This window comes from Bubalus bubalis, chromosome 19 (genome assembly GCF_019923935.1).
Source record: "Bubalus bubalis isolate 160015118507 breed Murrah chromosome 19, NDDB_SH_1, whole genome shotgun sequence".
In the NCBI taxonomy this organism is placed as follows: Eukaryota; Metazoa; Chordata; class Mammalia; order Artiodactyla; family Bovidae; genus Bubalus; species Bubalus bubalis.
The window spans coordinates 56,647,300-56,719,388 of NC_059175.1; the positions used below are offsets into that span (position 1 = coordinate 56,647,300).

A 72,089-nucleotide genomic window follows, 5' to 3' on the forward strand; every position below is an offset into this window, starting at 1 on the left:
TAGAAATGTTAGAGGTTGGAAAGAGATACACGAGGGCATTATTTTTTTTAAGAAAGCAAATTCTTTACAGTCAACATACCCTCGCAAACTGTTTTGAAAATGAAACACTCAATTACGTTGTGACACTAATGATTTAAAAGCAGTGGAGGTTATATAGATGAAAAAATTCAAGGAAGTGAAGATGTTATAGAAACAGATGATATATTCTAAATTGTTGGTTTGCTTGGGCTGATACAACAAAATACTATGGATTGGGTGGCTTAAACAACAGACATATATTTTTGACAACTTCGGAGCCCGAAGAGTCCAAGATCAAGGTTTTACGTGCAGATTCAGTTTCAAGAGGGGATTTCTTCCTAGCTTGCAAATGGCTGTCCTCTTGCTGTAGCTTCACATGGTGGAGAGAGAAAGTGCTCTAGTCTCTTTCTTCTCTTAGAAGAACACTAATCCCAGCATTACTTTGTCAACAAAGGTCCATCTAGTCATGGCTATGGTTTTTCCAGTGGTCATGTATGGAAGGGAGAGTTGGACTATAAAGAAACCTGAGTGCCAAAGAATTGATGCTTTTGAACTGTGGTGTTGGAGATGACTCTTGAGAGACCTTTGGACTGGAAGGAGATCCAACCAGTCCATCCTAAAGGAGATCAGTCCTGGGTGTTCATTGGGAGGACTGATGTTGAAGCTGAAACTCCAATACTTGAGCCACCTGATGCGAAGAGCTGACTCATTGGAAAAGACCCAGTTGCTGGGAAAGATTGAGGGCAGGAGGAGAAGGAGATGACAGAGGATGAAATGGTTGGATGGCATCACTGATTCAACGGACATGAGTTTGAATAAACTCTGGGTGTTGGTGATTTACAGGGAGGCCTGGTGTGCTGAAGTTCATGGGGTAGCAAAGAGTCGGACATGACTGAGCGACTGAACTGAACTGAATCCCAGCATGGAAGCCCCATCCTAAAGACCTTGTGCATGGGTGTTAAGTCACTTCAATTGTGTACAACTCTTTGGGAGCCTATGGACTGTAGCCTGCCGGGCTCCTCTGTCAATGGGATTCTCCAGGCAAGAATACTGCGGTGGGTTGCATTGCCCTCCTCCAGGGGATCTTCCCAACCTAGGGATCAAAACTACTTTTCTTATGTCTCCTGTATTGACAGGCAGCTCTTTACTACTAGTGCTACCTGGGAAGCCCCCTTATAACCTTATCTACAGTGGAGACAGTGTCAGACTTTATTTTTTGGGGCTCCAAAATCACTGCAGATGGTGATTGCAGCCATGAAATTAAAAGACACTCCTTGGAAGGAAAGTTATGACCAACCTAGATAGCATATGCAAAAGCAGAGACATTACTTTGCCAACAAAGGTCTGTTTAGTCAAGGCTACGGTGTTTCCAGTGGTCATGTATGGATGTGAGAGTTGGACTGTGAAGAAAGCTGAGCGCCGAAGAATTGATGCTTTTGAACTGTGGTGTTGGAGAAGACTCTTGAGAGTCCCTTGGACTGCAAGGAGATTCAACCAGTCCATTCTGAAGGAGATCAGTCCTGGGTGTTCTTTGGAAGTAATGATGCTAAAGTTGAAACTCCAATACTTTGGCTACCTCATGCGAAGAGTTGACTCATTGGAAAAGACTCTGATGCTGGGAGGGATTGGGGGCAGGAGGAGAAGGGGATGACAGAGGATGAGATGGCTGGATGGCATCACTGACTCGATGGACGTGAGTTTGAGTGAACTCCGGGAGTTGGTGATGGACAGGGAGGCCTGACGTGCTGTGATTCATGGGGTCGCAAAGAGTCGGACATGACTGAGCGACTGAACTGAACTGAAACCCAATTACTACCCTAAAGCCCTATCTCCATATATCATTACTTGGGGCGTTAGGGCTTCAACCTATGGGTTTTCAGTTCAGTTCAGTGTTTGTGTGCACAAGTGTTTTGGGGGAGGTAGCCTCACACTAATAGATATAGCTTCACACAAATTTATATTTTTTGCTTTATTTCCAAGTGAGGTTACTCACATAGTGACTGATGTTTATATATTTGTGTTGAGGTATTAAGTGAAAACATTTAAAAATATCTAATTTTTATAATCCCTTTCAACATTTCTTTATTTTCTTGGCACACTGATAAAATGAAAATGAAAGTTGCTCAGTCGTGTCCAACTCTTTGAGACCCCATGGACTGAACAGTTTATGGAATTCTCCAGGTCAGAATACTGGAGTGGCAGCCTTTCCCATCTCCAGGGGATTTTTCCAACCCAAACCCAGGCCTCCTGCATTGCAGGCAGATTCCTGAGAGGGAAACCCAAGAATACTGGTATGGATAGCCTATCCCTTCTCCTGTGGAGCTTCCCAACCCAAGGATAAAACCAGGGTCTCCTGCATTGCAGGCAGATTCTTTACCAACTGAGCTATCAGGGAAGCCCTACACTGATAAATGAAGCAGAAACAAATTGAAGTGGGCTTGATTTCTTACCTTACCTTGATTCCTTACTTCTCTGTGAGGCTCTGCCCATAGAGAACTGTCTGTTCAAATTATATTCCTCCAGGCTTATTTCTGTCTGCTCTCCACCTACCACTGCTCACCCTAGGCTCTACCTTCATCATGGGTTGTAACAATTGTTCCACTCTGGTGGGGGATGTTGATAAGGGGCAGGATATGCTTTCCCTTGAATTTTACTGAACCTAAAACTGCTCTTTTTAAAAGCCTTTAAAAAAAAAAAAACTATTTTATATATACACAGAACTTACCACAAGCAAGACATTGTCACGGGGGCTTGGACATATTAAAATGAGCTAAACAAAAGGACCCAAGTCCCTACTCTCATGGTGCTTCTATGGAATAAGACACAGTATTAGTCAGTGTCTTTAGGATGCTTCATTTTCTGCCAGACTATGTAGGATAGAGAGCATGAGCAGCTAAGAAAGCCAAAAGGCAGTTGAGAAGAGCTCCAGGGGCTTTTCTTCCAAGGAACAGGAAGAATTGCCTCCATAGTTTCGCCTTTTCCAGAACTTCGTGTGGTTGGAATCCCACAGTACGTAGCCTTTCCAGACTGGCTCTTTCACACAATAATATGTGTTTAAGGCTCATCCGTGTTTTTTTTTTTTTTTTTTTTTTTTAATGGCTTGATCACTGATTTTCTTTTAGCACTGACTAATACTCCACCAATTGGATGTACCACAGTGTATTTATCCATTCACCTGTTGAAAGAGACATCTTGGTGGCTTCCAAGCTTTGTCAATTATGAATAAAGCTACAACAAATATCCCGGTGCAGGTTTTTGTGTAGGTATACGTTTTCAAAGCCTTTGGATAAATAACAATGAACACAATTACTGGGTATTATGGTAAGAGTATGTTTTGCAAGAAACCACGCAGCGTCTTCCAAAGTGGCCGTACCATTTTGCCTTTCCACCAGCCAGGACTGAGAGTTCTTGTTGCTCCACATTTTTTGCCAGCATTGGGTGTCGTCAGTGTTCTGCATTTTGGAATTCTAATGGACCAATTTATCTAGTAGATCTAATTGCACCTATCACTAAAGGAGCTGAAAGCTTTGATTGTGCTCAGCCGCTCAGTCTTTTCCAATTCTTTGAGACTCCATGAACTGTAGCCCACCAGACTTCCTTGTCTATGGAATTTTCCAGGCAAGAATACTGGAGCAGTTTGCCATTTCCTCCTCCAGGGGATCTTCCCTACCCAGGGATCAAAGTCGCATCTCCTACTTCTCCTGCATTGGCAGATGGATTCCTTACAATGGGCCTCCTGGGAAGCCCTGTTTAAGTGCTATAAATGTCCAGTATTTATACCAGGAATCAGAGCACAGATGCCATCCTGTTGTCACCCTGTTGCAAACATGCACACATCAAGGAACAGCCCATCTTTTCCCTGTTCAATTCCTATGGCTCATCAGTGGTTTATCTTTAGAGAGCAGGAAGCCATGCTTGTCTGTCACCATTTTTTTAACAATTTTTTTTCCTTTGTAATGAATTCACAGTAACACGCTTCAGTGGGAAGGAAATAATGGAAGCCAATTATTTTAAAAAATGGATTGTCTTTAACTTTGCCTAATGAAAACTTAGCTGTATTTTTGCCTAGATAACAAAAGCCTCAAATTATCAAAAAGACTGCTGACTTTAATTAGCTAAGAATACCAGTACAGCTTTATGTTGAAAATTTTCTACCATAGCTCTGAGTTCATAAATATGAAAGGAGGAAAGGCTAACCACATGGCATTTAATGGATCAAAAATTGAAGTAATAGTTAAATGTTTAAAATGTTTTCTGAGGTTCAATTTCCTAAGGTCTATGTCTGTGATCTATAAAATTAGGAAATAAATCTAAATGGCTTGGTTTAAAAGAGTATAAAATAGGCTTTAAATGAAGGTTGACCAAATTCTTTGATGTCAAGATTTTTTTATTACTAGATAAATGCTTAATGGAAATAACAATTTATAATAGCTACTAATAATTGCATCTCTGTTTTCAATTTACTGTTACTTTTATATACATAAATATAATTTAACTCTCATGGTGGTGATTTAGATGTTCAGTCATGTCTGACTCTGCGACCTCATGGACTGTAGCCTGCCAGGTTCCTCTGTCCATGGGAGTCTCCAGACAAGAATACTGGAGTGGGTTGTCATTTCCTTCTCCAGGGGATCTTCCCAATCCAGGAATCAAACCCAGGTCTCCTGAATTGCATGTGGATTCTTTACTGACTGAGCTACAAGGGAATTGATCTTCATACTATTTCTATAAACCAAGTATAACTTATTCGAGTCTTGTAGAAAAGGATCAGAATGATTAGGTGGTTTTCCAGAGAGCACACAGCATGAGGTAGTTGTGGAGTACAATGTCCCTTGCCCAGTTTAGCCCCTTCTTCTGGGTGTGTCTTGGGCTCCAGTTAATGATTCTCCAAAGAGCTGTCTAAATTACTATTGTTTAAATATTGTTTTGCTGCATCTGATATTCCTGAAAACAAGCGGGCTGCCAGAGAGGTGGTCTTAACGAGTGGTTTATATTCTACTCTTGCGATTTTCTCTAATTTTCACTATGCAGCTTCCACTTCCAATATTCTCACTAGTCTTATGATTGACCTCCACATCAGCAAATTTAATGATGTCTCTGTCTTTTTCTGGCTTCCCTGGTGGCTCAGATGGTAAAGCATCTGCCTACAATGCAGGAGACCCAGGTTTGATCCCTGGGTGGGGAAGATCTCCTGGAGAAGGAAATGGCAACCCACTCCAGTATTCTTGCCTGGAAAATCCCATGGACGGAGTAGCCTGGTAGGCTACAGTCCATGGGGTCACAAAGAGTTGGACACGACTGAGTGACTTCACTTTCACTTTCACTCTTTCTCTGGAGGAGAGTTCTGACAAAATGTGGTCCACTGGAGAAGGGAATGGCAAACCACTTCAGTATTCTTGCCTTGAGAACCCCATGAACAGTATGCAAAGGCAAAAAGGACACTGAAAGATGAGCTCCCCAGGTCAGTTGGTGCCCAATATGCTACTGGAGGTCAGTGGAAAAATAACTCCAGAAAGAATGAAGAGATGGAGCCAAAGCAAAAACAATACCCAGTTGTGGATGTGACTGGTGATAAAGTCCGATGCTGCAAAGAGCAATATTGCACAGGAACCTGGAATGTCAGGTTCATGAATCAAGGCAAATTGGAAGCGGTCAAACAGGAGATGGCAAGCGTAAGCGCTGACAATTTTAGGAATCAGAGAACTAAAATGGACTGGAATGGATGAATTTAACTGAGATGACCATTATATCTACTACTATGGGCAAGGATCCCTTAGAACAAATGGAGTAGCCTTCATAGTCAACCAAAGAGTCTGAAATGCAGTACTTGGATGCAGTCTCAAAAATGACAGAATGATCTCTGTTGGTTTCCAAGGCAAACCGTTCAATATCACAGTAATCCAAGTCTATACCCTGACCAGTAATGTGAAAGAAGCTGAAGTTGAACAGTTCTATGAAGACCTACAAGACCTTCTAGAACTAAAACCCAAAAAAGATGTCCTTTTCATTATAGGCTTCCCTGATAGCTCAGTTGGTAAAGAATCTGCCTGCAATGCAGGAGACCCTGGTTCAATTCCTGGGTCAGGAAGATCTGCTGGAGAAAGAATAGGCTGCCCACTCCAGTATTCTTGGGCTTCCCTTGGGGCTCAGCTGGTAAAGAATACGCCTGCAATATGGGAGACCTGGATTTGATCCTTGGGTTAGGAAGATCCCTTGGAGAAGGGAAAGGCTATCCACTCCAGTATTCTGGCCTGGAGAATTCCATGGAGTGTATAGTTCATGGGGTTGCAAAGAGTTGGGCACAACTGAGTGACTTTCACTTTCACTTTTAACTTTCATTATAAGGGACTGGAATGCAAAAGTAGAAAGTCAAGAAATACCTGGAGTAACCCAAGGCAAATTTGGCCTTGGAGTACAGAACAGGGCAAAGGCTAATAGAGTTTTGCCAAGGGAACACACTGGTCATAGTAAACACCCTCTTCCAACAAGACAAGAGAAGACTCTACACAAGGACATCACCAGATGGTCAATACCGAAATCATATTGATTATATTCTTTGCAGCCAAACATGGAGAAGCTCCATACAGTCAGCAAAAACAAGACTGAGAGCTGACTATGGCTCAGATCATGAACTCCTGATTGACAAATTCAGACTTAAATGGAAGAAAGTAGGGAAAACCATTAGACCTTTCAGGTATGACCTAAATCAAATCCCTTATGACTATACAGTGGAAGTGACAAATAGATTCAAGGGATTAGATCTGATAGAGTGCCTGAAGAACTATGGACAGAGTTCATGACATTGTACAGGAGGCAGTGATTAAGACCATCCCCAAGGAAAAGAAATGCAAAAAGCAAAATGGTTTTCCAAGGATGCCTTACAAACAGTGATGAAAAGAATAAAAGTGAAAGGCAAAGGAGAAAAGGAAAGATATACCCATTTGAATGCTGAGTTCCAAAGAATAGCAAGGAGAGATAAGAAAGTCTTCATCAGTGATCAATGCAAAGAAAGAGAGGAAAATCATAGAATGGGAAAGTCTAGAGATCTCTTCAAGAAAATTAGAGATACGAAGGGAAGTTTTCATGCAAAGATGGGCACAATAAACGACAGAAACAATATGGACCTAACAGAAGCAGAAGATATTAAGAAGAGGTGGCAAGAATACACAGAAGAACTATACAAAAAAGATCTTCACAGCCAGATAATCATGATGGTGTGAACATTCACCTAGAGCCACACATCCTGAAATGTGAAGTCAAGTGGACCTTAGGAAGCATCACTACGAACAAAGCTAGTGGAGGTGATGGAATTGCAGTTGAGCTATTTCAAATCCTAAAAGATAATGCTGTGAAAGTGCTACACTCAATATGCCAGCAAATTTGGAAAACTCAGCAGTGGCCACAGGACTGGAAAAGGTCAGTTTTCATTCCAATCCCAAAGAAAGGCAATGCCAAAGAATGCTCAAAATACCACACAATTGCACTCATCTCACTCACTAGCCAAGTAATGTTCAAAGTTCTCCAGGCCAGGCCTCAACAGTAAGTGAGTCATGAAATTCCAGATATTCAAGCTGGATTTAGAAAAGGCAGAGGAACCAGAGATCAAATTGCCAACATCCATTGGATCATCAAAAAAGCAAGAGAATTCCAGAAAAACATCTATTTCTGCTTTATTGACTATGTCAAAGCCTTTGATTTTGTGGATCACAACAAACTGTGGAAAATTCTTCAAGAGGTGGAAATACCAAACCACCTGACCTGCCTCCTGAAAATCTGTATGCAGGTCAAGAAGCAACAGTTACAACTGGACGTGGAACAACAGACTAGTTCCAAATAGGGAAAAGAGTACATCAAGGCTGTATATTGTCACCCTGCTTATTTAACTTATATGCAGAATACATCATGAGAAATCCTGGGCTGGATGAAGCACAAGTTGAAATCAAGGTTGCTGAGAGAAATATCATTAACCTCATATATGCAGATGACACCACCCTTATATCAGAAAGCAAAGAAGAACTAAAAAGCCTCTTGATGAAAGTGAAAGAGGAGAGTGAGAAAGTTGGCTTAAAACTCAACATTCAGAAAATGAAGATCATGGCATCTGGTCCCATCATTTCATGGCAAATAGATGGGAAACAGTGGAAACAGTGAGACTATTTGGGGGGCGGGGCTCCAAAATCACTGCAGATGGTGATTGCAGCCATGAAATTCAAAGATGCTTGCTCCTTGGATGAAAAGTTATGACCAACCTAGACAGCATATTAAAGAGCAGACATTACTTTGCCAACAAAGGTCTTTCTAGTCAAAGCTATGGTTTTTCCAGTGGTCATGTATGGATATGAGAGTTGGGCTATCAGGAAAGCTGAGCACCAAAAAACTGTTGCTTCTGAACTGTGGTATTGGAGAATACTCTTGAGAGTCCCTTGGACTGCAAGGAGATCCAACCAGTCCTTCCTAAAGGGAATCAGTCCTGAATATTCATTGGAAGGACTGATGCTAAAGCTGAAACTCCAATACTCTGGCCACCTGATGCAAAGAACTGACTCAGTGGAAAAGACCCAGATGCTGGGAAAGATTGAAGACAAGAGGAGAAGGGGATGACAGAGGATGAGATTGTTGGATGACATCACCGACTCAATGGACATGAGTTTGAGTAAACTCTGGGAGTTGGTGATGGACAGGGAGGCCTGGCGTGCTGCAGTCCATGGAGTCACAAGGAGTCAGACATGGCTGAGCTCCTGAACTGAACTGAACTGTCTTTCTCCCTAGTACTTGAAATTGCCAACTCGTCTTCCCTTGAAACTTTCCCTTCTTACCGGCACAATCCAGCCACCCTTCTATGGTTAGTTTCAGACGTTGTTCAGTGGTTCTGCAGTATTTCTAACTCTACAAGTCTGAAACCCAACTCATTTCTCTGCTCTAACAGTTTCCTTCCTGTGTTAGTAAACTTAATGATGAGTGCTACCATCTCACTGGTTGTTTGTGATGGTTGATTTTATACATCATATTGGCTGTACTAGTGTGCCCAGCCGTTTGGTCAAGCACTGGATATGATGTTGCCAGAAGGTGTTTTGTAGATGTCACTTGACTTTAAGTAAAGCAGATTGTTCTTTATAATGTAGGTGGGCCTCATCCAATCAACTGAAGATCTTAAAGAGTGAAAACTGATGTTTCCCAGAAAAGAAGGAATTCTGACAAAGACCAACAGAAGGTAAGGTGTCTTACCACATCCACCTTCCAGGTCTCTACCTGTGAGTTCTGGTGACAGCAAAAGTGGGAAGAGTCCTTTTCTTTCTCTCTCAATTTACATTAGCAGGAGAAAATATTTGTGAAGCTAGTTTCTTGCAATATAGCAACTCTGGTGTTTGTAAATGGGTACTCTCCATTTTTACTGATTCTTTTCTCCCAGAAATGTTTGTTTATTGTTTCATTTGTCCTAAGGAGGAAGAACCATAGGGCAGAATGCCAGGCACAGGCTCTATCAGCCTGCTCTTCAAGCCAGCTGGTTAACTGATGGCTCTCCCCAGACCAGCATCTATACAGCAAACTTGGCGATGGGTCTTGTATTAAGAAAACCAGATGACTTTTTCATTCCATCCTGTTCTACGTCCTGAGAGCTTGGCTTTGTGTCTACTGAGAATATTTTCACTGGTCTCCACCATCTAGCAGGTGCATTTGCCAGGATGCATCTGGTGGCCAAATAGACTGGAGTTCCATTGACACAAAGTGACACAGAGTCACAAGCAACACTCTTTGTCTGGCCATGCTGGCTCTCAGGAGAACACATTGTCACAACGTGCTGAAGTCCACAAGGGACCTCTGTTTTCTTAATCTTTGTTGCTTTGCTAGTCCTGGAAAAGTCCCATTCCTGTAGTGCCTACCTGGTGTCACAGATTAGTGGGTCTGTGACCTGAGGCATCCATGCTGTCACAGGAAACTGGAGACACCATTTTCACTGCACCATTCTCACCACCTGTAGCAATGAAGGGCTTGTACTTCCTTAGACTAACTCTGGAAGTAAACTTTCTAGATCTCGAGAGATTGACATATTCTCTTGTGAGTTGCCTCCTATGTCTTTGGCTAAGTCATTAAAAAAAAAAAAAAAGGTTTATTAGTTTGAGTCACTATTTGAAATTAATATGAGATCCTACTTGTCAATGACCAGATGATGATTGGCTATATTTGAAAGGAAATTCTTGAAAGATCTCATGATTAGTAAATCGCTTTCATATTGGTACTTATGAGAGAACCAAATTAAAAGGGGAGAAAAGTTATAGTGGCTGGCTTTAGGGAGTCCCTTATTCACAATAACAAAATTGAAACTAAAACAAAGATCCAACATAAATTCCCCTTCTGAAAAAAAATAAAACTGCTCCATCTCCTCAGCAATTCCCCAGTCCCTCCTACAATAATCTGGAAATTGATCAGCTGGAAGCCAATAGTAAGGTCTAATAGAAGCAAAAGTCTTTGTCTTGCTAACTGTTGTTGTTGACATCTTGGTTCCTTTGCCAGATCCAGGTTGGGAAGTCTGTTGCGGGGCCTAGAATTTTCTTTGTCTTGCTAATCTGTACAAAATCAGAACTACAATGCTAGTAACAAATCAACACCCACCTATCTTTACCAATCCCAAAATGGCAGCTGTTTCTCTCAAATGCTTGTAGATATTGTAAAAAAAAATCAGGATATTGGAATAAAAGTGTTCTGTACTAAAGAAGAACAAAATTTAAATGATAATCACCCTAAGATTTATGATAGTTGACATATGTGTGCATGCTAAGTTGCTTCAGTCACTTCAGTGTCCAACTTTTGTGACGCTATGGACTGTAGCCTGTCAGGCTCCTCTGTCCATGGGATTCTCTAGGCAAGAATACTGGAGTGGGTTGCCATACCCTCCTCCAGGGGATCTTTAAGACCCAGGAATCGAATCCTTGTCTCTTAGATCTCCCACACTGGCAAGCAGGTTCTCTACCACTAGAGCCACCAAATGTACTCCAAAACTCTTAGAAGAAAACTTTTCTTTTTCTGCCCCTTAAAGTTGTAAATTTGTCATGTCTTTGAAATATAAACACAGCCCTCAATCAACTGAGCTTGAGCCTGGGTTAACTCAATCACTAGAATCTGAAACTAAAAAAAGAGGGAAAGAGGACTTTTAGTATAAGAACTGCTAAAGGAACTCTCTTGCCCCCAAATTCAGCCTCCTTAAAAATTGCTTATCAAGGACAAATGTAGCTTAAATCTTCTGCACAAATAACAAAAGATTTTTGCCATCTGAGCGAGTAAACTTGATTTATTTCAGCTGTTTTTTATAAACTGGTAAGATTTGCATTGTACCTGATTCAGGACTAAAGTTTAAAAACAAAAACTATGAAATCTCTGGTTGTGTCTATCTATATGTCAATGTATGCTTTATAGATATGGTATTTTTTTTTTACCTTCAAATGATATTGCCCAAATTAATCTATAAAAGAACTCTATTTAATTGGCTTAAATAAATGTCTATATAAAAATTCTCAAAAATATAATACAAATTAACCCAAATATCTTTCAAGGGCACATGATATAGGATAATCTATAGTATATAGAAATTAATGAGAAGGTTTAACTAATACAGGTGTGTCTTCAGATTTATCAGCATTAAATATAATGTAGATAAACAACTTTTCTCTACCTAGGTTTACTAGTCCGGAGAAGGCACTGGCGACCCACTCCAGTACTCTTGCCTGGAAAATCCCATGGACGGAGGAGCCTGGTGGGCTGCAGTCCATGGGGTCCCTCAGAGTCGGACACGACTGAGCAACTTCACTTTCACTTTTCACTTTCATGCATTGGAGAAGGAAATGGCAACCCACTCCAGTGTTCTTGCCTGGAGAATCCCAGGGACGGGGGAGCCTGATGGGCCGCTATCTATGGGGTCACACAGGGTCGGACACGACTGAAGCGACTTAGCAGCAGCTGGTTTACTAGTCAGATGGGCTCCTGTTGTCTCTGCTGCAACGTTTGTCAGCAAAAGACAAATGAACACAAAGGCACAAAACTTAAAATAATGACTAACTGCTTAAACTTCTCATGAAGTTTTCATGAATAATCTAAGTACTATTATTAAGAAGAAATGAATTAAATAGACGTAACTAATAGTAAGAGTTTTTAGGTGAGCTTTCACACCATAATTGTTTTATGGTATGTCTACTTAGTTTCCTAAATCTCTTTGGTAATATACTCACTTAGAATTTTTCTAAATTAAATTAAATAATAGGAATTCACTGAATGTCTAGATCATTTACAAATGAGATAAAATACTGAATCATTAATTGCTAAACAACTCTAAGTTTATGTACTTTTGACTTTTTGTTACAGAGAGAATAAATATTTTGGGGTCTAATTAGTAAATATCTTGTGCATTATTGAAAGAATGTACTATCAAGTAGCATATGTTTCTAGAAATTAGGATATGTATTTATAAGCTTGCCAACCCACAGAATGCCAACACAGTTCACAATTTCATTTTTCCAAAAAAATTTTAAGGTTTCTAAGAATTAAAAAATCTAATATGTATGACTAAAGCTACTAGAAATAATAAGAAAAGTAAGATATGTTTTGGGGTGGTAAGGCATGGAGATGTTTTTGCTAAAGAGAAAGAGAGTGATTTTGTCCTAAAGCTCTTTAGTTCCAAATGGAAAAGAGAATAAGGAATAAACTAAAATAGACATAGAAAGTTGTATTGCTGCTGCTGCTAAGTCACCTCAGTCGTGTCCGACTCTATGTGACCCCATAGACGGCAGCCACCAGGCTCCCCCATCCCTGGGATTCTCCAGGCAAGAACACTGGAGTGGGTTGCCATTTCCTTCTCCAATGCAGGAAAGTGAAAAGTGAAAGTGAAGTCATTCAGTCGTGTCCGACTCTTAGCGACCTCATGGACTGCAGCCTACCAGGCTCCTCCGTCCATGGGATTTTCCAGGCAAGAGTACTGGAGTGGGGTGCCATTGCCTTCTCCGAGAAAGTTGTATTAAGTTTGTTTAAAACAAAAAAAAGGAAGTCTTTGGAAAGGAATTACATTGGAAAATACTTATTAAGTAAATGAGTTTTAATATCAAAAGGAAGCATAGCACAGTAACCCCAAAACATATCTTACTTTTCTTATTATTTCTAGGAGACACTGTAAAGCAATTATACTCCAATTAAAAAGTAAATTTAAAAAAAGCATCTGCCTTGCACATGAATAATCTACAGATAATATATACTACTGTGTCTAATAAACACTGAGGACTCTTTTTTTAAAAAAGGAAGCTGGCACAAAATTAAAACTTGTTTTTCTTTCCATTAAAGTGATAGAGTTTTTAATTTAAAACATTATTTCATTGAAGTATTGTTGATTTATAATATTATGTTAGTTTCAGGTATAATGATTCAAAATGAATCATTACACATGAAAACATAATGATTCAAAAAATTTGTAAATTGTACTCCATTTAAAGTGATTGTAAACTATTGGCTATATTCCCTGCGTTATATGTCCTTGTAGTCTAATTATCTTACACATACTCGTTTGTTTCTCTTAATCCCCTCCATCTATCTTGCCCTTTTGCTCTTCCCTCTCCCCACTGGTCACTGCTAGTTTACTCTCCATATATGGATCTGTTTCTGTTTTGCTATATTCACTTGTTTTATTTTTTAGATTCCACATACAAATGATAACAGACAGTATTTGTCTTTTTGTCTGACATTTCGCAAGGTATAATATCCTCCAGGCCCATCCTGTTGTTGCACACAGCACAATTTCATTCTTTTTTATGACCAAGCATTATTCCAAATGCCAAGCTTCATTTCTACTGCTGTTTGAACCACTCAGAAAGTTTACCTGAGCATCTGAGGCCATCATCAGAAACATTTCAAACTGCAAAAGATGCTGCAACCCTGACATCCCATATCTCCTTGACTGACTGCCCCTGGGCTCAGAAACTGGTTTATAACTGCTCCAGTCATTAACCTTTGTTTTTTCTTATGTTTCCATAGACATGTCTCTTATTAAATACCCAGATGCTTGTATAATGTAGGCCTGACTTTGGGAGCTGATCCGCATCACTGCCTCCTGAAATTAGTTTCAATGAACTGACCTATTGTCAAGATGAAGAGACTGGTTCAGTGAAATGAAATGATCTACCAGTTCAGTTTTTAATATGAAAAAACCTGCAGGGAAGTTTCAGAGGAGGTACTGCTGGGACTCAGGGCAGGCTGTCCATAAACACGCCTCAATGGCATATTGATCATTTTGAATTAAAGTTATTTTTTTTATTTTATTTTTAAACTTTACAATATTGTATTGGTTTTTGCCAAATATCAAAATGAATCCACTGCTGGTATACATAAAGTTATTTAAGAAAAGGTCAAGGAAAGAGGGACACTCTGGTCCTCCTCTTTATCTCTCTGAAAGCAGAAAATCAATCTCCCACGTGAAAGGTGCACTCCTTGCATTTGGAGGTAGCAGGACACCCTTATAGCCAGAAATAGGGAATTGGGGGCCAAGGTGGCTAAATGAAAAACTCTTGTCATTTCTCTAACCTGCTATGCCAAATCCAGACTATTTGGATTCTTCACTAATTGAACACCCAAAGCTCAAGTGTCTTTGTCTTGTCAAATCCTCATACATTTATTGTTTCTTTATGTAAAAAGTATGAAAGTTGCCTGCTTTGGCCACTTTGTAGGTCCCATTTCTATGAGACTTCTGTGCCCACAAATTGAAATTTGTTTTCTCTTCTTTTAATGTGTCTTGGGTCAATTTTATTGTTAGTCCTGCCACAAGAACTCAAGAGACATAGGGGGAAAATTCTCCCTCCCTGGTGATGCTTACAGGAGGAAGTCTCCATAAAAATTCCAACAGTACTCGGATTAGAAAGCTTCCAGGTTGGTGAGCACATCCCTGAACTGGGAAGGTGATGCACCTACTTCCACTGGGACAGAAACTCTTTTGCTAGGGGCCCTCTTAGAACTTGCCTTGTGCATCTCTTCATCTGGCTGCTTATTTGTGCCTTTAATCATACCCTTTAATAAATTGCTATGCTATGCTAAGTCACTTCAGTCGTGTCTGACTCTGTGCGACCCCATAGACGGCAGCCACCAGGCTCCCCCATCCCTGGGATTCTCCAGGCAAGAACACTGGAGTGGGTTGCCATTTCCTTCTCCAATGCATGAAAGTGAAAAGTGAAAATGAAGTCGCTCAGTCATGTCCGACTCTTAGTGACCCCATGGATTGCAGCCTACCAGGCTCCTCCATCCATGGGATTTTCCAAGCAAGAGTACTGGAGTGGTGTGCCATTGCCTTCTCCTTTAATAAATTAGTATATGTAAATAAGAGATCCCCTGACATCTGGGCGCTGTTCCAGCAAATAACCTAAGCCAAGGAGGAGGAAGTTATGGTTACCTGTGGTTTTTAGCCAAGTCAGAAAGAAGCTGTAGGTAACCTGGGGACCTACTGCTGTGACTGGCATCTGAAGTGGGGGCCGTCACGTGTGACTAAACCCTTAATTAGTCTATGGGATTCGATGCTACCTCTAGATAAATCCTGTAAATCCAGGGGCTTCTCTGATGGCTCAGCAGATAAAGAATCCGCTTGTAATGCAGGAGACACAGGAGACAGGGGTTTGATCCCTGGGTCAGGAAGATCCCCTGGAGAAGGGCATGACAATCCATTCCAGTGTTCTTGCCTGGGAAATCTCATGGACAGAAGAGCCTGGTGGGCTACAGTCCAAAGGGTCACAAAGAGTCGGGCGTGACTGAGTGACTCAGCGTGCATGCCAGGTAAGTAGTGTCAGAATTGAGTTAAATTGTAGGACACTCAGCTGATGTCACAGAATTGTTTGATTAGGGAAAAATCCCCACACATTTGGTGCCCAGAACTATCAGGACTGAAGTGTTCTGAATAGGAAATAAAAGATACAAAGGAGGGAGACTAGGATTTTTGTGGAAGACCACCAAGTGTTTCCAAAAACCATCGGGTTTTTCCCCAGTACTAGACCTAACCATGTATTAATATTAAGATATAATCTATAGTACTGTTCTATACTTTTCAAGTTATACAAGTAATTACACAACCAAACATTGAAATGTATTTGAAACTCATCCTTAAAGGTAGACATAGAACTATGTCATTTTTTTTTTTTTTTTTACCATTTTCCAAATTCTTCAGTTTAATTCGGGCCAGGGAATATTTCCAGGTGGCTGAAATATAATTCCGTAAGATCGTATCTATCTTGTTCACCACTGTATCCCTAGTCGCAAGCCTTTCTGTCACAGGTGCTCAGTTAATGTCTGCAGGAAGGACTGAAGACAATGCCAGGATTAAAGGAATCTTCCAGACCAGCTCCAGGGCACTTTCCCGTACCTGGTTCTTTCATTATCAAGAGCCCTTTCTGATTCCCAGAGCTGCGGCAATAGCTCCTGGGTCAGAAAATTCTAATGCGTGAAATCTCATCATTCTGGAACTTTTCCTAAAAATTTGGTTTTGAATTTAGACTGAGAGCGGAACTGGTAATCAAGATTAATATTAGCTGTTGGATACACACTCTTCGTTACTGTCATAAAAGAGCAATTATTAGTATTTGAGAACAGCCATATATTGCTGCTATTAAAACTTCAGCATAAAGCTCTTTCAGGATGTTTTAATGATCAGCGAATGACTTAATGAATGTTGAGCTGCAAGCTATTAACCCTGACTCTGACCTCGATTAGCTATGAATTAAGGCAGAGATGCAGACTACAGGGAAGGGATGAGAGTAAATATGGAAAGCAATTAAGCTTCAGTGGGTCTCAACACTTTTGCATCTTCCATTGTAGTAGCCTGTGTAATTGCCAAAGATAGTTGATCACTCTGAACCTTAAAAACAAAAAGATATTTTATTCTTTGATTCTGGATATTCATGCAGATTAAATGGTGTGCATTCTTCTTTCTCACTTTGAAGACAGCAGGTAGAAAAAGAAAGAGGCTTCAGTAGAAGTAAAATTGATGGTAGGGGAAAGTCACCACCAAGCTTTGGACCATATAACATAATTGTCTGGGGGAAATGGCGTAGTATTCATGCTTTCACCCAAATAAATGTGTATAATTGGCCAAGTGCAAACACACAGCCTTCAAAGCACAGTTCTTCCAATCAACAGGATATCAGATTAGGTAGTGTATTGTCATCTCTAATACGTCAAATACAATGATTTTTTGAATATTTAGGAATCATCAGGCATTCTATTGGTCAACGTATTTTCTTTACAAGATATTACATTTGCTTTTAATTGTTTAGTTTTGAACTGAAGACAAATCTCTTCTAAAGGTTATGATTTAAAGGCAAGTTTTCCTCTTTTATGAGCCAAATTGGGTCAAAATATATTTACTATTTTAGAATCATGTTTTCTAGGATAGGGCTTTAAGATTCTGGAGACTTTTAATTTTTTTTTTTTACCATACACCAACATATACTTTATCTTTTTGGAGTAGGAAATGGCAACCCATTCCAGTATTTTTGTCTGGAAAATCCCACGGACAGAGGAGCCTGGTGGGCTACGGTCCAAGAGTTGGACAGAACTGAGTCACTAAACCAACAACCATACTTTATCAATCTTGTATCAATACTGGACTCTATTTTCTTTTTTAATTGAAGTATAATCAATTTATAGTGTGTTGATTTCAGATATAAAGTCTAATGATTCAGGTTTTCGTATATGTACATTCTTTTTCATATTTTTTCCATTATAGTTTATCACAGGATATTGACCATAGTTCCCTGTATAAGACCTTGTTATTTATCCATTCTATGTATAATAGTTTGCATCTGCTAATCCCAAACTCTCAGCTCACCCTTCCCTAAGCCCCCAGCACGCTCGGCAATCACGTCTGTTCTCTATGCCTGAGTCAGTTTCCGTTTCATAAAAGTTCATTTGTGTCATATTTTAGGTGCCACATATAAGCAATATCATATGGTATTTGTCTTTCTTTTTCTGACTCACCTCATTTCATCCATGTTGATGCGAATGACATTATTTCATTCTTTTTTATGGCTGAGTAATATTCTACTGTGTGTATGCGCCACATCTTCTCTATCCATTCATGTGTTGATGGAGATTTAGGTTGTTTCCATGTCTTGGCTATTGTGAACAGTGCTGCTATGAACACAAGGATGCATGTATCTTTTTAAATTATATTTTTGTCCATTATATGCCAGAAGTGGAATTTCTGGATCATATGGCAGCTCTATTTTTAGTTTTTTTGAGGAACCTCCATACTGTTTTATATAGCGGTTGCATCAACTCGCAGTCTCATCAAGACCCTTGCTCCTAGGATGAAAAGCTATGACAAATCTAGACAGCATATTAAAAAGCAGAGACATCACTTTGCCAACAAAGGTCTGTATAGTCAAAGCTATGGTATTTCCAGTAGTCCTGTACAGATGTGAGAGTTAGACCATAAAGAAGGCTGAGCACCAATGAATCGATGCTTTAATACTGTGGTGCTGTAGAAGACTCTTGAGAGTCCCTTGGATACCTAGGAGATTAAGCCAGTCAATCCTAAAGGAAATCAACCCTGAATATTGAATGGAAGGACTGACATTGAAGCTGAAGCTCTAATCCTTTGGCCACATGATGCAAAGAGCCAACTTATTGGAAAAGACTCTGATGCTGGAAAAGATTGAAGGCAGAAGGAGAAGGGGGCAACAAAAGATGAGATGGTTGGATAGCATCCCCGACTCAATGGACATGAGTCTTAGTAAACTCTGGGAGACAGTGAACAGGGAAGCGTGGTGTGCTCCAGTCCATGGATTCACAAAGAATTGGATACCACTTAGTGGCTGAACAATAACAGCAACAATTTTGTCATTAGAAAGAAAGGAAGGGAGGGAGGGAAGATATAAGAAAGAAATAAGACCTTTTATAAAGTTAAATTATTTTAAAGGGCAACATAGAGGTATAGAGTATACTTTAGGTCTCTCTGAACTACTGATATGATACGAAAACTCATGTGAGCAGTTGATTGTTAGTGATTACAAGAGTCCTTAACTAGGAAAATAAGGATTTGCAACCTTTTGGACAGTGTACAGAACTTATGACAGTACTTAACTCTTGGACTTAAGTTCCAATGTGCATCCTTTATAAAACTGAAACATAAGGGACACAAGAGAGGCACAGTTTTTTTTTTTTTTTTGTAGAAATATCTGGGAACTCCACCTCCTCTCTGCTCCTACCAGGAAGTTGAAGGATTTCCCCCCAACTTTGTATCATCTGAGAATGCCTCTTGAAGAAGCAAATGTGAAAAGGAGTTGAATATATATATATATATATATATATATATATATAAGAAGGCAATGGCACCCCAGTCCAGTACTCTTGCTTGGAAAATCCCATGGACGGAGGAGCCTGTTAGGCTGCAATCCATGGGGTCGCTAAGAGTCAGACATGACTGAGCGACTTCACTTTCACTTTTCACTTTCATGCATTGGAGAAGGAAATGGCAACCCACTCCGGTGTTCTTGCCTGGAGAATCCCAGGGACAGGGGAGCCTGGTGGGCTGCCGTCTATGGGGTTGCACAGAGTTGGACACGACTGAAGTGACTTAGCATAGCATATATATATATATATATATATATATATAGTATGTTTATGTGTAAATGCACACATAGATAAATATTTTAAAACCTGGGATGGAGGCTACGTTAATAATGATAATCCCAACCTTTTCTAGATGGTGAAAATGTTTATTTTTCTTGGACCACTCCACAATGTTCAGCCCCATTAAGTCAGACAGGATGGTGGTCCCCTGAAGATGTCCACATTCTAGTCTATGGAGCCTGTGAATATGTCACTTTAGATGAAAGAAGGGGTTTTGCAGATGAAGTTAAGGTAAGAATCGTATGGCAGGTTATCCTTGATTATCCAGGTTGGCTGTGTAATCACAGGGTTATTACAAGATGGAAGAATGAGGCAGAAGAGAAAGAGGAGATGTGACAACAGAATCTGGGACCAAAGTCCAAAGACGGAAGAATTTATTCGAAGAATCTATTCTGGTGTCTTTGAAGATGGAGGAACATTCCATAAGCTAAGGAATGTAGGCAGAGTCTAGAAGCTAGGAAAGGTATGGATTCTTATTTAGAATCACCAGGAGAAATATGATCCTGCCAACCCCTTGATTTTAGTCCAATAAGATCCTCCAGAACTGTAAGATAAGATAAATGTAACAATACATTTGTATTGTTAGCGGCCACTGAGTTTGTGGTAATTGGTTATAGCAGCAGGAGGAAACTAATACACAGAACATTTTATTTCCAGGTGAGCATCCCCTATGCTCCATTGCTCTGCAGCATTAACCATGGTGGTCATGTGTTGCAGAGGCTGCAGCTGCAGGATGGGGAACCTCTGTAAGCCTGGGTCTCTGAGTCTCTTCGGAGAATGCACTTATCACTCAGACCAAGAGTTATCACTCAGACCAAGTGAGAATAAACATCTGTTCTGATGCGACCTTGAGATTTTATGATTGTTTGGTTTTATAGGCTACTTTAGACTCTCCATTAGTACCCAAGCTCTGCCTGGATCACTTAGGTCTTCATGAATAAGGTTGTTATCAGTGGTGTGCTGATAAATGGTAACAACCAGTTCTCAGAACACAAGAGACACATACCCTGATTTGTAGTGTTGCTGATTTCCATGGTATAAATATTACCACCTGGGCTGATTCTATGCTACTAAGCCCATGTCACTGATGATGGAGCTGTAGAGTGATGTGCATAGTCAGCTCTGAGAGCCTGTGAGTGTCAGAACCCCGGGGGACATCTTGACTGGATCTAAAAGATGGGACAACGTTTGCTACTTTTATAACGTTGACAGCAGTATCTCTATAGAGGGAGCCTGAAGGTGGAAGAGTACACAGCCTGTCTGTGGTAACAATAAATTGAAAGTTATATTTGGCAATGTTTTTAAAAATTACCTATTTGTTTATTTTTGGCTGAGCTGGGACTATGTTGCTGTGTACGGGCTTTCTTTAATTGCCGCGAGCTGGGGCTACTCTCTGCTGCATTGTGTGCATTTCTTGCTGCGGTGGCCTCCCTTGTTGCAGAGCATGGCTTTCGAAGTTGCAGCATGTGGGCTCAGTAGTTGCGGCTACCGGACTCTAGAGCTTGGGTTCAGTAGTTGTGGTGCACGGACTTTAGTCACTCCGAGGTATTTGGAATCTTCCCAGACCAGGGGTTGAAACTGTGTCCCCTGCATTGGCAGGCAGATTCCCATCCACTATGCCACCAGGGAAGTCTTGTATCTGGTAATATTTTGATTAAGACTTTCAAACAGAATTGGAAGGGTGCAACTGTTCATGGTAAAATAAATGTCTGCAATTAAATTTTAATTTAAGATTCACTTAATATACTCACTCAAGGCAAATCATTTGACAAATTATGTTTGAATTTTAAATGATGACTGTGTGTCTTGTTTTTGTGACAGAGTAAGTTACTGCCATATTAAAACAAACAAACAAAAAAACAACCTAGAACATTCAGGATATATTTTTTGTACAATGACTAAATTAAATGAACTTTGTTATCTTTGCTTTATTGGTCAAATACTTTATTATTACCCGTTAAATATTTCAGTTCAGTTCAGTTCAGTTCAGTCGCTCAGTCATGTCCGACTCTTTGCGACCCCATGAATCACAGCATGCCAGGCCTCCCTGTCCATCACCAACTCCCGGAGTTCACTCAGACTCATGTCCATCAAGTCAGTGATGCCATCCAGCCATCTCATCCTCTGTCATCCCCTTCTCCTCCTGCCCCCAATCCCCCCCAGCATCAGAGTCTTTTCCAATGAGTCAATTCTTCGCATGAGGTGGCCGAAGTACTGGAGTTTCAGCTTTAGCATCATTCCTTCCAAAAAAATCCCAGGGCTGGTCTCCTTTAGAATGGACTGGTTGGATCTCCTTGCAGTCCAAGGGACTCTCAAGAGTCTTCTCCAACACCACCGTTCAAAAGCATCAATTCTTCAGCGCTCAGCTTTCTTCACAGTCCAACTCTCACATCCATACATGACCACTGGAGAAACCATAGCCTTGACTAGACGAACCTTTGTTGGCAAAGTAATGTCTCTACTTTTCAATATGATATCTAGGTTGGTCATAACTTTTCTTCCAAGGAGTAAGCGTCTTTTAATTTCATGGCTGCCATCACCATCTCCAGTGATTTTGGAGCCCAGAAAAATAAAGTCTGACACTGTTTCCACTGTTTCCCCATCTATTTCCCATGAAGTGATGGGACCAGATGCCATGATCTTTGTTTTCTGAATGTTGAGCTTTAAGCCAACTTTTTCACTCTCCACTTTCACTTTCATCAAGAGGCTTTTGAGTTCCTCTTCACTTTCTGCCATGAGGGTGGTGTCATCTGCATATCTGAGGTTATTGATATTTCTCCCGGCAATCTTGATTCCAGCTTGTGCTTCTTCCAGCTCAGCATTTCTCATAATGTACTCTGCATATAAGTTAAATAAGCAGGGTGACAATATACAGCCTTGACGTACTCCTTTTCCTATTTGGAACCAGTCTGTTGTTCCATGTCCAGTTCTAACTGTTGCTTCCTGACCTGCATATAGGTTAAATATTTAAGAGTATATAAATGCCAACCTAGGGGTATTGTTGTTGTTATTTAGTTGCTAAGTCCAACTCTTTTGCAACCCCATGGACTGTAGCCCACCAGGCTTCTGTGTCCATGGGATTTCTCAGGCAAGAATACTGGAGTGGGGTGCCATTTCCTTCTCTAAGGGCTCTTCCTGACCCAGGGATCAAACCTGAGTCTCCTGCATTGGCAGGCTTTGGCAGGCCTATTCTTTGCTGCTGAGCCACCAGGTAGACAAAGGTAGAAATGATACTTATTGGTATAGTGATTATGAAATAGCTATTCTGGCTAAAAGTTTGGCCGAGACTGTGGTTAATCCTCCTTAAACTTCACCTTTGCTCTTGCCTCTATGAAGTGACTGACCTCCTCTGCAGGTCTTTCAGATGCTGCCCTTCTTCATAATCATTCCTTCATGCTTTGTATGTGTGTGCAACATGGGTACACATATGTGCATGTAGGCATATGTATGCACACATGCATGCTCAGACACACCCATACATACTTACATACACACATATACAGACACACACACACACACACACACGTTTTAGAGACTTGCATGAAGTGCTTTGAATCATTGAATTATCTGGAGACTTCTTGGCAATCTTTTCCCCTTACTCTTATACCCATGGCCTGGCACATGCAAATAAGGGAGTAGGTAGGTGATGGAAATAACACCATGAGTTGAACGCTCTAGCTTTCAGTGTAGTTCAATACTACCCCCACAGCTATCCTCTGCATCAGTGTACATTTGAGCAAAGCTGTGACAACAAAGAGCGAAGCTAATCCTTCCCACTGGGGGCCTGAATATCCAGGTTGATTTTATTATATGGAAGAAAGGCAGTCCATAGGCATATCCTGTAGTGATAGTGTACGTATTCCTAGGATGGCAGAAATGCGCACATGAACAAAGGTGGCATGATTCATTGATTTCCAAAATAAGATCAGGGTTTCAGAACAGAGTGATCTAGCAGCTACTTAATGAATCAGACAAGGAGCAAAGCCCAGTGGGCTTCTCACTTTAGCACAAATTTAAGGACTTCTAGAATAGTTTATTTCCAAATTTGGATTATTCTATTGGAGCAGTGAAGACATTTATTCCACGTATCAGATGTAAAAGAAATGGTGAAGCCCCTATACAGCCCCTATAGACTCAAAAAGACTTTCAATGTTCATATGCTCTAGCAATAAGGGTGATGAACATTGCAAAGAAACTTCAAACAGTAAAGTAGCCAAGGTTTGACCAGAAAATGGGCTAAAGTGACTGGTGCTCTACTCACTTCTCGCAAAATCCATAGCAAATGGAATTGTGATACTGGGCTCCCTGAAAGCACAGCCTGAGATGACAATTTCTAGTGTCCAGATAGTTTACTTGGGAATGTGATTCCAGGGAGCAAGAAGGAAGGATGTAGTGAATGAAACAGAGAAGAAAGCAAGCCTGTACAGAGATGCATTGAGTTGTCCAGTCCTCTGGGCAGCCATTATTCTATTTTGCTGGAACTTCTGAGGAGCCTCATGAAATATACCTCAGAACTGACTACACGGGGAACAAAACAAGGAAGAATTTTCCATTGACTCCCCTCTACCATTCGTTAAGGGTACCTTTGTACCCCTCATGCCTTGTATTGTACCTGTGTTCTAACGGACATCCCACACTACAGAGACAGAGAAGCCCACGGCAGAAGTCAAGAGATGCATGCACAAGTCCAGGTAAGGTGGCTATCAGACTGACATTGCATTAAGCTGGCAGAAACATGCACAGAACTGGCATTCCAAACAGAGGTTGGAATAAGAGAGTGCCAAGTGGATGAAAATATAATGTTTAAGTATCTGGTACAGGCTGTATTAGTCAGTAATAAATAGCCCCCAAAACACTTAAAAGAACAATAGATTTTCCCTTTTGCTTTCAGACTGAAGAAGCGGACTCTAATTAGGACATTTCATTCTCAAGGCAGAAGGAAAAGAGCAAAAGAGGTACCATATGATGATTTTTAAGACGTTTACTCAGATGTGAAACATATCATTTCTGCTCATTTATTACTGGCCAAAGCATGCCATGGCCAAGGAGCACAGGGCAGAGAACTAAACTCTACAGGGAAGCACTATAAGTCACAAAGCAACAGGCAGGATTTTATCAGCCTTTTTCAAGGAGGGTAGAGAATAAGTCACAACAATAAGTAATTCAATCCTGGGCATCTCACCATAAGAAATGTTTATTTGAAGGCCTGTGAGATGTCTTATTACTTCTACTATTAATTACTTATTAGATAATTAATATAACTAATGCAATTATTGTATAGCATTAACAATCTGGGGAAGCCTAATAATATGTGATAAAGTATTTCTTTCACAGATACAAGCCCTACTCATTGAGCTTGACATATGTGATACAGCAGAGACTGAATTCACATCAAGATTCATCAAAGACATCACTTATCAATGGCCACCAATGTTGCTGTCAAATGCAAGTTCTCCCATTCTCATCCATGTCTGTCACCGTAAGAACACATTGGCCACAACTTTAAAAAATATATATTATGGTTAGTTTTGCTTTTTCTTTTAGACACAGGACTGAAAATAGAAGTGTTTGATTGAACCCCAGAAAGGTGGTGAATGTCCACAGGAGTTCTTGGGCAATTTGAGATGACTTGTCTTCGACTCTTAGACCTTGTTTTTACCTTATTTTATTTATTTGGCTGTGTTGGGTCTTAGTTGCATGTGGGATCTTTTAGCTGTGACATGTGAACTCTTAGTTGCAGTCTGTGGGATCCAGTTCCCTGAACTGGAATTGAACCTGGGCCCTCTGCATTAGGAGTGTGGAATTTTAGCCACTGGACCACCAGGGAAGTCCCATTGACTTTCTATTTTAACCATGGCTGGTGCATAAGGAAAATCCAACCCAAGTTTCAATTGGCCAACCACCTTTTCACATCTCCTCCCCAGTGGTTTCTGTCCTTTATACTGAAGATGCTCGAAGAAATTTCAAAAGGAACTTCCTTCATGGAGAAGAGATTTTCATGTTTAATTTGCATACTGTCTTAGTCCAGTTGGGCTGCTATAACAAAATACCACAGATGAAGTAGCTTAGAAACAACATAACTTTCTTCTCACAGTTTTGGAGGCTGGAAGTTCAAGATCAAGGGGCCTCTACAGTCGCATTCTGGTGAGAGTCCTCCCTGGTTCAGAGTGGGCACCTTCTCACCGTGTCCTCATGTGCTGGAAGGGACTAGGAATCTCTTTTATAAAAGCCACTAATCCCATTTGTGAGGGCTCCACCCTCATGACTGAATCACTTTTCACAGGGCTACCTCCTAATGCCATCCACTTGGGGGTTAGGATTTCAACATGTGAATTTTGGGGGAATGTGCTGTGCTCAGTTGCCCAGTCTCTTTGCGACCCTATGGACTGTAGCCTGCCAGGCTTCTCAGTCCCTGAGATTATCCCAGCAAGAATACTGGAGTGTGCAATTAAAAAAAAAAAGAATACTGGAGTGGATTGCCATTTCCCACTCCAGGAGATCTTCCACACCCAGGGATCAAACCCAAGTCTCCTGTGGCTCCTGCATTGGCTGGCGGTTTCTTTACCACTGAGGCACCTTGGGGAGATACAACCATGTTTATTTTCCATGAAGTTGAAAACTTCCAACCAACTTGTGGCTTTGGCTATCTCCCAATTGGATCAAGAGGGCACATGTTTTCAAGCTAGATTACAGTATTAGTTTTCCAGCTTTACTGATGTATAATTAGTTGACAAAAACATATACACAACTAATGTAGGCAATTTGGTAAGCTTGGCACATGTATACAGCAACAAAATCTGGGAAATAAATCTGTTCATCCTCTCTGAAGGGCAGATTCAGCTTCAATCATCTCTTTTCTGCCCCTAAATGTTGTAATTGTTTTCTCAATAAAAAAAGTAAGAGCTGAGAGCTTCAGGTCTTCCTGACTAGTTATCCTACTATCAAAAATATAAACAGACAGCTGAGGAGTAGATGCAGAAATTTTAAATGGCATAACCACTTAAAGGAAACTGTTTAAATAAAGTTGCAGACTAAAAATCATTTAGGAGAATAAAATGCTGATCTGTGTGTAATAGCTGTAAAGAGTGCCCTTTCGCAGTGTGTCTATAACAATGGAAACAAACCTTTAGGGATTATTATGCCTTATTGAATGTAGCCTTTAATTTCTAAAAAAATCCTTTTTAATGCTAATTCATCATCGTTGGTAATAATATTTAAATTAGAGTCTCTAATTTTAGAAGACCCATGAACAAGTTTGTCTTTATGTTCCAGAAGAGCTTTGGAATTTATTTCCTCTGTCTCCATGAAAAAAGGTATAAGTATATGGATGATTCCTTATTTTAAAACAATTTGAATAAATGGCTGATTTGGCAACCCACTCCAGTACTCTTGCCTGGAGAATCCCATGGACAGACGAGCCTGGCAGGCTATACAGTCCATGGGGTCACAAGAGTCTGACACGACTTAGTGATTAAACCAACTAAACCATTGTCACATTACTGGGCAAATACTTCAATATTGTACTAATGAGGTCAGATGAAATGAGTAATGCAAGAGGAACCATAATTAAGGGTTAAAGTGATCTTAGAGGTAAGAAAGTGATGTAGTAGCAAGAGGTTGATACCAGTAAAGACTTATGGGGGACTGGGGAAAACTGGCTGTAATTTGGTCAGTGTTGGGGGGAGAGCTGAAAACATTTGTCCCCATCAAATGCCTCTCCCTTTATATGATCAGTGGGATCATGAAAGGACCCAACATCTCCATGGCATGTTATACTTTTGGTTGAATGTGACATGTCTAAAAAATAATGAAGCCAGATTTTTTCTTGTGATATAAGGAAGTAGGGCAGAGTGATTATCAAGGCCACCTCCACTTATGTTCAATGGAACAGCACTTGGCTTCATGAATGCTCAGTCTGCTGAAATTAAGGGAATGTTTCTCGTTGTCCATATTAAAGTTCTGGCTCAGAGAGCAAAGACTTAATACCAAATTTTACATGGATTTCAATAAACCAAGGATAAATTATCAGACATATCAATTAAAGTCTATTAAGAGATACAGTAATGTTATGATCAGGAATTTATTTTTTGCTGTCATATTGGGTTTTTAAAAGGCAGAGGAGCACTCTAGTAAAAATAAGCACATGGAACACCCTGATTTGGAGTTTTATTTGGAGTATAATTGCTTTTCAATGTTGTATTACTGATCTTGGTTTTGAATAACAAACTCAAAAAACAGGAACCAGGACTTTGGAGAAATGACTTATTCTAGGACTGAGCCAGGAAATATACAAGATCAGAACATCTAGTAACAATAGAAAGTAAAGAAGTACCCCCCTGCCCAAAATACTCATACACTGATAGAGGCAAACAGTCACGGGAGTCAACTGACAGGGCTTCCAATGGAGGAAAGTGGGAGAATTTGAGCAATAAAATAAACCAGCATTGGATTATAACCCAGAGTATAAAAAAGTATACACGAGCTCATATTGTTATAAACAAATGGTTGAGTGACAAGTGCAGGAGACCAATGTCCTCTGCAGAAGAATTCCAAATAATTTATGCAGAATCTCCACCCTCAAGATGGGAGAACACAGCTCCCCATTCTTTAGCTGTGGGCTGCAAATAGTGACTGCATTCTAGTGTGGAAAAGAAGAGGGAAAAAAAGTAAGTTTACAGTAGAAAAGATCGACAGACGCTACCTTAGTGACCAAACACCTAGTTGTAAATCACATGGGTGGTAAATACTCATGATACAATGTGATGAAAATGGTAATTTACCTTTGCATTCTTCCTCCTGATAACCTATAACCCCAGTCTTATCATGAGAAAAACATCAGGTACATTCCAGCGTGGATCATTCTACAAAATACTCCTCAAAACTGTCAAGGTCATCAAAAACAAGGAAAATCTGAGAACAAGCCACGGTGAGGAGATGCCTAAGGAGACATGATGACTAATGTCGTGTGGTACCTGGGATAGGATTCTGGAACAGAAGGACCAGAGGTTAAAACTAAGGAACGCTGAATCAAATTTAACAAGAATGTATTGAATTGGTTCATTAATTATAGTAAGTGTACCATGCTAATGTGAGATGTTCAGTTCAGTTCAGTTGCTCAGTTGTGTCCATCTCTTCTTGACTCCATGGACAGCAGCATGCCAGACTTCCCTTTCCATCACCAACTCCCACCAACTCATGTCCATCGAGCTGGTGATGCCATCCATCACCATATAATGTGAGATGTTAATAACAGGGAAATCTGGGCGTGGTATATATGAGAACCCTTTGTGCTGTCTTCTCAGTTTGCTTATGAATCTAAAACTGTTCTAAAAAATAAAGCCTGTTTTTTAAGAAGGTAGGGGGTGGCATTGCTTAAATTTCAAAATGATTTCGAGACTAGAATGAGGCATATGAATCAATAGTCTCAAGGGCAAAATTTAAGGGACATCAACACAAATGATGTTTCATTGAAATATTTTTGAGAAGCACAATTAAAGCAAAAAATCCATAATGAATCAAATATCAAAATTTTAAATAAAGACAGGATCAGTATCAGTGCCATGTTGACCTATAGTTGTTTCTGAGACCAAAAAAATCAGTCAGTTGAATCAGATGCTGGTCGTGCCTTCAGTTCATTTTTGATATTTTGTCCATCATGGAATTTTGGCGTTCATTTGATTTTTAAAAGATGTTACCATAAAGTATTATCATTTTGAGGGCTGTTTGGAGCTTCTTAATTTTGTGCTGGAAGATGACTTCCTCCCTTGCTTCATCCTGACCTCAGCCCTGAGCGCCTGTCACCTCTCACAGATCCTCTTTTTCCCGCCTCTCCTTGTGCCTCTGCTCATATGATAATGGGCCCTGTAGTCCCTGGAACCTTCTAGAAATCTCCTCCATTAGGAATTGTGCACTGGAATCTTCTCTGCCTGGAATGCTTTTATTCCAGAAAAACACACAGTTTGGCTCCTCAGCGCCCTCAGTTCTTTGCATAAACAGCATGCTCCCTGAAAAGTCTAGCCTGGCCGTAATTCCTAAATGAAGAGTCTGTTTTCTCTTTCCTGTGACTTCCAAGTTTCATTTTACACTCTCACTCTTTTTTATTATAATTTTTTGATGGGTGTACACTGCTTTATTTTTACTTATTATTTATTTTATGTTTGGCTCTCCTGGGTCTTCACTGCTGCACAGGGGCTTTCTCTAGTTGCAGAGAGCAGGGGCCACTTTCTAGCTGTGGTGCACAGGCTTCTCGTGGTGGTGGCTTCTCGTTGCAGAGCACAGGCGCTGGCGCAGGAGCACCAGGAGTTGCAGCTCAGGGGCTCATTAGTGGTGGCTTGCAGGCGCTAGAGCTGGCAGGCTTCCGGAGTTGTGGCCAAGAGGGTAGTTGTGGGTAGTTGTGGCACATGGGCTCAGTGGCTCTGTGGCATGTGGAATCCTTCCAGACCAGGGATCGAAATCGTGTCCCCTGCATTGGAAGGCAGACTCTTATCTACTGTATCATCAGGGAAATCCTGGTCTCTCTCTTTTTAAAAATCTCCATGCCTCTTCTGATTTCCTCTACTAGATTGTAATTTTCCTGAAGAGACAAATTTTTGTTGTTGTTGTTACTGTCTGGGGCATGGTTGTTGCTCAGCAAATCTTTGTTGAATGAATGGCTTGATCACTCAAAGATCCACTGAAATTGTTGAGAGGGTCAGAGATTCCTTTGATTCAGATACACATTAGGGCTTCCCAGGTGGTGCAGTGGTAAAGAATCCACCTGCCAAGGCAGGAGGCACAAGAGACACGGGTTCGATCCCTGGGTCAGAAAGATCCCCTGGAGAAGGAAATGGCAACACACTCCAGTGTTCTTGCCTAGGAAATCCCAAGGACTGAGGAGCCTGGCCATGGGGTCGTAAAGAGTTGGACATGACTAAGCGACTGAGCACACACAGATACACATAAACTGTCAAGTGTTTAAGAAGTAGAATGGACTCAGTCCCAAAGACTGATTGAAGTTAAGGAAAATTTCTGCAAAATGATGTTGGGCACGGTCATTAATTTAATATAAATGCATATTTTAATTAAATGTCTTTACAAAATTTAACTAATTCAATCTATATCTAATGTAGTTATATATATTAAATTTAAATATCTCTCTCTCTATATATATATGTATATTATTTACATTTGTCCTGAACTTCCACAGGAAAACAGCACATCTGAACAGGATGTTCTCAAAACAACTGGAGAAAATATGCCAAAGTCATCTATGCTATAAAATCCCATCTGAAACCATAAAGAATGGGCTTAATTAATAAAAAGTGGGGAAAATATTGGCTTATTTTGTGGCTATTGGTGTCTTTGATCTTGCAGAATTTACCCAGTATAGGCAAAATATCACATATGTTAATTGGAAATTGAGTCTCTGAGTCTGTTGACTCAAAGGAAAAAAAGAACAAAACTGAGATGTTCCATAATTGTCTTTGTTTTTCCTCCAAAATGAAATATTTTCAAAGATTCAAAGATTTAGAAAAATGTAGGCTGCTCCAGTACTCTTGCCTGAAAATCCCATGGACAGAGGAGCCTGATAGGCTGCAGTCCATGGGGTCGCTGAGGGTCGGACACGACTGAGCGACTTCACTTTCACTTTTCATTTTCATTCATTGGAGAAGGAAATGGCAACCCACTCCAGTGTTCTTGCCTGGAGAATCCCAGGGACGGTGGAGCCTGATGGGTTGCCGTCTCTGGGGTCGCACAGAGTTGGACATGACTGAAGCAACTTAGCAGCAGCAGCAGCAGCAGGCTGTAATACAATGAACATTCAGATTCTGACCAATCAATTTGTCAAATTATGCTATTTTTCTATATTTGCTCAGATTATTGCCTTTTTCCCTAAGAAGCAAAACCTGATGGAATTGGTCCATAATATACACATCCTTACTCCCATGATCCTCTTCCCTCTCCAGTTAAATATTCTCCTAAATTTCTTCTTTATCATTCCCATGAATGCTTTTATACTTTCATTGATATGTATGTATTCTTAAATAATTTGTAGTTGCTTTCCATATTTTAAAAAACTTTATATAAATTTCATCCTACTCTATATATTCATTTGAAATATTTTTCTTTTGTTAAAAATTATGTTTTTAAGATTCATTCATGTTGATACATGTGATTTTGGCTACTGCAGTATTACATTGTTTAAATATGCCTTTTCATCATTATAAACACTGCTGTATACATTACTCGTTGCCTATATCTCCTTTTGTGTACAGCTGATAGTTCTCTGAGATTGCTGCCTGGAAGTAGGTCTGTGTTTTTTCAATCCAATTTCATTGGAACATGGCCTATTTTCTATGAACTTGTTTATTTTGCACAAAAATTATATCACCAAATCTAATCACTCACCTCCAACTCCATATTCTGACTTCTGACTCTATTCAGAAAGCTCATCCATACTCAAAGTTTAAAAGGCTATGACTACTGAGTAGTTTCTAAATGATCTGACTTAACGGTCTGAGAGCAGTTTCTTGAAAGGTGCTCCCCAAATATTTTAAGCCATAGTATCATCACTGAAATAAGTATGTATCTCTTACAGATTATAAGTCTGGAGAGCTATTTCTTATGTTAATGTGTAAATGTATTATTTATTTAAAAATAAAGAACCATTAGTAGAAAAAGTGCAAAAAAAAAAAAAAAAAAAAAAAAAAAAAGCCTGAAACAGCAGTTAAGAGAGATGAAGATATTGTAAAACCAATTCAGTCAGCATCACCTGTGGATCCTTCTTTCTATCCCAGGGATCACACACCTGAAAGGGGGGAAGAAAGGATTCCTGCTACTTTCATTAGAGCCGGATTTTTTGGGATCGTTCTTGGAAGGGCTGTCAAACCAAGGTGTTCATCATCTGGTCAGGTTGTATAGCTTCTGCCAACTCTCTCGCCAACTCCCCCTGGTTGCCCATCCATCAGTCTTTGAGGTGGAGACATGGAAGGGAAAATAAGGAAAACCCTGCAATGCTTTCTTCTGGCAACTTTCATTATATTGCTTCACTTCAAGCAAAAGCCAATCATATCCCCTCCTCTTTCTAGCCCTGCCATTTCCCACTCCTGCTGTTCTCTGAGTATATCACCATTCCCTTCTCTTCATTTTCCTGTCTGTCTTCAAAGTAAAAAAACACCAGACATATGCTGGCAGCTAGGGACATGCTAGAATGGCCAGAATATGTCCGCACTCATGCTGGGATGAGGCTGCGGGGAGGACACGGGCCCCCATCATCTCGAAAGTTGAAACACTCTTTGGCCCACTCCTTTTAAATCGTTTAGATTTATTTTTCCCAAAGCCTTTTGGGTTAAGCAATGACTGATGCTCTCCACGTCTCCCATCCCACCTACAAGAGTACATGACCTTTCCTCCTGTGCCTTCCTGCAGTGGGGAGAGAACTTGGTTAGACAGCTGATTTAGGAAAAACAAAACAAAAAAACAAACAAAAAAACTCTTCAAATAATTTGTCCATAACACTAAAGTTCTATTAGTGAACATTGTCACTTTGAGGAAAAGCATCACTTTAACTCAGGAGAACACAGTCCAGCTGTTAACTTAAAACTGCTGCCATTTCCCAATCTAGAAAGTGAGATTCAGGAGGTCATTTGGGAGAAAATGGCTTTGTCAATACCCAGCGTAACACCACTGCGACAGCTGTGCTCTATTCTCCTAAAGCACAAATGGACTTTGTAAAAATGCTCGGCTGGATAGAGGTTAACATTTTTCAGGACTTTGATGGAATTCCTGAACTTGCCTTTCTGAGGGAAATAAGGGGACTTGACCTCGGTAGAACAGCCAGAAAAAAAATACATGCAGTCCTCTTAGCTCTACAAACACTAATTGGGAGAAATGGAGTAAATTAAGGGATTCATCTTCATGTGTCCAGGAGGTTGAAACAGTGTTGCTCACCTTTTATGTCACTCATATAAGGTGCATTAAGAGTGGGCAAATGGCTTTAAGTGGTTCCTTGAATTTTATTCATATGGACAGTTTAAGGGTCTGAGAAATTTTACACTCATAGACTTAAGAAATGATTGGGTTAACTCAAAACACATTTGTTCGTTTGTTTATATTTATTTATCTTTTGGCTGTCCTGGGTCTTCGTTGCTGCCCAGGCTTTTCTCTGGTTGTGGCAAGTGGAGGCTACTCTTCCTTGAAGGGCAGGGGCTTCTCTTGTTTTGGATCATGGGCTCTCAGATTATTCAGTAATTGTGGCACCTGGGCTCAGTATTTGCAGCTCCTGAACCCCAGAGTGCAGGCTCAATATTTGTGGTTCACGGGCTTAGCTGCTCTTAGGGATGTGAGATCTTCTCAGACCAGGGATTGAATTCGTGTCTCCTGAATTGGCAGGCAGATTCTTTACCACTGAGCCATCAGGGAAGTTTCTGTTTGTTTTTTAAAAAACATTTATTTCTAGTTTTTTTTTTATTATTATTAAGCTCAGGACATTGTTTATACAGCTAACAATGGGGAGGTTATTTTTAAGGTTCTGGGGGAATGCTATCTTACTCTAGAGAGGACTTAGTTTTTTGTTTTGGCAGTGCCATGTGACATGTGGGATCTTAGTTCCCTGCTCAGGGATGGAAATTCACACCCCTTGCAGCGGATGCATGTAGTCTTAACCACTGAACCACCAGGGAACTCCCAAACATGTATATTAACTGCTGATTACACGTCTAGCATCATGGGTGACTCTCCAATAGCATACAACTTTGACACTAGTTCCTTTCCTAAGTAAGCTTATTATCAAGTATATTAGCTGCCTAATAAGATGAGATGAGATGGTTGGATGGCATCACTGACTAGATGGACATGAGTTTGAATAAGCTCCTGGAGTTGGTGATGGACAGGGAAGCCTGGTGTGCTGCAGTTCATGGGGTCACAAAGAGTTGGACACAACTGAGCGGCCGAACTGAACTGAACTGATTAGCTTCCTAGGTCTGCAGTAACAAATTAGCAGAAATCGGGTGGTTTAGAACAACAGAAGTTCATTCTTCCACAGCTCAGGAAGTTAGCATCCAAAATCAAGGCATCGGCAGGATCGGGTCCTTTTGGAGGAACAATCCATCCCATGCTTCTCTCCTGGCCTCTGGTGGCTGCTGGCAATCTTTGGTACATCTTAGATTGTAAATGCATTACTGCACATTGCCTTTTTCTTTTTGTGGCCCTGAGTCCTTTCTCCTTCTTATAAAAATACCAATCTTTGGATTTAGGACCCACCCCAAATCTAGGTGGAGAAGGCAATGGCACCCCACTCCAGTACTCTTGCCTGGAAAATCCCATGGACAGAGGAGCGTGGTAGGCTGCAGTCCATGGGGTCGAAAAGAGTCGGATATGACTAGTGACTTCACTTTCACTTTTCACTTTCATGCATTGGAGAAGGAAATGGCAACCCACTCCAGTGTTCTTGCCTAGAGAATCCCAGGGACGGTGGAGCCTGGTGGGCTGCCGTCTATGGGGTTGCAGAGAGTTGGACACGACTGAAGCGACTTAGCAGCAGCAGCAGCCAAATCTAGGATGATTTCATTTCAAGATCCCTAATTAATTACATCTGCAAATACCCTTTTCCAAAACGAGGTTACATTCTGAGCATGGGCATGAAGTTTGGCGGTAGTCACCATTCAGCCCACTATACCAAGCAAATATGTAAAAATAATCTGAATAGCACATCTTAAAGTACAACCTGGAGGCCAGTTGTAGGTCATAAAAATTCTCTATGCATTTGGCCTCCATCACACCTTGAATTGCTTGTGTTTGTAGTAAGAACACACAAGGGTGCCCTCCACACCATGATACCACTCTGTCACTCCTATGAATGCCAAGAGACCCAGCCTAAGAGAGACCTGAGAAACAGACCAGATCATCTGTATTTTTTGTGGGAGCATCAGGTCTAAATATCCTACTTCCCAAGTCACCAGAGATTCAACTTTCCCAGGTTATCCATCCTTGGTGGGGCACTAATTCTGTACATTCCTAAATCTAACCATTTACATACTTTTCTGAATCTTCGGCCTACTGGCATAAATTAATAATCTGCTGTCAGCAAAATCTTGTATTTTTAACCTCTTCTCTGCACAACCTTTGAGCTTTTTGTACCAACTGAAACCCATTCCCAAAGGACTCTGATTCCCCTAAAAACTACTCAAATGGTGCTTACGAAAATACACCACATATGTACCACATGACCCGGAAGTGGGGTACAAGACCTTCTGCTCCTCACGGCTACTTCTAGACAATGTGTCCTCTTCTTCCTCAAGAAGCTCGAAGCCCCTCATCATAATACATCATCTGCCACTTTTCCTGGCTGTAGCTGTTGATTGACATCTTGGTCATATCCTCAGTCACTGAGATTTTTATTCCCTGGCTCATCATCTTTACCCTCAACACTGTTTCTGGTGATCTTGACATTCATTAACATGATCTACTCAACCCTTAGCCTTTCACCACCTTCACATGGGCTTCCCAGGTGGCTCAGTGGGTAAAGAATCTGCCTGCAATGCAGGAGACACAGGCAGATGTGGGTTTAATCCCCAGGTTGGGAAGATTCCCTGAAGGAAGTCATGGCAACCCACCCCAGTATTCTTCCCTAGAGAATCCCATGGACAGAGGAGCCTCATGGGCTATAGTCCATAGGGCTGCAGAGTCGGACACAACTGAAGCGACTGAGCACATCTCTTCACCTTACTTCCACAGATCTTTTCCCAAACCCTACCACAATCACTTCTCCAGAACAGTATACTCTGCTGGAAATAAAATGTGAGTCATGAATGTGAGTCATATGTGCAATTTTAAATGTCAAAGTAGCCACATTAAAAAAGTGAAAAGGAACAGGTGACATTAATTTCAGTGGCATATTTTATTTGACCGAATGTATCCAAAATATTCTCATTTAAACAACTGATAAATATCAAGTATTAATGATTTTTTTACATTTGTTCCACATCAAATCCTTGAAATCTAACATGTATTCTACACATTCAGCATATGTTAATTTGAACTAGCCATATTTCAGTCCTGAGTAGACACATGGCTGAGGGCTATCATACTATATATGTAGCTCAGCTCTAGAGAATGACTATACTCTAGATCTTGTCATAATTCATCTTTGAACAACCAACATCATCCTAATTTTGAGGCTCTCATACCCTGATGCGTAATACATGTAGCCTTCTACATGTATTAGAAGGCTCATTTTCTAGCTCACTGACCCTAAAAATCCCAATCCAAGAATTCTTCCACTCTGTGCAGACCTCTAATCAACTGACCTACTTCTTTTTTTTTTTTTTTTACTGTCCTTCGTCTTTCTAATGTCAATACTTTCCTCCTTATTTTCCTTAGATTCTCTGTTCTATCGACTATGATGACTCCCTCACAAATACCCACAAGCCCTTGCTCCCACTTTTGTACTTACTTGACTTTTGTACTTACCTGACTAGTGAAATCCCGTCTGCAGTTAAGCTCAACTCTTGACCTCTGTTTCCCACTTGCACCAGAACAGTTGACTGGCCGGAGACAATGCATGACCACAAGACTCTCAAGTAGGACCTCAGAAATATGCTACATTTCCTTAATCAGTGAAATCTCCAGTTCTCTGAGACAGCTGTTTGACCTTTTCTCTTCTCTTCCCAAACTGATTATCTCACTCCTTGTTTCACTTAGAAAACAGAAGCAATCAGAGGAAAATAACCTCATTTTCTCCCAGGAAAATCTATCAACTAATGGCATCTAAATCCCTCTATTCTGCCTGATGCCCTGTTAACGTTATGGAGGATGCCTTCGCCTATCTCAGGCAGACCTCTTTTTCTGAGTTTAGATCCTGTCCAATCTCACTGACTCAGGGTAATAATAATTGCTCCTGCAATTATTACCTGCATCATCAATTGGTACCTCCTCTCCACTGGATTCATCTCATCCTTATACAGAAAGGCTACATGTATTAAATATTAAAAAAAAAAAAATCCTCCCTTGATCTTAGGATCTCCTCCAGGAATGCCCTGCTTCTCTGTTTACCTTCTAAGTAAAATTCCTTTAAGGAGTTGTCTAGATTTCCCATCTCTAATTCCTCATTTGTAATTTTCTTTTCCATTCCCTCTGTGTAGGCTTTCGTCCTTTCTCAGTCACCCCACCCACTCAGAGCTGTCTAGTCCAAGTCACTAATGTCTTTCATCTTGCCAGATCAATGTAAAATTCTCAAGACTGATTTAAGTTGAGCTTTAGCACATTTGACACAGTCACTCTGTCCTTCGTGAAACACTTTATCTGCCTTCTATGACTTTCTTCTTGGTTTCTGTTTACCTCATTGGCTTCTTCCCTTTCCCTCTCTTGATGAATCCATCATGATCTCATCCCTTCTCTTAAGTTGGAATATCCCACAGCTCAGTTCTCAAAGTTCTTCTCTCCGATCTCATCAGATCTCACGGCTTTAAATCTCCCTGTATCATGATGTTCTCAATATCTATGCCTCTTTATCTTTTCCTTGCCTTGAACTCTAACTCATAACCAACTCATCAACATCAACATCTGAGGTCTGATAGATATCTTAGACTTAATATTTCCAGTTAAAGTTTATTTCACCTTCCCTAAGTTACTTTTTCTCCAGTTACTTATGTCAGAAATCTAGGATTTTTGACTCTCACTTCCTTATTTTTCTCCATATGCATTTTTAGTCCATCAGCAAGGCCTGTTGAGTCTGCTTTTAAAATATGTCTGAATCCAACCCCAATTCTTATCACTTTCTCCTCTACCACCCTAGTCCAAGTCACCATCATCTTTTTGCTCCCTCACCGTAACTTCCACAGAATGAACCTTTAATATGTTTCCTGGTGGTTCAGATGGTAAAGAATTTGCTTGCAATGCACAAGACCTGAGTTCAATCCCTGGGTCAGGAAGATCCCCTGGAGAAAGGAATGTCAACACACTTCAGTATTCTTGCCTGGATAATTCCACAGAGAGAGGAGCCTGGTGGGCTACAGTCCATGCGGTTGCAAAGAGTCAGACATGACTGAGCGACTAACACTTCACTTTCAGTATATTTCCAACCTAATCTATGGCTAATCTATTCCTAATAAAATAGGAAAAGGAGTATGTCAAGGCTGTATATTGTCACCCTGCTTATTTAAATTATATGCAGAGTACATCATGAGAAATGCTGGGCTGGAGGAAGCACAAGCTGGAATCAAGATTGCCGGGAGAAATATCAATAACCTCAGACATGCAGATGACACCACCCTTATGGCAGAAAGTGAAGAAGAACCAAAGAACCTCTTGATGAAAGTGAAAGAGGAGAGTGAAAAAGTTGGCTTAAAGCTCAACATTCAGAAAACTAAGATGATGGCATCCGGTCCATCACTTCATGGCAAACAGATAGGAAAACAGTAGAAACAGTGGCTGACTTTATTTTTCTGGGCTCCAAAATCACTGCAGATGGTGATTGCAGCCATGAAATTAAAAGACACTTACTCCTTGGAAGGAAAGTTATGACCAACCTACACAGCAACCTAGACAGCAACCTAGACAGCAACCTAACAACCTAGACAGCAGAAATATTACTTTGTCAACAAAGGTCTGTCTAGTCAAGGCTATGGTTTTTCCAGTGGTCATGTGTGGATGTGAGAGTTGGACTGTGAAGAAAGCTGAGCACTGAAGAATTGATGCTTTTGAACTGTGGTGGTTTAGAAGACTCTTGAGAGTCCCTTGGACTGCAAGGAGATCCAACCAGTCCATCTTAAAGGAAATCAGTCCTGAATATTCATTGGAAGGACTGATGCTAAAGCTGAAACTCCAATATTTTGGCCACCTGATGCGAAGAGCTGACTCATTTGAAAAGACCCTGATGCTGGGAAAGATTGACAGCAGGAGGAGAAGGGGACGACAGAGGATGAGGTGGTTGGATGGCATCACTGACTCAATGGACATGGGTTTGGGTGGATTCCGGGAGTTGGTGATGGACAGGGAGGTCTGACGTGCTGCGGTTCATGGGGTGGCAAAGAGTTGGACACGACTGAGTGACTGAACTGAAACTGAAACGGAATCTATGGCTTTTTATCACACATAGAACAAAATCCAAACACATTAATATGCCCTATAAACCCCTACATGATCTAGCCCCTGCATTATCTCAGTGATCACTCACCATTTTCCTTCATTTTTTCCAGTCAATCTGCACTGGTTTTCTTGCTGATCCTTGCATATACCAAGATCATTTCTGGTCTAGGGATTTGTACTTTTTACTCCCCTCCATGGAAACACTCTTCTCAAAGAGCTTTAAGGAGCTTGTTCTGATAAGTTTTTCCATGTCTCTTCTCCAATGTCATCTTCTTAAACACTGTAGCTAAAATAGCCAACTCATACATTAATCTCTTTCTTAAATCTTGAATTATTTTGACTTATTTTCATCTGAGATTAGATTATGTAATTATTTGCTTAATTGCTCATGGTCACGGTCCTTCTCTAGAACTATAGTTATGTGAATATACAGACTTGGTCTATTTTGTTTGCTGATATATCCTTAGCGCCTAGAAGAAGACCTCAATGCTTGGTATATGATAGGTGCTCAGTAAGAATTTACTGCGTGAATGAATGAGTCAAAGACCTGTTTTCACATAACACACCACTGTAACATAAATTATCATTGCACGGTGTCTCTTATGTCAAATCATGTTTCACAAAACTACAATTCTGTAAGGCAAACACTTGCTATAATAAGGTTGTCAAGTAAAGGAGGCATTACTCTTTGCTTCAGTCTAATAAAAAAATATGAATTTCACTCATTAGTACTTTTAACTGGACAGTACCCATGTTTTGGTACCCAGAAGAATAACTGATCTGTGATATTCCTTATAAAATATAACTAAGATGATGTTCTTTGGTCTTGCTATTTGACCTTACCCAAAAGGGAAAACCTGCACCTATGTGGGTATAACAACATCCCAACAGGAAGAACTGTACCCAACAGGAAAATTTTCATCACAATAGAAAAGTTACTCAATGGCAAAGGAAGGGCAAACTGTGTGACTATTGACCTGATTGGAAAGAAGAGGCAGAGACATGAATGGATAAGAATAGAATCACAACTGATGGCGATTCTTTCATGAAAGCAGAAGTAATATGGAGCCATGTGGGTTCTTGAAGGAGAGCAGTGACACAATGAGCATGGCATTTATAACCCATGCCCCTGAAGCCTGTGTGCCAGAAGGATTAATAGAGACTAAAGTTGGAGACTCACATTGGGCTCTATAGGCATCATGTAAAGGAATCTGGATAACGGCAGTGTACTGACCTACTATGGCTGAAGTGAAATTTTGAACCTCTAATTTAAACAGTGTGAGAATTTGTATTTTATTGAAATATAGCTGATTTATAATGCCGTGTTATCTTCTGCTGTACAGCAAAGTGATTCAGATATATATATACGCTGTGCTATATTTAGTCATTTAGTTGTGTCCGACTCTTTGCAACTCCATGGACTGTAGCCCACCAGCCTCCTCTGTCCATGGGGATTCTCCAGGTGAGAATACTGGAGTGGGTTGCCATGCCCTTTTCTAGGGGATCTTCCCAATCCAGGGATCAAACCGAGATCTCCAGCATTGCAGGTGGATTCTTTACAGTCTGAGCCACCAGGGAAGCCCAAGAATACAGGAGTGGGTAGCCTATCTCTCCCCCAGGGGAACTTCCTGACCCAGGAATTGAACTGGGGTCTCCTGCATTGCAAGCAGATTCTTTACAAACTGAGCCACCAGAGAAGCCCCATATATATATATATATATATATGTTCATTTTCATGTCCTTTCCCATTACGCTTTGTTATACAGAGTGCTGAATATAATTCCCTTTGCTATACAATAGGACCGTGTAGCTTATCCTTCTATATGTAATAGTTAGTATCTGCTAATCCCAAACTCCCAGTCCATTCCTCCCCTACACTCTTTCCTCCTTGGCAACCTTTAAAAAAAAATAACCAGTGTTAAATAGAACTCCTTATATTTTTCAAAGGAATTGATATAGCACTGTTCCTTCCTAACTACATTTGAGCAACTGGTAGAATTTCCAGGGTCGACAGAAAAAAAATTAAGTAATTTAGCATGCTTAAATTCATTCTGAGGCAGATAAAAGTGAACAAGGAAAAGAAGTACACTAATAATTTGTCTTTTGATGAGTAGGGTTGAAATTGTACTTTTTGCAAAGAACAGGAGAAATGGTCTCCTCATTATAAGCTAAAACTTGCATTCTAGCTTTGAAATTGAAAGTGAATAGTGAAAGTGTTACTCACTCATCTGCATTCAACTCTTTGAGACCCCATGGACTGTAGCCCACCAGATTCTTCTGTCCATGGAATTCTCCAGGCAAGAAAACTGGACTGGGTAGCCATTCCCTTCTCCAGGGGATCTTCTTAACCTGCGGATCAAACTCGGGTCTCCTGAACTGCAGGCAGATTCTTTATCATCTGAACCATCAGGAAAACCCTTTTGTATTAGATAGAAATATCTCTGCATGAAGTCATATGATTGCTGAAAATTTGTTTTAAAATAATCCATGGGTGCAATGGTGGTGATGATGGCTGATGAAACAAAATCGCTAGACCTAGGTGGCACTAGAAATAAAAAACCTGCCTGCCAGTGCAGGAAGCACAGGTTAGATCCCTGGGTTGGGAAAATCCCATGGAGGATGGCATGGAAACCCACTCCAGCCTTCTTGCCTGGAGAATCCCACGGACAGAAGAGCCTGGTGGGCTACAGTCTATATGGTATGCAAATAGTCAGACACAACTGACTTAACATGAAATTTTATCACGCTTTCCCCCTCTGCTTTTGCTTATGTTTGAAAGTTTCCACACTAAAAATGAAAAACAACAATAATAAAAAAATATTTAAGACTTAGAATTCTGCTGATACCCCAAGTAAATGGTCATTGTTGTTTAGTCACTAAGTTGTGTCCAACTCATTTGTGACCCCATGGACTGTAGCCAGCCAGGCTCCTCTGTCCATGGAATTCTCCAGGCAAGAACACTGGTGTGGGTTGCCATTTCCTTCTCCAGGGGAATCTTCTAACCCAAGGGTTGAACCCATGTCTCCTGCATCGTCAAGCAGATTTTTAACAACTGAGCTAGAAGGGAAGCCCACCCCCAAAAAATAAGCAAAAATAAATAAAAAATTTTAAAATTAAACAAACAAACCTCCCGCAACTCCTCTTATCTCTGAAATACTGTTTTCTTTGGTCCTTCCTGCCAGAGGATGTCAATCAATGTCTGAGCACCCCAGGAGAAAGCAAGAAACCCCAACAATTCATTGAGGAGAAGGCCTTGGAGAAGGGAGCCTCAGACCCTGCTTATCACATAAGCATCCCTCTTTCCCAGACCAAGTTTGATGTCATCACTGGGTGACCTATGACTGGCCTCCATTGGATCCTGAAAAGCCTGATCTGGAGGTTTTGTTTTTGTTGACTTCATCTCTGCATGAGGGTTTCTGATTTTCTCTCTCTTCTTCACTGAGTCTTTTTCTCTAGCATGAAACTCTACCTTTTTCTCAAAGGTTATCTCTGCCTTGGAAGGTTCTGTTAAGGCTTGGGTCTACCCATGGTTTGAAAGACGATTCCTCCGCAGACTTGGCCTCTGTCACCTCATTTAGTTGGCTTCTCTCCCACGTTTGTTATCTAGAGTAGAGGGAAGTAGTTACCCAGGGCCCGTTGTCATTCACTCTGTGTTTTCAGCAGCCAGGACAGGAGTGAAGCCTTTTGAACAGTAGTAGGAACGTGAAATACTCAAAGGACCTAGCAACTGGTGGGGTGAGGACACCAATCAATACTCACCCTGGACCAGAGCTGGTAGTCAGTGCCTGGCCAGGTCTCACCACCACAGACCCGCTCAGTGTCAGCCCTGTTGCTGAGGCTCCCCAGATTCTCAAACACTAGATCCCTCCTGGAAGCTGGAATTCCACAGATGATTGGAAGACAATGGTTTGCTTACTTTCTAGTAGGTGTACTAGCCTATGGAAGCTTGATAAATTCTAATGCAACTTTTAAGAGATTTTATGGATTACGAAGGAAGTTCTGAGATTCCTGGTGTTTCCTTACCAATCCAGTGGATATGACTTGAATTCCTACCTAGCCATTTGGTGATGACAGGGATCTAAGGCAAGTGTGATCAGACATGAATTATGCTGTTGGTCAACATTTGTTCAGGAATGTACTTATATAATTATATAATAATTTTTATATAGTTAAAAAGCAATTAATAGATACAAACTGCTGCACACAAAATAGGTAAGCAATAAAGATTTACTGTATAGCACAGGGAACTACATTCAATATCTTGTAGTAACCTATAATATATTCTGAATAAAAATATAACAAAATAGCTTTGCTACACACCTGAAACTAATACAATATTATAAATCAACTATGTGTGTGTGTGCTGTGGCTCAGTCGTGTCTGAGTTTTTGTGACTCTATGGACTTTAGGCTGCCAGGCTCCTCTGTCCATGGGATTTTCCAAGCAAGGATACCAGAGTCAGTTGCCATTTCCTACCCCAGGGCATTTTCCTGACTCAGGGATTAAAACCGAGTCTCTTGCATCTCTTACATTGGCAGGTGGATTCTTTACCACTGCGCCACCTTGGAAGCTCTATTCTTTAATAAAAAAGGGGGTGCAACTGACTCTTTTTAAACCCTCACTAACATGTACCTTTCCACATGACCACTGCTCTTCTCACACAGATGACAGAGAACACAAGTCATTGATTGACCCATATATATATATATATATATATATTTTTTTTTTGGCAGCATCTCTTTGAGAATTGCTTCACAGAGATCCTTTGGAATACTTGTTTTCATAGTGGTAGATTGTTTTATGTTGAGGATAGAACCTTTTTTTTTTTTTTTTCCAAATAACTCTATTAGTCAGGAGTTTCATTTGTCCTTAAGTGACTCAAATCTGAAATAGAAACATCTTAGACAAGACAGTTTATTTTTCTCTCACTAAGAGTATGATCTAGTACCATGATTCTGCTCTGTAGTCTCCAGGGCCTTGGCACCTTCTGTCTTGTGGGTCTGTCATCACTGTTGAGAAGTGGAATATTTCCTGCTGCTCAGTAAACAAAGGGTGCCACAGTCATCAGCAAATGCAGCCACCAGCGATGCTGAGCTGCAGAGACCTGGGACTCAAGAAGGAAAGAATACCTGCTATCCAGCCACCATCGGACTGCAGCCACTTCCCATGGTGAGCCCCGAGGAAACTCAGGATATGATAACACAGGACACTGGCCCAGACAGCTGAGACATACCTCAAAGGAATGATTTCAGTGGGTCCAGACTCTTGCACCTTCTCATACATAGACAAACACTAAATTCCTTAATTTGAGATGTTAATATCTGGTTTTCCTTTAACTAACAATATTCTTTTGATGTTCAGGCTACCTGCGCTTTGTTGCAAAATTTCTGTATAACCTGGCTTCCTCCCTCACTTCCTTGGAGCACTTCTCTCAGGGTTACTTGAGATGCTGCCTCTCTGGCTCGAAGCCCTAAAAATTCTCGCTGAATAAAACAGCTTTGGTTGTGAATACGTTTTAAGTCAACACTATAATACTATCCTTTGTTTGTTTCAAGGTGGTTCATCATCCAGGAAGGAAGGGAAATGGGAGGCTGAATTCACCCCTTGCCTCTAAGGCTGTAATCCCAATGTTGTATATATTATCTACACTAATACACTGTTGGCCAGAACCTGGCAATCTGACCATACCTACCTAGCTGTGTGGGAAGCAGGGGAATTTGTCCTTATTCTCTGTTCTCATGTATAACATACCAGCTAAATGTTAGGGAGTTATTATTACAGAAAAAAGAGTGAACCTCTACCAGATGATGATGGGAAAACTTGGATAATGTACATTTGATAAAAAAAATAGTCACCCCTCCCCTAATTCTAGAATCACCATATTCTAATCAGCTGGCTCTCGTGTTCACCCATACATGTGTGTTTGTGTGTGCGTGCACGTGTACGTGCATGTGAAAGAGAGAGATAAACTCTTGGAAGACTGGTAAACTCCCCCAAAAAGGAATTCAGAAGTTTTGGAAGGCGTCACTGGAATAAATCTATAACCTCCCAGGGCAATGCCTTTAGAGAGGACATCAATAATTTGAGTTTTCAGGCCTGATGTGTTCATACTTTAGACAAATGCATGAGGATGCACTTCACACTCTGTGTATTAGGAAGATGACATGACTGATTCCTAGGTAACCAGATATGTGGTCTAACAAAGAACTTTTTAATTTTCTCATTAGAATAAATAATCATGACTGCAAACAGCTATCAGTATGATTACAGGGTTTAGTAATACCTATGGATGAGGCAAGCCTGATTTTAGGTGTAATGGTCTCTCCCTCCCTCTCCCCTTCGCTTTGCCTCGACTGCTGTTAAATGTTATCCTTTTAATCAGTCTTGATTGCTCCGCCTTGCTCCGAGACTTGCTTAGAGACTCCTCAGAGGCACATTGTTTCGTGGGAGACAGCTGTTCTCTCCCAGCTCATACTGACGGGAGTTATATATAGGGACGATAATAATAAATTGTCTACACATACGCACACAGCACATGGGGACCCGCTGATGAAAATTAGTGTTTTATGTGTGTGTAGTGCTTTGCTTTGATTGCATTTACAAACACTCAGCTTCCCTCTCTCCCTCCAGCTGCTGCAATGTACCTCTTCAGCTCACAGAGGGATCACAAGTTACCCCTTCCACCTTAGGTCTCTTGTGCAATTTCCTAATTAGCATGTGTATTGTCTAACTTTCCCTTCTGGTTCTATTGTGATGGAGAACCATTCAGATCTCCTAGCTCTTTAATTCTGCTTTTATTCTGTGAATATAAGCTGATTTCCAGATAAATTCAGTCATGTCAATTCTTTGGGACCTCATGGCCTGTAGCCCACCAGGATCCTCTGTTCTTGCAATTCTCCAGGCAAGTTTACTAGAGTGGGTTGCCCTTCCCTTCTCCAGGGACTCTTCCTGACCCAAGGATCAAACCCAGTTTCCTGCACTGCAGGTGGACTGTTTACCATCTGAGCCACTAGGCAAGCCCAAATTCTACTTACAAAAATGTAATATGTGTGAAATTGATATGTTTGTAAAATTCAGCTGTATTTCCTCTTTCTATGAGGCACTAGTGACTGTAAAAAAATGAGACTGTTGGCTTAAAAATATTGATCACCATTGGGAAGAAAAGTGGAACCAGATTCTTATTAATGTGTTGGGCAATAGTTATTGTTTAAAATACCAATCCAAGTTTTTTCACTGATCATGTAGAATTTGAAATAAACATACTAAAATTTGTTGTTGCTTAGTTGCTGGGTTATGTCCAACTCTTGCGACCCCATGGACTGTAGCCTGACAGGTTTCTAGGTCCATGGGATTTTCCAGGCGAGAATACTGAAGTGTGTTGCCATTTCCTACTCTAGGGGATCTTCCTGACTCAGGGATCGAACCTGCAGCTCCTGCATTGGCAGGTGAATTCTTTACCACTGAGCCACAGCAAAAGCCCATACTAAAACTGGAGACCATTTATTTAAAATACCATGTCTTATAGTATGGGTTTCCCAGCTGGCTCAGTGGGTAAAAAATCTGCCTGCAATGCAGGAGACATAGGCAGTCATGGGTTCGGTCCCCAAGTTGGGAAGATCACCTGAATGAGGGTATGGCAACCCACTCCAGTATTCTTGCCTAGAGAATCCTTGGACAGAGGAGCCTGCTGGGCTATAGTCTACAGGGTTGCAAAGAGTCAGAAGAGACTGAAGCGACTGAGCATACATGCCATATAGTATCGTTTTAAAGCCACTCTCCTATATCATGCATTTGCTTGTGGGATCAGCCTAATCAGATCTCACACAATGACAAACATCCCCTCTCACTGCCACATGGAACATCTCTAAAGCAGAAAATACAATTGTTCACCACTCTGGCCTTTTAATAACAATCTGTTTTGAAGTTGACAGATGTATTAAAGGGCATGATATTTACATTATAGCATGCGTTCTTCAGTGTATCTGGCTTTTATTTACTTTTAGATCTTCATATTAACATCATTTCCCTTCCTAGTTTTGCATTTCTTTGTCGTCTTTTCATCACAAAGAGTCAGACATGACTAAGTGACTAACACTTTCATTAGCACATAAAATCCCTGTATTTTTCCTTTGCTTCTTTTTTTCATTTTGGAAGTCAATTTACCTTCCAGCTCACCACAGCAGCATACATGGGGTCATAATTTCTCCATCTCTTTTTTGATTTCTACCATGACCTTAGAGTGACCTAGAGACCTTCTCCAAAGAGGGAATTCTGAAGAAGGGCACATTGTATCTGAGGCCAAAGCTAAGGCCACTGGCCATGTTGCATATGGTTCCAAGGTCAGAAATTTAGGGGAAAGGTTTCCTGCCATGTAGAGCCTTCTTGCTAGTCTTCTGGGTTGGCTTCCCTCTTCCTGCACATCTGGGTCATGTCTTTCCTGATGCCTGTTTTTTCTGGATGTGCTATACTGAACTGCACTAGGTATATGACTGTGGAGTACTGAAGGTGGGATCTTGGGTGAGGGTCCATCTTTGGCCTTTCATGTAGAATATATTTGTCATTCAAGGGGATGGAGTTTGAATGTGCTAATCTAAAGCTCATTTTAACAGTGAGAAGTGCAGCAAATGTTTAGATCTTATACCAAGACCACATTTGGCAGGAGGAGTAACTGATGATCACTGATAGTGAGAAAACAGGAAGTGATTTTTTTTTTTTGGCCACATCACTTGCTTTTGGGATCTTTGTTTTCTGACCAGGGATTGAACCTGGGCTGTTGGCAGTGAAAGCATGGAGTCCTTACTACTGAACCACCAGGGAGTGCCCTGATGATCACTGATACAGTTTGAAATTGATGATGCATGGTGATAATAAAGAGCAGACCAACTTTTAGTCCAGTGTTATTATTGTTTCCAATAATATGGAATAATAACAGGCGGATTCTTAACCAATGAGCTACCAGGGAAGCCCATTCTAGATCAATGTTGGAATAAATCTTTTGCTCTTTTTTAAAAAAAATGTATTTTGTAATTAAATAAACTACTTTGCTGCAGTATGAGTTTTCTATCACAAGCCGGGTGGCTTAAAAAAGGAGAAATCTATTTTCTCACAGTTCTGGGGGCCAGACATCTGAAATCTAGCTGACTGCAGGATTGATTGCTCTGGGGGACTCTGAAGCAGATCTCATGCCTCTCTCTTAGATTCTTGTGTCTGCTGGCGATCCTTTCACTGTCTGCCTCCAGCTTCTCACACCTTCTCCCCTGTGTCTGGGTTTTTCTTTCTTCTTGTAAAGACACTTAAACTTGGATTTAGGGGGATCACTCAATTAATCCAGGACTTCCCAGGTGTCGCTAGTAGCAAAGAACTGGCCTGAAAATGCCAGAGATGTAAGAGATTCAGGTTTAATCCCTGGGTCATGAAGATCCCCTGGAGAAGGAAATGGCAACCCACTCCAATATTCTTGCCTGGAGAATCCCATGGACAGAGGAACAGCCTGGTGGGCTATAGTCCACAGGGTCACAAAAGAGTCAGACAAGATTGAAGTGACTTCAGTTCAGTTCAGTTGCTCAGTCGTGATTGACTCTTTGCGACCCCATGGACTGCAGCACGCCAGGTTTCCCTGAAGTGACTTAGCACAAAATTAATCCAGAATGATTCATCTTGAGACCCTTCACTTGCTTACATCTTCAAAGACCCTGGCACCATATCTTTTGGGGAGACGCAATTCAATCCAATACAGTAACATTTTTCTTAATGGGTACTGCAATGTTTATTTTTTATTATTTTAAGTTTGGAGCATGATTTTACATGCAGAGCTTTATAAAGAAAATTTACACTGTCTCTATTGCTATTCTAGCCATTATTAATACTTATTTCATCTTATGATTATTAGGAAAAAGTACTACAAATGATGGTGATGAATGGAGAAGGTATTAAAAATATCTCCTTTGTGTGTCAAATAGCTAGATATGAATGGCTCATGGGCTAAGGTGTCACAGAAACAAAACAGAAAGTGGAATGAAGGCTGGAAGACGGAAATTAGGAGAAGAATGGAAAAATTCATAAGATGGTGATCTCATTGTGTAGAGTTCAACAGCATGAGATTGCGAGTTTGACCATCAGGATTTATAACCCCAACCTGCTGCTCCTACAATGACCTCTGCTCTTAATATGAGTTCACCAAATACAGAGACTTTTCAAAAGAGGAGGCAGGAAGGAAAACTTGTAATTATTTTTCAGTTGGTGTGCTTGTTGGGCTGCAAATTTAGGGCCCCGGGTAGGCCTTGGAGAGTTGGCAAGAGCCCAGCAGATCCTGGCTGCTCAAGGCAGAGGGATAGCAGAGTTGGAAAGGGTAGCTTTGGACAAATAGAAGATGACATGAGGGCATTAGGACTGGGAGCGAAGGAACCAGCTACTCTGTGTTTATTGTAATGCTTATTCTTTCATGCCTGAGAAATAATGGAAAATAAAAGAATGAATGAGATACACAATTAGTAAACCATAGCGTATCAGCTGTAAATGAATTTTTTCCCCCACTGGGTCTTCCTTGCAGCGTGTGGTCTTTCTCCAGTAGTGGTTCGAGTGGGCTTCTCTTGCTGTGAAACATGGACTCTAGAGCACCAGGGCTCAGTGGTTGCCCCCATGTGAACTCTAGTTGCAGCTCCTGGGCTAAGTTGCTCTGCAGCATATTGGATCTTAATTCCCCAACCAGGGATCGAACCTGCATCCCCTGCGATGAAAGTTGGATTCTTAGCCGCTGGACCACCAGGGAAGTCTCCTAAATGAGTCTTTAGAGAAGAAGTCATCTAAACTCCCTCATTTCAAAAAGGAGGTGGAAGTCCACATTGTCTAACATGTTAGCTGAGAAGAGTCATTGCATTGGTGTGGAAACCACCATTGTATGGTGTGGGAAAAGGGCCCTTTCATTTGTTCAGGAAGTTGTCATCATCGGCTCTGGGGACTTCTTTGAACTCTTTACTATGTATTTACATGAAAAGTATGATCCCAAGCAAATATGCCTCTGCAAGTAGAGCAACTACAGCCTCAAATTTATTATAGGAAGATCAAAATAAAAAAAAGCACAAAAAGCTGAATCAAATAATACACTTTACTCAGAAATACTCACCTTGTGTAAATTTAATCTCAGACATGTTAAATGACAACCACTTAGAAATGCATTACAGAATTCCTTTAATAAAATGTAAAATCTAGAGTTAATAGCTATATATATTTTAATGACACACATTTATTGCCACACATAATTCATTGCATATATTAAGTATGAAATTTCCAGTGGGCAATAATAAATGTGATTTATAAGTCACAAGTTTGTGTGAAGTCTATTTCTTATTCTTTTGGGGACAGTTCCAAAATTCATCAAAAATAAGAAATAAAGACTAAATTAATTGGAGAATTATTTCTTTGTGGAATTATCTTTGTTTTAGTTCATTCTACAAATGTATTTTAAATGAAATTAGTTTATATATATTCCTATCATAAAATTTTACAAAACTTAAAAGATGTAATTGTAAGGCTTTCTTCATTTTAATCATTCAAGGAATGTACTCATTTGTTTAAAATTTCAAGTAAATAACTTTATCCTATATTTTTAAAATTAAAAACAAACTTACTACTAAAAAAGTCAGTGAATATAAATTTTAAGAAATTTAAAATAAGAAAATTAAGACACTATCCCCAACACAAAATCACTTTAATATAGCTGTATATTTTTATACATATGCATCTTTAAAAATGAGGAATAGTATGATATATAATGTGTAGGGAGTGATCTTCCTTTGTCAGTTAATGATTTTTTACTTTTCTATTTGTAAACAAAACTACCCCCTCTAGTATCCAAATCATAGTAAATCACCCCAATTGTGCCCAAGGTGTCTTTACAGCTAGTTTTTCCAAGAAGAATCTAAATCAGCATTATATATTGCATCTTGCTTTAAATCTTTAATCTATAAGGGCTGAGGCAAATCCATCAGGTGGCCTGCTTTTTTTTAAAAACAAAGTTTTATGGGAACACAGGCACTCTCATTTCACAGAGTTGTCCATGGCTACTTTCGCTCTATATAGACAGAATTTAGTGGTTGCAAAAGAGGCCATATGGGCCACAAAGTCTAGAATATTTACTATCTGGTCCTTTACAGAAAAGATTTGCTGATCCCTGATCAAGGAAAGTCTTCTTTTTCATGACACTAAGTTATTGATGTGTCCGGACCTGTTATCCTCCAGAATGTCATACCCTCTGGATTTATCTGGTTGCTTCTAACAGTGTCTTAGCTTATACTTCTTACTGGGTATTTTTCTCCATTCCACTGCAATTTTCTCAATTATCTTATTGTCCATATGCTTGGGCTTTCATACAGGCTAAAAGGATACATTCGAACAAATGGTCGTAGGAAATTCCCTCATCCTACCAAACTTTTCACCATTCTTTCTTGAAATTTCTTTAACTTAGGATAAATCTTTTTATTTTCTCAATAGAAAAAAAAAGATTTCAAATGAAAATATCTTGGGTGAAAGTAGAATGGAGGAGACGCACAGACACATGACCTGATTTTCAGGCAGGGGATGAGGGGAAGTGAGGATAAACCATTGTTGGAAAACCCAGTCATTTAAGGTGTGAATTGCAGATAAGGTCCAGGCCAGTGGGCAGGAGAAGCAAGAAACCTACAGGAAGGTTTTGGTTTTCTGAAAAAGTGGAAAGAAGAAACACGATAAAGAAGAAAACAGGAATTTCACTGACAATGTCTATCTCAAAATTTATCTGGAGTCAATTCTGAGCAGTAGATATCGAGTGAGTAAGATGGATTGGGGGTGAGGCGACAGAAGTTGAGATGGTTGGATGGCATCACTGACTCAATGGACATGAATTGAAGCAAACTCCAGGAGACAGTGAAGGACAGGGAAGGTTGGTATGCTGCAAATGATGGGGTCACAAAGAGCTGGACGTGACTTAACAACTGAACAACAGCAAGATGGATTGCAAGCATTTCAAACTTATTCCAGTGGTCGTGTATGGATGAGAGAGTTGGATTGTAAAGAAGGCTGAGTGCCAAAAAGTTGATGCTTTTGAATTGTGGTGTTGGAGAAGACTCTCGAGAGTCCCTTGGACTGCAAGGAGATCAAACCAGTCAATCCTAAAGAAAATCAGTCCTGAATATTCATTGTAAAGACTTCAATGAATCTTTGAAAGCTGAAACTCCATACTTTGGCCACCTGATGCAAAGAACTGATTCACTGGAAAAGGCCCAGATGCTGGGAAAGATTGAAGGCAGGAGGAGAAGGGGACAACAGAGGATGAGATGGTTGGATGGCATCACTGACTCATTGGACATGAGTTTGAGCAAGTTCCAGGAGTTGGTGATGGACGGGGAAGCTTGGCGTGCTGCAGTCCATGGGGTTGCAAAGAGTCAGACACGGCTTAAGTAACTTAGCAAGCACACATTCTTGAATGGTCTAACTCTGTTCTTTACCATGCAGTATTCATTTTCAGCCAATGACTTACAACAGAATAATTGAACACTATCATGAAGTTTACTACTACTCTAGCTTTTTAAGATATTCTTTTGTGGTCTTTTGATTTTAGCATGCTGATTGACTCTTGACCAAGAGCAGTTAACTAAGCAAAGCCTAGTTCACTAAACTTTCTGCAGTAAAGGAGAACATCACCTTATCTTAAAAGAAGGAAGTAAGGGAAGGAGTTTTTTTTTTTAATTAATAAGATTTTGAGGTTTGGGCCAAGTGTTTAAGATGGATCTTTCAAGGCAGGGATGGAGTGGGATTGGTTAAGATGCATGACGTGAAAATACAGGTTTGGTGAACATAGCAAAGCAGGATTCTGATGAGCAAGCTGTTTGCACAAGGTAAGCAAACCATTCTGATGGGAGAGCTGTTTGCCCAGAGGAGCAAATTGTTTGGCTTAATAAATTGCCTTGCAAGGATTTCCTGAAGGAAATGGTGAAGTTAATTATTGGTTTACAGTCATTTTCAGGGGCATGAATTACCTGGAGCAATCAGGTCACACTGACATATGTGGCCTCAGGTGTCAGTCCCAATGCTGAGCTATGCTGATTGACTCAGGTAATCTCAGGGTTCCAGAACTTCATGTAAAGTGAAATTTTAAAAAGTAAAGATATAAAACTGTTACTCTTAATTAGTAACAGAGATTAGTCAGAGACGTTTGTTTTGTTATATCAAATTATGTTGGAAAATTTCCAATTTGCTTTCCACACTTATCTGATTTATCATGATCATTTTATGAGTGACATAATTTGTTATTTATAAGAACAGATACTAAAGGTATGGTATTGAAGATAGTGGGCCTTTTCCCTTAGCGATAATTATAGATACTTTGGACAACTTTTTGAAAATAAAAGACTATATCAAAACTAGGATGCTCATTGAGGTCTTCTGAAGTGTTGTTTCTAGCAAAATATGTGTAAGGAATCAATTTTCTTGAATAGAAACTTAAAAACAATTTTGCCAATTAAAATTATTTCTTAAGACACCATATATAAAAAATAAATTTTTATTTATACTTTCCATTACATTTATCGATATTATTGAGCATCTACCACTTGTAAGATACTGTAAGGTCTGTAGAGAACCTCATTGTGAATTTTTCCAGGGCCCTGATCTGCAGAAACTGATAGTTTAATAAAGGTGGTAGCACAGAAAACCAGGCGTGAAGTAGATTTTGTGAAAATTAAAAAGATCATGTAAAGTACTTCCAAATGATAGCATTAAAATATGATTTCTAAAAAAGATTAAAACATGATTCTCATGCAAATAACAGAATGACATGAGTCAGAGTTTTACTGACTCATTAATAAGTGAATCACTAAAATCATAAGGAATCACTAAAATCATCCTTCAAAAAGCATTTTGAGGAACTGGGCCTTATTGGCACTTTCAGAAAAAAAAATTTAGAACATCATGAGTAGGTTAGATACAAAATTGGGTAAGATCTATAGAGCAGTAAAATCTTAATCTTAAGGATTATGTTTTCTTCTAGAATAAAATGTACAAGTAAACATAATTTCATAATTTATGACATGAAAACATAATTTTCAGGGCTGGTGTGCTGAGTCCATGGGGTTGCAAAGAGTTGGACATGGCTGAGTGACTGAACTGAACTGAACTGAACCATAATTTCCCAGAGTCTAAGCCTTTAATTAATAGTAAACAGCAAAGTCAAATGTAGTCATTCCCTGTGATACCTTAGTAATCTTTAATGAGTCTATTATACATGACATTGAAAGTAGTATTTTCACGTGGGAATTCCTATATGACATTTCATGGGGCTGTCATTCTAAATCCTGAATCCCAAGAGAAATCAGTTGAGATAATGTATTCTAATCAGGAAAAAGTATTCTGCTGCTGCTAAGTTGCTTCAGTCGTGTCCGACTCTATGTGACCCCATAGACAGCAGCCCATCAGGCTCTCCCGTCCCTGGGATTCTTCTCCAGGCAAGAACACTGGAATGAGTTGCCATTTCCTTCTCCAATGCGTGAAAGTGAAAAGCGAAAGTGAAGTCGCTCGGTGGTGTCCGACTCTCAGCGACCCCATGGACCGCAGCCTGCCAGGCTCCTCAATCCATGGGATTTTCCAGGCAATTTTCCAGGCAAGAATACTGGAGTGGGTTGCCATTGCCTTCTCTGAAAAGTATTCTAATTCTCCTATAAGAATGAAAGGTTAACATCAACGTAGAGACATTAATGGTTCAAAGGAATCCACTGACACCAAGTGGAAAGCAAGAGCAATAAATGATCCTACACAGAGAAGGTTACAGCCAATGTTTCTAGGGACCAGGGAAATTTTAGACAATTTTTCTTAACAGCTGTAAGAAGAAGGATCAGAAAACAATCTTAGAGGAAAGTGTGAACAAGGTGTAATTTAAACTTGCAGAGGCAGATGCGGTGCAAGGTAGCAGAAAAAAGGCTTTCTAAGCAAAGGGACCTCTGTGAACAGAAGGTGTGAGGGATCCATAAACCTTTTTAAAAAGGAGAAAGTAAGGTGGGACCAAAGGGTAAAGGGTGTTGAAATGCCATCATAGGATTTGAATTTTAATCTGTGAGCAGAGTGATTATATGATAACTGGGTTTTGTGTAGTAGTTAAGGCTGCACATTTTTGGCAACAAGATGAGGGAAGTTAGGCCAAAGAGGGATGAGGCTGGAGTCAGGCAGATGGGTTAGGATGACGTGGGCATAGTTTAGGTGAGATGTAACTCTGGCCTTAGCTAGGTTATGGCAGTAGGAACAGAGAATGAAGAGAAAGTAGGTATGCTATTTTGGTAATAGATCCCAAAAGGCAGAGCAAATGCTTGAATATTTGGGATATTCAAGGGTTAGGAAGGGCCTGATGGGAAGGGAAGAAACATTAAAAAATGAGATTGAAATACTCATATGGGAAACTTAGAGTAGCAGATATTTTCTGCTTTGTCATGATAATGACTTATTACAACAATTATCTTAATAAAGGAGTATTCATCAAAAGAAGTGCTTTCTTTTTTAAAACTTAAAAAAATTAATTAATTTATTTTTAATTAGAGGATAATTGCTTTACAATATTGCCCTCGTTTCTGCCATATATCAACAGGAATCAGCCATGGGTATACATATGTCTCCTCCCTCTTGAGCCTCCCTCTCATCTTCCACCCAGTCCCACGGTTCTAGGTTGTCACAGAGCACTAGGTTTGAGCTCCCTGCATCATACAATAAATTCCCACTGGTTATCTATTTTACATGTTTATGTTTCAACGGTAATGTTTACATTTTAATGGTAATATATATGGGCTTCCCTGATAGCTGAGTTGGTAAAGAATCTGCCTGCAATGCAGAAGACCCCAGTTCTATTCCTGGGTTGGGAAGATCCCCTGGAGAAGGGAAAGGCTACCCACTCCAGTATTCTGGACTTTCAATGCTACTTTCCCAATTTAAGCCACCCTCTCCTTCCCCCACTGTGTCCAAAGTCTGTTCACCATGTCTGCGTCTCCATTGCTGCCCTGCATATGGGTTCATCAGTACCATAAAGAAGGGTTTTCTATAAATTATTTCATTTGAAATACATTTTGATTCTGTTTCAAAGATATAGAAAAATGAAAAAAAAATCCACAATATATTTTCTCTTTTGAGAAAGAGAAGGTCATTTAGATAAAAGCCAGCAGACAGTGAAGGCAGTGGTCTTAGGATATAAGCCAGCCTGGAGAGCGAGGGTCTGGACAGAACCTCACCAGCTGAGCACCCCAGACTTGGGTTCTTTTCAAGCCAGTCTGTGTCTTGGTCAATATCTCCTGGACTTAGGCATTGTGAACCGGCAGGGAGGAAAGCAAGGGAAAGTGTTTTGGAGATAGAAGGGCTCGGGGGAGGGAATAATTTTTTCCCTGACCTTGAACAGCTTAAGAAGAAAGAGAACAGACTCTATTATAAATCCATGAGAAAATGGAACATTAAGATCAATACTAACACTATTCACTCTTCAGTTCATTCAGTCCTATATCTACAACTCTTATTCTGGGGATCTTGGATCAGCTCTCTGTTTTATGAAGTTTTCTGCCTCCGTACTGAAGAGAATCCTGACACAAGACACATGTTCTCCTTATTTCTCTAAGCCATAGGATGCTCAGAATGCTATACCTCTGCTATACATATGTATGTAATGAGATGTGTGTATTTGGGATGTGTGTGTGTGTGTGTGTGTGTGTGTATAATGCTTAGTTACCTATGCTTCAATGTTCTATCGTATACAGACATTATCTTGATGTATCAAGACTCTCCACTAAAAAACTCAGTTTAATTATTGTCTAAGGTGTAATGTTATCTAAGAACCTTAGAAATTCTGTTCAAGTTGATATATAACAAAACATAATTACTGTTCTAAAAAGGTTAGACTCAAATTTCAATCTATTGATAGTCGAACACCTAAGTTTGTATTTTTACATTTCTTCTTAACATTATGTGGGCTTCCCTGATGGCTCAGTGGTAAAGAATCTGCCTGCAATTCAGGAGCCACAGAAGACATGGGTTTGATCCCTGGATCAGGAAGATCCCCTTGAGGAAGACATGGCAATGTACTCTAGTATTCTTGCCTGGAGAATCCCATGACTGAGGAGCCTGGCAGGCTATGGTCCATAGGGTCACAAAGAGTCCAACATGAGTGAAGTGACTTAACATACAAACATTACGTAGAATGTTAGTTTTCTGATCAATAAACCAATATAAGTCATTTAAGAAATCAGATGAACTAGTCTCTTCATGAGAAAACAAAGTCAAATTTTTAAAAAATGTGCTTGTATTACATGCTTCACTGATAACGTCAGGGAAAAGACATAAAGTTATTATTTAGAGTTTTGTAAATCAAAATTACTGAAACAAGCCTGACTTGTCTTAAGATTCATCTTAAATATGGGAACCCAAGTTCCTATTTAAAAGAAGCTTCTGGAAATTGCCTGGTGGTCCAGTGGTTAGGACTTTGCACTTTCACTCCTGGGGCCCTGGGTTGGATCCCTGGTCAGGCAGCTAAGATCCCACAAGCTGCATGGCATGGACAAAAAAATAAAAAAGCTTCTGAGCCAGAAGTTCATTTTGTGTTTTGTTTTACTTAAAGGGTTATCATAATAAAATATTACGAATTCTGTTTCTTTATTCTCTAGAAGTTTTGGCAAATAATTGATTATATAAGCACATATTTATTCCTATAAAACAATCAGAACAAAAAACTATAAATAAAAACAAAAATTATCAGAACAGAAGTTTTTAAATTTAAGGTGTGCTATAATCTAATTCAATAATAATCTCTGGAGATAGGAGAATATTTGAGTGGTAAAGGTCTTTCCTGGTTGGTTTTAGACACACAGGTATCTGAAGAGCTTGTAGTTTCAGTCTCAGGTCAGTCAGAGAGAGAACAGAAACACAAAGCCTCGCCAGTCTAGCTCTCAAAAAGCTTATTCTTTTTTAATTGACTTGAGATCACATTATAGGCAAGGAAAGGGAAAGCACAAACCAAATGGCAGCTACCATCATTCACCAACTCCATCGACACAATTTATGAAATGGTGAAACAATTAAACTGGATTTCAAACCAGTCAGTTCTAGGAAATCAACCCTTAATATTCATTGGAAGGACTGATGCTGGAGCTAAAGCTCCAATACTTTGGTCATCTGATGAGAAGAGCTGACTCATTGGAAAAGACCCTGATGCTGGGAAAGATTGAAGGCAGCAGGAGAAGGGGGTGGCAGAGGATGGGATGGTTAAATAGCATCACAGACTCGATGGACATGAATTTGAGCAAACTCCGGGAGACAGTAAAGGACAGGGAAGCCTGGCATGCTGCAGTCCATGGAGTCACAGAGTCGGACACAACTGACAGACTGAACAATAACAACTACCATCACTCTGAAAACAGTAATGATAACCATAACAACTTATCATCTTTGAGCAAGCACGTAAGTACACAGACACAGAGAGAGAGTGAAGATTTCCACATAACCAGAAGCAGAAACAAATTCAGCCAAGATTCGAAAGCAAAGGGAGGGACTCAGCATCAGGTTAAAGAAAAAAGAGAAGAAACGGCAAAAGTAAAGTTCTAGTGCTGCTGAAAAATTACCCTAGAGGCCTAGAAGAGATAAGTCTATGAGGAATACTTCTTGGAGAAAACAGTTTAATTGGTTCTGGCTCAGGAGTCCACTTGGACATGTTCAACCATTTCCAAAACAAACCCTAATTTTTGAAAAGTTAAAAATATTTTTTTTTTTTACTTTTTTTTTTTTCATTTCATACATGATATTTTACATGTTTCAATGCCATTCTAATATTGTCCTTGTTCAAATATAGAAAGAGCACATGTCAAAAATTGTGTTCCTATTAGTTAACAAGGGAACTGGCAGGATCACAAGACTGAATCAAAGAAGAATTCATGAAACAAGAGATTGATATAATCAGAAAGCTAAAGAAATGCAGAATAAATTTTCTAATAAATAAAAAATTGGTTAGTGTCTTATGGAACCATACAAGCATAATAATTGCCATTTCTACCAGACTGACATCTACCAAGTAGAGTTCTAGCTTCATAATGTTTATGTTGTGAGTGCTATGCTTAGTGATTCAGTTGTATCTGACTCTCTGTGACCCCATGGATTATAGCCTGCCAGGCTCCTTTGGCCATGGAATCTTCCAGGCAAGAATACTGGAGTGGGTTGTCATTTCCTCCTGCATGTAATCTTCCCAACCCAGGGATTGAACCCACATCTCCTGAGTCTCTTACATTGGTAGGTGAATTCTTTACCAATAGGGCCACCTGGGAAACCTTATAATGTCTATGCTTTAATCAAATAAACAGTCAAGTCTCACACAGGTGCATTTGCCTAAATAATTAATTATGATGTATGGGGACTTTGAGGGCTTTGAATAGACTTTGGCTTTTACCCAAAGTGTAATGTTTTCAGTAGAGTGACGATGCTGGCAAGGCTTAGGTATTGGCAAGGGAAACCGAGAATGCTCTGTGGATTCTAGATATATTTTAAGGAGGAAGATATCCAGGATGATGATCAGGTTACTGGCATGAGCAACTGGGGTATTTGGGTGTCATTTACTGAGATAGAACTGGAAGAGGAGCAGATGGAGAGGGGGATGGGAAGTTTTATTTGGGAAGCCATAGGTGAGAGATGTTTGTGAGATAACTAAGAAGTTATTTTAAGTAGACAGTTGGACATTTAGGTCTGGGGCCCAGAGGAGAGGTCAGGGTATGAGAAAATGGACAGTCTGGGATGGAAAAAATGAAGGCATGGATGACCTCAAGAAGGGGAGATTCAGAGTGAGATAGGTGCTTAGAGTGGAGGCCCTGGCCCTCCAACCTTGAGAGGTCAGGTAAGAGAGGAGGAGTCTGAAATGGAGACAGGATGAGGGCCACTGAAGTCAGAGAACCTGGAGAGTAAAGAGAAGAGAGTGGGTTTTGAAAGTTTATCAAAGAAAATTCTGAGACTTTGTCACTCCTATGGGTTGGACTGTGTATCCCCCAAAACATATATTGAAGTCCTAACCCCTGTTACCTTAGAATATGAAATTTGAAAATAAGTTCCTTGCATCTATAATTAGTTAAGGTGATGTCACATAAGTGCTGAACATCCATAACTTGATCAAGAGTGGCCTTGTTGAAGGATGAGACAGAGCCAGACTAGAGTGGACAGTGGAGTGAGCCATGGGCTCCTGGAGGCAGCTTGGGGAAAGCTGTGATCCCCAAGCTTTGTGTGTTCATAGAAATTCCAGGAAGTTTTGGAAAGCTGTGTATCACCATCATAGTGGCATACTGACAACTTTTCATTATAATTTTAAGTAATTTCAAAAATATATATACATATATGTTTCAGCATTCTTTTGGGTTCTGCATCCAATTTCAACATGTGTGTTTAGGGGGATATGCCTCCCACTGAAACTGGGGAGGACTGTGTGGCTTCTGGGTGCAGCCTTTCTGTTTCTTGTAGGAAACAGATTCCAGCCTCCAAGACCATCCCTGAGTTCCAAAAGAACAGATTTGAATAGTTATTAATACAGGAAGGGAAGGGATGCCATGGCAAGCGACAGGCAGCCAAGAAACAATAATACAGCCTTGGGGCAGGTGGGTCTATTGGTAAAGAATTCATCTGCCAATGCAATAGACTCAGGAGATGTGGGTTCAATCCCTCAGTTGGGAAGACTCCATGGAGGAGGAAATCAGTCCTGAATATTCATTGGAAGGACTCATGCTGAAGCTGAAACTCCAATACTTTGGCCACCTGATGCGAAGAACTGGCTTATTGGAAAAGACCTTGATGCTGGGAAAGAATGAAGGCAGGAGGAGAAGGGGACAACAGAGGATGAGACAGTTGGATGACATCACTGACTCGATGGACATGAGTTTGAACAAGGTTCAGGAGTTGGTGATGGACAGGGAAGCCTGGTAAGCTGCAGTCCATGGGGTCACAAAGAGTTGGACACGACTGAGGGACTGAACTGAACTGGGGCAGGGTCCTGGTTCCACGTCAAGGTATATGCATAGCAATGCCTTTAAGCTCTTTACAGAACTGTTGTCATTCAATCACTAAGTCCTGTCTGATTCTTTGTGATCTCTTTGTGTCACTTTTTCTATTTTTTCCCAGCTATTTGCCATGAAGTGGTGGGACCGAATGCCATGATCTTACTTTTTGGAATGTTGAGTTTTAAGGTAACTTTTTCACTCTCCTCTTTCACCTTCATCAAGAGGCTCTTTAGTTCCTCTTTGCTTTCTTGCATTAGAGTGGTATCAACTGCATATCTGAGATTGTCGATATTTCTCCCAGCAATCATGATTCCAGCTTGTGATTCATCTAGCCTGGTATTTCACACGATGTACTCTTCATATAATTTAAATAAGCAGGGTGACAATATATAGCTTTGTCTTACTCCTCTAATTTTGAACCAGTCTGTTCTTTCATGTCTGGTTCTAACTGTTGCTCCTTGACCTGCATACAGGTTTCACAGGAGGCAGGTAAGATGGTCTGGTATTCCCATCTCTTAAAGAATTTTTCAGTTTTTTGTGGTCTACACAGTCAAAGACTTTAACTAGTCCATGAAGCAGAAGTAGATGTTTTTCTGGAATCCCTTGCTTTCTGTATGATCCAACTGAATGTTGGCAATTTGATCTCTTTATAGAATTAAAACCCAACAAATGAAGGATGTCTTCGCACTAGAGAAGCTCATCAAGAAGATTACCAGAAACAGATTAGAGCAGTACAGGCCCTGTACTTACCCTAATCTTATCAACAACCCCACCCTGAACCATTGCCATAAAACTCCTCACCAAACACCCCTGGGTTGGGACACAGTTTCTGAGGGCAGGAGCTCACTCTGTCCGCCTTTGCCTGGCAAAGCAATAAAGCTATTCCTTTCTACTTCACCTAAAACTCTGTCTCCAAGTTTTGGTACTGGTGCACAGAGGCTGAGCTTTCAGCATCACCACCAACAAGCAATTGATGGTAGGGCACCAGCAGTCAATTCAAATCTGGACACTCTATCTGGAGATAGCATTAGATTCCGCCGATTGAGGGCTTAGTCCTACAAGACTGAACCCCGCCTCCCCCTCGGACACCAGTCTCAAGTCCAAGTTGTCACCTGTATTCTTATACTTCAGAGTGGGGGTTCCAATGACTAGAAGGGCTCACAGAACTCAGAGAAACATTTTACTTCCTAGATCACTGGTTTATTAGAAAAGATGGAAGAGACAGAGGTCAAGTTATGTGGGTAAGGGCTTGTAGTTTCCATGCCCTTTGAAAGCACACCATTCTCAAATCTCCATGTGTTTGCCAACCTGGAAGCTTTCTGCACTTAATCCTTTTCAGTTTTATGAAAGCTTCAGTACATGGACATGAGTGATGAAACCATTGACTATTGGTAATTGAACTCAATTTCCAGCTCTCCTCCCCTCTCTGGAGATCAAGTTGTGGGACTAAATTTCCAACCCTCAAATTACATGGTTCTTCTGACTATTAGAGCCCATTCTTAGGGAGGCTTCCCAAACCACCTCATTAACAAAACAAAATATACCTCCATCACTCTGTAAGAAATTCCAAGGGGTTTAGGAGCTCTGTGCCAGAAATGGAGATGAAGACAAAGGTTCTCTATATATTTGTTATTTAAATTTATATATAAATTTATTTATACTTTTATATTTGTTATGTAAATTTAAAGGCATGTTGAAATTTTAAAATACAACTATTGTGAGGTTTTTAAAAATTTACTTATGGAATCAACATACAGTTATAATTTGGCATTCAATGATTTCACTTAAAATATTCATGATGAGTTGGAAATTTTATGTCATTCTTTTTCCCTTGGAATCTTATTTCCATTTGATTTTATTTCTTCCACAGGATTTTATTATATCTTTACATTTGGAAATCATTTTTGAGCAATGTTTGCAACAAATTATAGACATTGAAATTAAATTTTTGAAAAGTCCTGTAACCATAATCTTCTATGCATTAAATATTTTTCTTCTGGATTGAATTAATATTTGCATACAATTAGTCAAGACAATAGAATACATTATACGATTTGATAACTTATTGTTAAATATATAAAAGTTACTAGAAATGTGCCAGTTAAAGGGATAGATGGAGGGTTTTTTCCAAGGTAATTTAAGTCTCCAAGTTCAATATTATTTTTTGTGAAAATGAGACAGAGTTCTGCATCAATACTTTTCTTGTTTTTGATTTTTATTAATACCATCCCTGAGAACCTTTTCACAGAATTAAGCAGACAAGAATGAAGAACTTTGTTTCTAGCAGTGTCATTCAATTCTTCAAATGCCTTCTGAGGTTTATGGCAAAAATCAGAGAGTATATATCAAAAATCACTTTAAATAACTTATTGTTTGGCAAAAGATTCAGTTCTCCTTCAGTTAGGTTGAAAGAATTAGAAAAATATCTTTTACCCAGTTTCTACAGTTATTCACTTTCTCAACATCTATACCAACATTTCTGTTAGTTTATTGTTTGATTTTTGCTGTGCTGGGTCTCTGTTGCAGTGTGAAGGCTTCTCTAGTTATGCACGGGCTTAGTTGCCCTGTGGCCTGTGGGATTCTAGTTCCCTGACCAAGGATCTAACCCATGTGCCCTGATTGGAAGGCAGATTCCTAGCCACTGAACCACCAGAGAAGTCTCATATACCGCCGTTTTGAATTGCCCTTTTGTTGGGCATTGGAAGGGTGAAGTGATTGACACCTGAAAGGATGGAATTTATGAGGTTTAAGCTTTCTGAGCCCTTGCTTGCCCTGCCCTGGCAAATGCTGAGAGTTAAAGCCTTGCTACCTGAAATATGGCTCACGGCTGGGTAACACTAGTGCCACCTGGGCGTGCCCTGCGCACTGTGAAATATGTGGGCCCTCAAAACCCACCCAAACCTATCAAACAAGACCTGCATTTTCACGTTTCCCAGAAGTTCAGTGTGTGTGTGTGTGTGAGAGTGTTTGCGTGCACACGTGCACTCAGTTGCTCAATCATGTCAGACTCTTTGCGACTCATGGACTGTAGCCCACCAGGTTCCTCTGTCCATGGAATTTTCTAGTCAAGAGTACTGGAGTGGGTTGCCTTTTCTTACTACAGGAAATCTTCCCAGAAGTTCAGAGGTACTTTGAAATATGCTGCTCTTGGGTATTCTGTGTTAGGAAGGTAAACCAGGTTGCTGTTAGTAAGCATTTCTCATAAATTGTTTAAAGAGATCACAGAAGAAAGGGACCCGGATTTACAAGTCTCTAGTATTTGGTGTGTTTTCTTTGCTTATTTAAAATAAATAAATTCTCCTTTAGACCGAATTTTATATTCGTAATATTTTTCTTAAAAGGGATTCCTAATACTTTATAACCTCCAGGACTTCCAAAACTTGTGTCTGTCCCTGGCCAAGGGTGTTCATGGAGAGTAGAAAGCGGAGGGGAAGAGGAAGAAAAGAGAATAAGCTCAATGAGGAAAAGCACCAAAGTTGAGCCTCAGTGAGGTGGGCCTGCTTGGGAATGGCATACCAGTTTGACTGGCTGTGTGAGATTTTTTTTTTAGCATCTCCTGGTGGGTGCTTAGATAGGGAACTGGTGGGTGTGTGTGTTCTTCTTGCTTTGGAGGTTTACATGATGCAGGCAAGGAGGTAGAGAAGAGGGATGAGAAGATTAAAGTCCCATGTCTCTCATTGTTATCCTCCTGATACTCCATGGCATGGGAGGGAGTGTATGTGATCAGCCTTTTAGAGCTGAAGAAACTCAGACTGGAGTCAGATAACTTTCTAAAATGCTACAAGGGATTTCTAAATCCCTGACCCTGTTTATCACCACTCCGCAGGCCAGATAGCTTGGCCTGCTTCCTGGGACTTGACCTCCTGCTCGGTGGAGGGGTCCTCTGACCCTCCATTCCCAGGTGGGTGCTTAGGGGATGTTGGCCTTTGGCATTACCTCCGTGATGTCTCTGAAAGAAGAGCTGTCCCTGTGTCAAAGGCCAGCCTGGCTTAGCCGTGGGTTCCACCTCCTCCCTCTGCCCCTGGGCTCAGATGAGGTGTTGTGCGGTAGGCAATGCAATATGGCTGCTCCAGCAGCAGATACGGCCAGGTAACACCACTCGGGTGTGTGCGAGGAGTCAGTGTCGCAGGAGGTAAATTGAGGGATAAGACACAGGTATAAGGGGTAAGACACTGGAAAAATGAGTTCCTCTCCTCTGAGGGATGCATTTGGATGACGTCTTGTGCTTGGAACCCTTGGTCTTGGTAAGAAATGTTACTACCTTCAACTGGCTTCTTGTTTCTACCTCATTCCTCATGCCTTGGGTTGGTACCTCCCCAGAAAGCCGTAGCACACAGTTCTGCCTCAGCTCTGCTTCCCCAAGTGTCCCGGACCAGGCCTTACCAAGGAGGCAGCAGAGTTTGAAGTCCAACTCCTCATTTTCAGAGCTTCCTGTGTGCCATGCACCAAGCTAAACTCTAGAAACGCAAAGTCAACCAAGAAAGATAATGACCCCTTCCTTTAGGGAGTACAAGTCCAGGTTTTCCCATCTCCTGGTGCTCTGTTTTTTCTAGACCACATCCTAATGATTGCAATGGCTGGTTTGTTTCTCAAACATGGATGGGATGTTGCACCGGATGCATCCTATTGCAAAGCTAAATTCCTCCTGTCACACTTCTGTTTTCTGAATGGATTTTATTTGAAAGTATAGCTTGCTCTTTCTGTGTATATGAAACAGAAAGAGAGCAGAAAACTATATACCTCACAAAAATCATTTACTGAAAGTGGGCTTTTTTAGAAGATATACTGTTTGTTCACGCCATTGAATTTGACTCATTTCATAGTAATTGAGCTTACTAGCCATCTACAAAGAATGACCACACATATTCAGCCTTCCAATTCTCTTGTCTCCTATGTAGGTGTCATTATTCATATTTAATTCATTCATTTACAGAGAAAGGGTTGAGGACTAAATTTAACAAAATAAAACATTGACTTCTGGTGTAATCTTAGCCTCTGGTGAAGAACTTAGCAGCCTGCTTTGAATAATGAAGTTGGATATTTCAGAGGATTCAAAGCAGGCACAGAATGGACCATAGGGATCATGATATCACACAGGAAGAAACTGAGTCCCACAGAGGGTAGAGGGCTTCTCCTGTATCACTGATAGACCTGGGACTCAAGCATCATCAGGCCCTCTACCATCATGATGTTTGGGAACTCTTTTCTTCATCAGAAAAAAACAGTCTATATATTGTGATATTGAAATATGCATCCACTTACTGCACTCCACTCTTAAGAGTGAACAACTGGGATGAAGTCTACTTTTCAAAGAAAAGGCCATAACCTTGGAGTCACACATTGATGAGGAAAGCATTCCTCTTTGCAACTGCCTCGTAAGAATTTGGGAACAGCTGTAGCATAGGCGACAGTGTATAATGCCTCCCTCCACTCCAGTGACAAAGCCAACACTATGTTTGCTAAATTTTCTAGATGATTTCCCCTGCTTTACATTTTGTCCAGATTAAAAATATCCAGAGTACCCTACATGCAATTTTGCAGGACTGACAATGTTTAACAATGCTAACATCTTGGTAATCATTACTTTGAAAATGTGCAACAAAATGCTGGGCCTGAAGAAGGGGAAATGTTCACCTCATCAGGCTGTTTAGTGCATTTCAAAGTGCATTGATCCACTGGGAAGGAGTTTGTATGAGACTGTTCAGCTCTATTTTTTCCTTAAGCTAATTTTTTGAAATTTTCTACATAAGAATAATGAAATAAACTCCAATGAGATTAATTTAGTTTATTGCTTTCTATAATTAAACCCCAAGTTAAGACTAGTACTGCAGATATGAGTAAGCAACTAAATTAAACATGTTTTAACTAGGATTTAATAGTCTAAGTCTATGGTGGAACCAGGGACTCGGGTAGTATGTCAATGGAATATCTCTCCTATGATATCAAACTATAAAATGGAAATCTTTGTTAAGGTTTTGATAAAAATTGGAATATTTTACTTTCTGACTTTTTAAGCATGTTCTCTCCCCAACTCCTACAATTTTTATATTTTCTATTTTAGTGTGAAAATCTGGGGATATATTTCTATGGTTAGTGTGAAGTAGTTAAAAGAATTCTACATTTTCATTTAAGTGTTCTAATTCCAATTCTACAGCAAAACAGCTGCTAGACAGAACCACTTAATCTCTGTTTCAACATCTATCAGATGCAAGGCTTAGTCTACTCAACAATGTCTGTGTTTCCTGTCCCATTCAGTGACTCTTAGTGAATATCAATTTGAGCTGTAGCATTTATTTATTTATTTATTTTTGGCTGCACCATGTGGCTTGAGGGACAGGGTTCTTAGTTCCCTAACCAGGGATCAAACCCTCTGCAGAGGGAGCACAGAGTCCTAACCACTGGACCACCAGGGAATTCCCTGGGCTGCAGCATTTAAATGTACCTGTAGCCTTGCTTTGGTTTTTATCATCACATATTTAGAGATACTGGCTTAGGTTCCTTTGAGAAATAATGTTGTACAAGGAATTAATTTTACAGATACTCATATGTAATAATCAATAATGGCCCAGGAATTACTCAAAGTTAATCAGATTTTAAACCCTTCAGAATCTTCATATTCTCAAATTATGGTAATATATATCTTCCTAAGAGACATTTTCTAAATGAAAGGGATTATTGAATATCCATAATAATTTCCAATTAGTGAAGAAAGACATCTAGCCTCTTGTGGTTTGCCACATTCAGGTGAAAAACTCATTTGGTAAATTGCTTATTTGAAACATACTTTATAATACAGCTTTCTAAGTTTGTATGCTGAAATACAAACTAAAGGAAATCAACCCTGAATATTCATTGGAAGGACTGATGCTGAAGCTGAAACTCCAATACTTTGACAACCTGATGCGAAGAGCCGACTCATTGGAAAAGACCCCGATGCAGGGAAAGACTGACGGCAAGAGGAGAAGGGGATGACAGAGGATGAGATGGTTGTATGGCATCACTGATCCAATGGACATGAGTTTGAGCAAACTCTCAGAGATGGTGAAAGACTGAGAAGCCTGGCTTGCTGAAGTCCATGCAAAGAGTCTGAAACGACTGAATGACTGAACAACAACAAAGTTTGTATGCATTTAGTCAAATATTCTGCAATCAAAGATCCCCCTTCCCAAGAACAAATATCTTCCTGTCAAATAATAGATGATAGAAATATCGCATTTGGTCACTAACCAACTCTATGAGTTAGACAAAGTAAAAGTGAAAGTTGCTCAGTTGTGTCCCACTCTTTGTGACCCCATGGACTATACAGCCCATGGAATTCTCTAGGTGAGAATACTGGAGTGGGTAGCCTTTCCCTTCTCCAGGGGAATCTTCTCAACCCAGGGATTGAACCCAGGTCTCACATTGAAGGCAGATTCTTTATCAGCTGAGCCACAAGGGAAGCCCCAAAATACTAGAGTGGATAGCCTATCCCTTCTCCAGCAGATCTTCCTGACCCAGGAATCGAACTTGGATCTCCTGCATTGTAGGCAGATCCTTTACCAACTGAGCTATGAGGGGAGAGAAAGACACAGATGTATAGAACAGTCTTTTGGACTCTGTGGTAGAGGGAGAGGGGGATGATTTGAGAGAATGGCATTAAAACATGTATAATATCATATAAGAAACGAATCGCCAGTCCAGGTTCGATGCAGGATACAGGAAGCTTGGGGCTGGTGCACTGGGATGACCCAGAGGGATGGTATGGGGAGGGAGGTGGGAGGGGGGTTCAGGATGGGGAACACGTGTACACCCGTGGCAGATGCATATTGATGTATGGCAAAACCAATACAATATTGTAAAGTAAAATAATAATAATAATAATAAAAGAAAAGAAAAGAAAAAAGAAAAAAAAGAGAAAGTCATATTTATACTCTAATTTTACAGGTTTTTTTTTTTTTTTTAACTGACTTTCAGAGTTTAATCACCTTTGCCAATTACATAGCTTTTCAGATGGGTCAGAATCTAAGTCTTTCAGTTACTCTATTCCAGAGGTCCTCAACCTCCAGGATCTAATGCCTGATGACCGGAGGTGAAGCTGATATAATAATAATAGAAATAAAGTACACAATAAATGTAATATACTGGAATTATCCTGAAACCATCCTTCCCCCTTCACTGTCCGTTGAAAATTTGTCTTCCACAAAATCAGTCCCTGCTGCCAAAAAGGTTGGGGACCACCACTCTATGAATTATATCACAGGTTCCTTTGAATTGCCTAACAGGAGGAAAAGAATTATTGTGGAAGGTAAGAAGTGACATCATATATGAATAAAAACAGCAAAACAAAAGCAGACCAATTATCCAAAGAATCCAGGGGAACTATTTGGAACTATTCAAATAATTTCTCTCACATGTAATTGTTCCTGTTCCTCTAATCCTTATTAGAAAAGCAAGTGAATTGTTGAAAAGATAGATTGAAGAAGTAGCTTTCATAAGCAATGTTAAGGCTTGAATTAGGCTATGGAAGCTAACCAAAGCTCAACTGTTGAGGGAAATGCTTTTCTCCTTCAAACCTATAATGTAGGGCAAGAGACAACACATCAATGAGTTGAAGATGGGTGGTGATCCTTGATGGAAGGCTTAAAGAGCAACTGAATAAAACCTGAATAAATTAATTCAGTTCAAACTTATGTAGATTAGAACATAGAGGTTTGCTGGATACTTAATTATGCACTTGAAATCAGAGAAAATATCAATAACTGATAGCTGAACAAATATAGTCTGTTTGCCATATTAGAATTTCTCCAGATAAGAAAGAACAACCTACCTTTTTATGATTAAATATTCATAATACTTGGCACAGTTGAATTGTCAGTGAACCAATTACTTGAGAAATAAATGCAAAGACTTCATATCTTTGTTCCACTGTTCATCCTTTGGGGAAATTTCCTCAAGAATGTATTTTTTCAAATTGTTCATTTGTGTTTAAGAAGTGTTAACAGAAGTTAGTGGTAAGGCAGTGATCCTCAGCCCTGGATGTCCACTGGGCAACTCAAGTGTGCGAACTGGGTGGAGAACTCAAGCTGTAGTGGGAAAGATCCTAACATCAGAAGACTAAGGTGAAAACCAGTTCCCAGGTGAATTACTGGAATTAATTTTTAAAACTTAGATTAATTTTTACTAACCTATTTTCTATAACATTTGAATTATAGTCCTTATGCCTGGGTGTTACAGTTGTGTTGTAGCTTATGTAATTGGGGGACCTCTTTGAGAAAAGAATATAAAAATACATTACCTTTGAAAATACTATAAAACTGTACAACAATACTATAAAAAAGAACACAAGGCTAAGGGTCAACAGCTTCACAGTAAATCTCACTCTGACTTTACTATCAGGTTATTGACAGGGTCTTGTTGAAGAGTGGCTATAAGACTGCCTTATAGCTTTATAGAACTCTGTGGGATATTACTGTCAATAGACAACATTGTAACAGTGGGAGACTGGAAGGATGCAGTGCTGCATGCAGCATTTGTAGAGGAGATGGAGTCTATTGTAAAATTCATAGGTTGGAGGAGATCCACCATCATTAGTTCATGTACGTTGAAAGTTTTTCCCCTAATATTTTATAATCAAGAGATAATCACTATCAGCTTTTCTATTGTTCAAATAGCTTCCTTTGGGGCTAAAAGATGTCATCCTTGAAATCACTAATTCTTGTCAGAGTTAGGAACTTGAATCTGGAACAAGGAAAGTAGCTTGCTTACACAGAAATGATATAACATGAAAATCTCCTCTGACATTTCTTATGTAATGTCCTTTTCTATATCTTGGAGATCTCATCTCCTCACATGGCTTCAACAGCCACATAAGTCTTTTTTCTCACTTTATGCATGCCTTGATTGCACATTTAGTTCATGTGCTGATGAAACCCAAATACCAGTCTCCAGTCTTCTCTCCCGAGTGCAGGATATACACAAGTGCCTATCAGATCTCACATTTCACCTTTGTTGTTGTTCAGTCACTCAGTCATGTCAGACTCTTTGCAACCCCATGAATTGCAGCATGCCAGGCCTCCCTGTCCATCACCAACTCCAGGAGTTCACTCAAACTCATGTCCATTGAGTAGGTGATGCCATCCAGCCATTTCATCCTCTGTCGTGCCCTTCTCCTCCTGCCCCTAATCCCTCCTAGCATCAGAGTCTTTTCCAATGAGTCAACTCTTCACATGAGGTGGCCAAAGTATTGGAGTTTCAGCTTCAGCATCAGTCCTTCCAATGAACACCCAGGACTGATCTCCTTTAGGATGGACTGGTTGGATCTCCTTGAAGTCCAAGGGACTCTCAAGAGTCTTCTCCAACACCACA

General features: G+C 40.2%; 1 non-coding gene across 1 annotated transcript; it reads left to right on the plus strand.

Moving 5' to 3' along the window:
• Positions 1-5,131: 5,131 nt before the first annotated feature.
• On the plus strand, positions 5,132-5,203 carry TRNAC-ACA. Its single transcript has one exon. It is a non-coding gene; the product is annotated as a tRNA-Cys (tRNA).
• Positions 5,204-72,089: the final 66,886 nt, after the last annotated feature.